The sequence below is a fragment of the Hevea brasiliensis genome, chromosome 11, assembly GCF_030052815.1.
Source record: "Hevea brasiliensis isolate MT/VB/25A 57/8 chromosome 11, ASM3005281v1, whole genome shotgun sequence".
NCBI classification, from domain to species: Eukaryota; Viridiplantae; Streptophyta; class Magnoliopsida; order Malpighiales; family Euphorbiaceae; genus Hevea; species Hevea brasiliensis.
Genome location: NC_079503.1, coordinates 80,955,108 through 81,026,751, shown reverse-complemented (window position 1 = coordinate 81,026,751; position 71,644 = coordinate 80,955,108). Strand labels below are relative to the sequence as shown.

Below are 71,644 nucleotides of genomic sequence, written 5' to 3'. Positions count from 1 at the left end.
TTTCAAATCATCATATATCTTCTTGAAGCCTAAGTCTCCGACTCGGGGACTAGCAAAGACAATGGCTGTCACCCGAAAACTCTTGTTTGGCTCGCCTGTTGGCTTGTTATAGCCATTGTAAGCTATGTCCACTGCATTCAAGGTCGCTAGTGCTGATCCCAAACTATGGCCTGTTATTGTTATACTGACCTCCTCATCCTTGTATTGATCTACCAGTTTCCTCACTGCAGCTAGAACCTGAATATATACATATTTATCAATTAATTAACCGATCTATGACTAACATAAATGATCTCGAGATAATTAATCCTTAAAAAGAACATGAATTACCTGCTCTCTGGCACTAGTCTTATTGTAAGTAGAGTTTTGGTCTTTTGAGGTGTAGAGGCTGTGAAAGCCATAATGCACCAAAGGCAGAGGAACACGGACTCCAAATAAGTCTGAAGCTATGAATGGTATGGCTTCAAGATCTCTATGCCATTCCACTTTCAACGTGGTTCCTCTCCAAGAAAGCACAATTTCCCTCCTCCCAAGCTTATCCTTCCCCTCATCTGTGGCAACTGCCACATAAGCACACCAAGTGGACAATGGTCCACTATCCCAGTGGAAGACATTGTCCTCTAATCTTGAATAAATAAAGTCAGTGAGAGTATAATCAAAGGGATTGCGGTTTGTTATGCCCAGCTTAGAGAAGAAATCCTCTGGTGGATAACGACAAAATCCACGACAATCAGAGAACTTCTTGTCGTTGTAGGCATTGCCAATAGCTACAGCTCTATCCCCATAGCTAATAATAAAGCAGCGAAGATCATAGTCTAGAGGATCCAACAAACCCTCCCAATTGTTCTCGCCGCTTAGTTCTCTCCATCTCTCTGCACTTAACCTTGCGCTAGCCATCCCTACTTTTCTTTTTCCTTGCTCAAATAACGAAAACTTTGTTGATATGAGGATGGTTTTTCATCTTCCATATCATGCTTTATATAGAAACAATGCACCAACAACTAGACAAAAATATCCAGTTAATTTAAATTGGTCAAATTGAATTTAGATAATATATTTTATTGTCAATTTCTAAGGCTGAAAATTCAAATTAGCCCTTCAACTTTATCATTCAAGTCAACTAGACCATTATAGTTTAATTTAGATCCATTAAGTCCTTAACAATGGGCAACTGAACTCTATTTTCTTGAAATTAGAGTGTGATTGTCACGTTTAACATACATATATTAATCTAATATATCTAATGTGCATAGTCTAAAATAAAAATTATAGACAGAAAATAAAAATTTCTATATTAGAATTCATATTTAAAATTTAATATTTTTTTTTACATTTAATTTAATAAGTATTTTAGACAACAAAACTTACATTAAATTAACAATTATATATTTCACATACCACTCATGATTTAATCTATGCATAAAAAGAAAATACTTTGAATATTAAGTATTTTACGTGGCTGTGGATGCGAATGCTTAGCTACTATGGGCGGCTTTTTTTCTTTTTTCTTTTTTTTTTTTTTCATGGGGATAGCAATGGTTTTCCATGAAAACAGAACAACAGGATAGGCTATTACAAGGTATTGACTATTGAACGTTACCAGTTATACAAAAGCTTAGCTTTTATAAGAAATTAAGAGACATTAAGACCTTTTAAATTCAATAATTAAAATTATATAAATATAATAAATCATGTTTTTTAATTGCAAAAAAATATTAATTGACTAATATTATTTCATTCAGCTCATCAAAACTGTTAGCCGAACATTGATGTCACGAATTAAAATTATTTTCTAGAACATTGTTAGTTTTCCTTGCTCTTGAGAAAGTAATTAACGAAGTGGGAAAAGTCTGCTATGTTGATATAGAAGGATAAAGAGAAAGATAACTTTCTTTTTTTTTAACAATTAATCAGTTAATTAAATGTGTAAAAAAATGAAAGAAAGGATCTTTATTATTTGAACATAATATTTTTTTTAAAGAAATTAAAGTCAATTTCACACCAACGTTTTAAACCATCAAATAATGCAAATTCATTTTACACTTAGGTCAATGGATTTCTCATTAACACAATCTAAATGTGAAAAGAATACCCAAAATAAATAAATAAATAAAAACTAAGTACTAACAATGCAAATACAACAAAGACTTTGAACCAAACTAAGTTTATCAAGTTACTACCATAAAATAAGCCACCAACACTTCAATGCAGCAAGTTAAATCCTTCAAGAAGGGGAAAATTTTATATAGACTTTGTTTAATATGGACTTAAAATATAAATATGTAAATTTTATTTATTTTATATATGAGAAGTCATAAATTAAATTTTTATTAAAGGGCCAATGATAATACATCAATAAAATATTATCTCTTATACATATATAATATAGAATGTGTAAATATATAGTAAATAAAAATAACATAAAATATTAAATTATAAGAATTTTTTATAGATTCAAAAAAATATAACGAAAAATAAACAACAAATTTAAGTATTGCAAAATTATAGTTTTGATTACTATATAACTTCATAATATAAATATTAAATTATAAGAATTTTTTATTAATCCAAAAAAATATGATAAAAAATAAATAATACATATAAGTATTACAAAATTATAATTTTGATTATTATATAACTTTATAATATAAAGTTATATTATTTGAAAAAAATCAATCTACATCAAAGTATTTTATATATAAATAAGTCTTACATAAAATTTATAGAAGCAAAAAGCTAAAAAGATAAATACAAATCAAAATAGCTAAAAGCATAAGATTAAAAAAATAATAATAATAATCATTAAAATTAACAAGACATGAAAAATTAAATATTAATAAAACAATAAAGTAAATATATCATATAAAAATAAAAATAAATGTATATTTAAATTGGTCAATTCTAAATTTTCATGATATATAATTGAGATCACTAATTTTATCTACTTATACATATATAAATAAAATATTTATTTACTTTAATTTGAATGAAATTATTATCTTAACTTGTATTTAATTTTCAAAAAACAACTACCCAACAAATTTTAATTTGTAATTTGAATAATTAATTTTTAATTAAATTTTTATATTTATTTAATAAAAATCAAATAATTTTAATGTTTTAATTTGAATTATAATATTTCAAACAAAGACTAACTTGTTTGGTCTTCTTACATCTTTAAAGTGTACGAAGTGGAAAGATATCGAATTTGAATTTTCTCATCTACCTCTTCTAAGATTATTCACCTTTATAAAAGAATATAAGAGGGATATCTTCAGCTATATAGCCCATCAATTATAACTCGTCTATGGTGCCTCCATTAAAAAATACATATTCATAATATATAAATTATAAATTATTAAAAACTAAAAAAAAAACTTTGAGAGTCAATTAATAAAAAATAAAAATCTATTTCACTTATCTAAAATTTTTTATAAATATTTTGAAAAATTAATAAAAATTTTAAGAGATTAATTACTAAAAGATTAAATTTTGTTATACCTATTAAAATATTTTTAAAAATATTTAGAGGATAAGGCTAAGTCTAACCCGTTGTCTCCGCCCGTGGATCAGTTTGATTTCTTTGGAAAGTCTAACGGCCATAGCCAACTATAATTTACTTGATCAAGTCTATACCAACATGAAAAAAAATATATATATGACTGACATGCTCATCTCAATCATTCGGTTTGCTCGGGTTCTGGTAAAGAAGTGAATGTATATAGAGAGAGAGAGAAAGTAATTATTAGAGCTGAGTAGAATTCAGTTTAAATCGAAAAATCAAATCGAATCGAGTTAATTTGGTTCAATCGATTCTTTTTTAAAATTCAATTGGTTTGGTTCGGTTTTACATTATAAAAATTTCAGTTATTTCGGTTCGGTTCAGTTTTGAAGAGAAAAAATTGATTAAACCGAACCGAACTGAATAGTAATTTATATATTCAATCGAATCAAATCGAACCAAATCGATTTTTGAATTAATTTATTTTTATGGGAAATTTATGAATTATATTTAATTTTATATATATTAATTGTTTAATTTCATTGATTAGTGGTTATTAGGTTCAAACCAAAGTCAAAATTAGATCAAATAACTTGAAAATCAAGTCTAAATTAAAAATCAATCAAAAATAAAAACCGATCGGTTTAAATCGAATCGAATCGAAATAGAATGGTTCGATTCGATTCGATTTGATTTTTTACCCATTTCGATTCGGTTTGATTTCAAAAATTTAAATTTTAATTTTTATAATTTAATTCAGTTCGATTCAATTTAATTTGATTCGAACTGAATGCTCACCCCTAATAATTATCGTATATAAGTGCGAAACAAAGAAAAATTAATTAAAATGTCTTGCGAAAAACGTATCATAACTCTGACTATTTTGTTTGTGAACTCAAATCTTTGACACTTTCTTCAAGAGTAATATCGGTTTTCTGTATTGAAATTGTTTTTACAAAATTTTAATTACAAATTTAAACTTTAATCAAGCTAAAAAAAATTCTGTTTGCAATTTAAAATTGATCACTTCATAATTTGGTAATTATTATTAGACATATAGTCAACTAATGGTACATATATTAAATATAAATAAATAAATAAAAAGAGACTACTGCGTTTTCCATAATACATATTTACTCACTTATAAAATATGAAACCAACTATTCTTAAATTTGAAAAACAATTGCCTAATTTAGTGGTTGAAAGTATATTTTATTTATTTGACAAATCTAGGTTCGAGCTTCACCTCCCTAATTTTTTATTAAAAAATAGAAATTTTTGCCTAAACTTGTTATATTATGCATTTAAAATATAAATATTTAAAATTCGTGTATTTAATAAATAGGTTTTATCATACATCTTATATCTTGAATTCACAATTAAATCGAGTTTTGACAAGAAAAAATGGGCAAAAGATTTTTGGATGGACACAAGGAGACTGGCCAAATTGATTCTATGAATCATTCCCGGTCAAAAACACCAAGAAAAATTTTTTTAGAAAAATTCTATTAATCAAATGTAAAAGAAAAACAAAAACCATCTACCACCATTGCCATTAAATGGCGATAAAAATACAGGAAAAATATTATTTTACTAAAACAAAAGCCAAAATATTAAATAAAAATTGAATATAGATAGAAAAATTGACATGCATGCATGCATCTAGTTTTATCTCTAAAACCATGATATAAACATGCATGTTTATTGTTTAACGAGCCAAAGAGAAGAAATAGTATATATGTGTGTGTGTTTGCAAATATTCATCCATCCATTCATAAGAAATAATATAGCTTGGAGGGAAAAAAGTGTGATCAAGTAATGGGTAGCATAGCAAAAAACTATAATTTGCAGGAAATTGAAAGATGTTCTCTTTTGAATTTGATTAAGGATGTTGAGCTTTGTCCTTTTAGTAGTGACAGATTGATACGGAAATTTCTTTTAAATGGAAATTATGGTGTAAAATCAGCTTGCCCAGACCTTATTCATGCCAGAGAACTAACAACTTTTGAATTCGTGGTTGGGGTATGAGGAGGTCTTGTCCCACCCAAAGGTAGAAGTTTTTTGCTAGCTTGCGCTTTTGGGAAAGGTTTCCACAAGAGAACTGCTTCTTAAGAGAGGTATTGTCCAAGCTAATATGTCCTTCTACCCTTTTTGTAGAAATGCTTTAGAAATTGTGATAATTTATTCTTAGCTTGTCCTTTTCCTTGGAGGGTTTGTTGTAAACTTTCAAAATCGTGGGATGTGTGTTGGTGTGTACCATTAAACCTGAAACAACTCTTTTATCAATGGGAAGGGTTAGTTATTGGTTTTATGCAAAAAAAAAAAAAAAAAAGTTTGGATGTCCCTTTTCTTTGCTACCCTCTGGTCTATTTGGCTCTATCAGAATAAGTTGATTTTTAAAGAGGTTGATCATGATGTTGAAACACTATTTTCCATTATCTTTCATAGAGGTTCATTATGGCTTAATGCCTTTAATTTTAGCATTCCTTTCTCTAATTAGGGCCTCTCCTTAGCTGTGGATGGAATTAAATCCTTAAGGCCTATCTCATCAAGTCATTCAACAATCTTCTAGTATCCCTAAGCTCAAAATTTTGTTAAATGGAATGTGGACACTTTGGCATTGGGCAAGCTTGGACCTACTGGAATTGGAAGGGTGCTCAGAAACTCAACAGGGAGGTTTTATGTATTTTTTCTTGCCCTTATGGTATTAGAGACTCTAACGATGCTGAAGTTTTGGCCGTAAGGAAGGCCCTTTAATTTTCTGAATTGCTTCGTAGCTTTGATGTCCCTGGGATTATTATTGAATCTGACTCTTTTAACGCGATTACATGGATTTTCTCTTCACTAGATAATAAGCCATGGCGTTATAATAAGCCATGGCGTTTTCAGTAAGAGTTCAACATCATCGATAATTTAAGAATGACAATAGGGTGTACTTCTTTTTAACATGTGCTGCATGAAAGAAACGATGTTGCTGACAGTCTCGCAAAGCAAGGAATCTCAAGGGACTTTGATTTTGTTGCATGGTTATAATGCTTCAATAACGCAATCAAGAATTTATATTCTTAGGAAGGAGGGGTTGCTGGTTTCTAGTGGTTTTTGAGTTTCCTCTTGGTTTTATTTTTATTTGACTTTTGAGGAACTTTTTTTGGCTCGTAGGTAGTTATTTAGCTGCTTATCCTTCTCTTGTGGGTAGTTATTTGGCTGTTAATTCTTCTCTACCTGATGAAAATTGGTTAAATTGTTGCTTTGGGAGTCCTCATGCTTCCTTGGCAACTGATTGTGTCATCTTGGATGTTATTTATATTCTTCTAGTTTTTGCAAAAATTTATGCTCATTGCAACAATTAGGCTGCTGCTGCTTTTTGGGTGCTACAATTCCCCTTTGCTCTTTGTTGGTGGTTGATTTGATCTATTTTAGTTCGGCATCTTTATGGTTGTGTTTTGTTCTGAAGCTTTACTTGTAAAGTCTACTTGATTACTTTTTAACTTGAAGGTTTCAATAGTTACTTTTTCTATTGTGTTTTCTCTAGGTTTCTTCTCTTAGCATTTATCATTATAGGTTGGGTGTTCTGGGGAGGTCGGTCGACCGGGGTTTAATTGGATGGCATATGCTAAGTTTTTCTGGATTTATGATTAATAAAATTAAAAAAAAAATCTTGCTTGTCAAAAAAAAAAAAAAGAGGTCAATGAACTGGTGGAGGGATACAAGAATGAAGAAGTTGGTATAACTGTTACAAGTCATAGCATGGGAGCAGCAGTTGCAACACTAAACGCAATGGATATTGTAGCCAATGGACATAACAAGCCATAGGCCAATCAGACGAGGAGTATTCAGTCACAGCCATCATGTTTGCTAGTCCTCGCACTGGAGACAGAGGCTTCAAAAATGTCTTTGATGGACTCAAAGATGATCTTCATGTCTTGCGGATTGCTAATGCTCATGATCCCGTTCCTAAAGTACCACTTGATTTTGGTTATGTCCATATTGGAGAACAGTTGGAAATCGACTCTACCAAGTCACCATGTTTAAAAGATGACACTAAATACAAAATAGTTCATGACTTGGAGGTTTACCTTCATGGAGTTGCAGGGACACAAGGAAGTGAAAAGGAATTCGAGTTGGCCATTGACAGAGATAAATGACTCGCAAATAAAACAACAGATGGTCTAAAAGATGAATACTCTGTGCCAGATAAATGGTGGATAGAGAAGAACAAAGCTATGATTCAAAAGGACGATGGTTCTTGGAAGTTAGATGATTATGTTCCACCTCCTCCAAGTCCATGACAATTATGGGGAATTATTCATTCCTCCTATTTAAGGTTATTATATTACTACTTTAAGAGCGTTGCTAATAAACAATTGATTTCTTCTACTGTGCATAATAAGTCTCTATTTCTAATTCAGAGGGGAATCGGCTTCTGGTTTGCTATAGTAGTTTGTATTATCTATATCCAATGATGTGTTGAATGCTTGTTGCCAAGACGAATATTGGATTGATATCTATTTTTATTCCCCCTATTTGGAATGTTGAATTATACAGAATTCAACATTTCTCTTTTTTTTAATTTTTATATTTAAAATGAAAAAAATAATAATTTTTTATTTAAAAAAATTATTTAAAAAAAAGGAATTGTATAAAAATTCAATTAAATTCTTTTTTTGCACATGATTTATTTCAAATGAAATCATTATGTTATTGAGATGATAAATTTATTATTTTCGTAGGAGGTCTAAGGGCTCTCGGGAAGGATTTCTCGATAGCTCCCCTTAGATCTGAACTTGGCTCTATCTCTATGGACACCAGTTAGATCTTGCTTGGTAATAACTTTGAAAGTAACTTTTAGTATTTTAATTAAGGTCAAAACACTACCTTTATTATTTATATTAGTTGGTGGCATAATGTTTATGAGTTGAAAGAGTGGTTCATGAAAATTTACTATTTAATCTTTTAAAGTTTAAAAGAGCTTTTTTATTAAAATGAACAAGATTATACCACTATCTCATATTTAAAAGTTAATTCAACAGTTATCTACACCAAAAATTTCTGTTTTAAATTACTGAATAATAGCTAACCACTAACTACTAGTATCAAACAGCTAATAGTTAGTAAAACATCTAATATCATAGAATAAGGTCTTAGGAATGTGTAATCAATTGGTTTGGTTTCAAATTGAAAAATAAAAAATAAGAATCGAATATCTATAAAATGAAATCAAATCGAATCAAAATGTTAAAAGAACTGAATCAAACCAAACTATAGAGAAAATGGATTGAGCCTAAATTCACCCCAAAAGCTAGCTCAAGGGACATGAACATTGGAGCGTAAAGTTTACAGGCAAACACATCCACAAGTGGTCCAATATTGAGTCAAGATAGGCTCTAATGCCATGTAAAAAAAAAATGAATTGGACCTAACTCTACTCCAAAAACTAATTCAACGGAGAGAAAGTTTGCTCAAATTTTATAAATAACTCAAATATATATATCCATTCCAAATCAAACCAATGTAGGAGAACACAAACTGAATCAGTGCTATTATTATAATCTAATTATATTCAAACTCAGGAGAAAAGGTATTTGCTTGTGGATTACGATCCATATGGTTTATTTTCTCAACGGAATCAAAAATTTGCAATGTGGATATATATGATTGTAAGGGAAATTATTAAGACAGAAATGGAGATTAACTGTATTAGTATCAGTACGTAACAAAATATTTATTTTAACAATAGAAGGAAATTGATCATAAGGCTATATATATACACACACACATTAGCCCTAGTCTAACACTTTCTGTTTCTCTCAAAGATAGTCCCAGTTCGTCGCTCCTCCTCTCAAACCTCTTCTTCTTCTTCTTCTTCGATTTCTGTTGCTGACTTTGCTTGTGGATTCTTCTTCTTCTGTTGCTGTTATTCTTCAGTTCTTCTTCTTTGTCAATTATTTTAATTACATAAAATGAAGCAAACACAACTTTTTGAAGTGTTTACTATACGAGTTATTTTTTTTTATAAATTCCGAAAATAAATGAGCTTAAATTGGTATAAAAATTTTATTTGATCTTATAATTTTTTTATAACAAGAAATATATATATAAACTTTATTGTTTTAGTTGAGTTTTTGTATCCAAATTAATGTATGTTGCTTTTTTTATAAAAAAAAAAAAATAATTATTGTTATTCCATATTTTGAGATGCATATATCTATCATCGTAATTTCATATAAAATAATCAATATAAAATAATAAATCAATCATGGTGAGCTTCATGAAATATTCATTTTCTTATGTGTTTAACATTTTTTTAAAATATTATAATTATTTTTTGTTTAATTGTCACACTATAATTAATGTCTCAAGAGTAACTTGATTAGGGAAGTTCAAGTTTTAGAGAAGTGTGTAAGATTAGTTATGTTGTCCCAAAATAGTCCAAGATGGGGGTGAATTGGACTTTAACAATTTTTTGGCCCTTGCTTGTAGCCTAATGAAAAATTGTGGCTTTGTTCAACTAGGTGTTTCTCTATGTAAAATAAAAGTAATATGTGCTTCAACAATGTATTCCTAAGTTTCAATTCAAGCCTCAATCAATTTATATGGCAATATCTAACAAAGCATTTATCATACAATATACAACCAATTTCTCAAGTCACTCAAAATGTCAACAAATTTATCAACTCAATCTATTTAACCAACATTCAATATCATGTATATGAGGGAAAATTTAAAATTGCACAAAAGTAAGGAAGTAAGGGTTAGAGAAATCAAACACAAGGATTTTTATAGTGGTTCGGCTTAACTAGCCTACATCCACTCTCTCAAAGAACCCTCTTTGAGTCTTCTCTTCACTATTTACTCTTTTGAAGGCAAGAGACCAAAAGCCCTTTACAATTTCTCAACACCAAGGTAGCTTGAAACCTTCACAAGTGCTATCACAAGCACTTTCTCTCTCAAGCTTCAATAGGTGCTTGTACAACCTCTCTTGAATGCAATTCAATATTTCAACACTCACTCTTACTCAATACAAATCAAACTATAAAGAAGAGATGAGTTGATTTGCCAATGGAAGCTCAAAACCTTTAAAGCTCTTGAATGAAAGCAATAAATGAAAAATCAATGTTGGAGTTCAAATGTAAGCTTTCATTAAGTGTAAATGAAGTGAAGGAGGTGTATTTATAGTCCCAAATCATTTTAGACCGTTTGAAATCCTTTTGGAACGTTATACACACTGCCCAAGACAAAATAGCCATTATTTTGTCCTTTTGTGCGAAGTTGAGCAGCTCTGATAAATTAGCAAACTAATGAAATTTTAGTAGCAGTCAGTAAACCGGTTAGTAAACTAATTTTTTTAGCAAACACATTAGCAAACCAAAAATTTTAGCAAACCAGTTAGGAAACTAAGTCAACAGCTGCATGTCTCAACTTGCAATGCAAAATGATTTAGACCTTTAAAAAATGTTTCAATAGTTGTGTTCAAGGTCATGATGAGAAAAAGTAATCAGAAAATAAATTTTCATTTTTGAGCTCCATATGACTAAATTCTCATCCATTCTTTTTCACACAAGACCTAAGACTCTAACACTATGCTTTTCATACCTTTGCTTTGAGTCTTGATTTCCATAGCCTTTTTTCTCATTTTAGATTTGTCTTGAAATACCTTTGAGTATCCTTTCTCCTTAGATGCAACTTCAAAGGTTCTTTATGCATAAGACAAAGAATCTACACATCACTTTAAGGTTAGGTTAGATAGATTCTCTTTGAGTTTTGTTATCATCAAAATCAATGCTCATTTTGAGCTACACGGGGTCAACAATCTCCCCCTTTTTGATGATGACAAAACTCAACTGAATCAACAGTCAAAAATAAAAGTGTGTGAGAATTTATGTGAGTATGTAAATCCAAGTATAGTATACCGAAAATGCTCCCCCTAAATATAAGCATATAATATCCAAGAAATCCATTTTCTGTACATAAGCTCCCCCTGAATTTATGCTATAAAACATATTCACACTTCACAAGTATATCCAGCAACACAAGTATCATCACATATATATATCACCACACTTCACAAGTATATATATCAACACATTTCCATACAAGTATATATATCAACACATTTCCATATTTTCATGTTCATCAACACATATTCACATATCCATAACCATTCTCCCCCTTTTTGTCATCAATCAAAAAGGAAACAGGAGAAAGTACCCAAAAAGAATCATGTGAGCCAAAATGTAAATGCAGTAAGATAGACAGTAGGAAACTAAAACCAATATCAGCAAACAGACTAGTAAACTAAATATGCAACCAGTAAACTAAAAATCCAGATGAGAGGCTATTTAAGTCTTTTACTCCTGCGAGTGGATTTTGAGGGCACCATTTTCTTCCTAGGCAATTTAATAACAGGGACCGGAGGTGCTTGGTCAGGCACTTGATCATCTTTCTCGGCCTCATCGTCTTCAGAAGGGGGTTCAAGAGCAGTAGCTAACGTTTGATAGGGATTGGACATAGTGGACTTGTACCTTTTCTTACCTTTCTTGGCTGCAGGGGCAGCAGCTGCAGAGAGCTGAGTTTGAGCACTAGCTTGGTGGTCTTTGAAAGAAGTTTCCTGGTGCTGTGTAGGAACATCAGCAGTCTCAACTAGTGGAGCAGGTGAAGGTTCAACAACTTGTTCAGATTCTAGAACCTTTTCACCTTCCTTTGGTAACTCACTTTCAGCTGCTACAACCTTGTTACCATCAAGTTCAGTAGGTACATCAGCTGTAGGACCAATCTCAGGTTCAAGGACCTGGTCACTAGCATGCTCAACATGGGCATCCACTATAGGTTCAAGTTCAGGTTCAGCTACTTGGCCACTTTCATATGCCATAGCAGCAGGAGACTCTTCAACTTTGTTGCTTTCTCCCTTATCAGCAGAAACTTGAGTAGCAACCTCAACTTTAGTTGGAACTCCAATTTCCTTGGCCTGCTGAAGGTCCATTATCAGCTTCTTTAACTCCTCATTTTGAGTGAGCAGGTGACTCACTTTATAGTCAACTACATCAACAAATTTTCTGAGAATGTCAAGGGACTGATTTGTTGAACTAAAATGTTCATTAACAGTAGCTTTTATCCCTTGAATTTCACTCAAAACTGCACTGACTGATTCAGAATCAACCTTAGCAGAGGAGGAACCACCCTTTTCAAATCTTGTCTTTCTCCCATCAGTGTCTGAATGGATTTCTCTAAGCACTATCAAGTCAGCCCGAGAGCTTTCCTTAGAAACATTCACATGTAGCTCTTTAAACACAGCAGACAGAAGGTGTGCATACGGCAGTTTTCCAATCCCATAGGCTTTGCACATGTTTTTGAAAACTAAATAAGCTAGATTCAACCTAACTTTATGCACAATGTGCCACATAATACACATGTCCAAGTGACTCAAATAACCATAGCTACCAGATTTCGGACAGAACACATAGTTCACCATACTGTGAATAATTTTGATATGCTGGAGGGCTTTTGTACTGGTGGATTTCTCATTTTTAGCAGTGTTAGCAGGGAACACCTCATTTTCAAACTCAACCAGATTGAATCCTGCTACTCTAGCAACATCCTTATGTGTGGAAATTCGATTTCCATCATTGGGCAAGTTTAAAGCCGTGGCTATCAATTCAACAGAAACACTATATGTATTTGTATTCAAAATCACTTCAAATCGATCCTCATCAACAGTTCTCATGGTTCTATAAAACTCTTGAACAAGCCTAGGGTAGTACTCATTCGCACATTCACATACATCCAACCATCCTTGAAACTCAAAAAGCTCTTTAAAGTGAAAGTTTACCTGATTAAAGTTCTCCCATTTGATGAATTTGCAATCCAACAGTGCTTTATCCACTGAACCCGAAAATTTTTCGATACCCATTTTTCGTTTGGTATCCATCCCTTGCTTCTGTACTGTCTTTTTCTTTTCTGGCGTCGATTTAGGGGATTCGACACCCTTGGACGAGTGTGAAGACTCACTAGCTGATTTTGATTTCGGCAAGTTTTGCTTTCCTTTCATTTTCTTTCGCAATGCCGCGACAGGAACATCGTCAGAGGCTGACGAGGAAGATGAAGCAGCTTCAACAACAGGGGATTTTCGTTTGGTGCGAGCCATTAAAACAAAAATGAAATCGGGTAATGGTGGTTCGGTGAGTGAAGAGAGGAAGAGGAAAGGAAACTTGAGATTTGTGGTGAGTTAGGGTATGTTTCGCCGGAAAGAGGTATTAGGTATGGCTTGGGAGGTGTCGGAAATCGAAACAGAGGAGAGAGAGAAAGCGTGGAGGTTTCGTGTGGCAGAGGGTTTAAGTCCTCTTGAGTCCCGCGCTTTTCATTTTCACTGTACTTTCAACTGAACCTGTTTTTCCCTTTTTTTTTTTTTTACTTTATTTTGCATTTCAAACAAGTCTACCTATACCTATATGCACAAATAAACATTTCTACATGTCTGACACATTACTGAGAGTATGATATCAAATGTGGAAAGATAAATGCATTGGTGAACACGTAGAAAACTTCAAGAACAATCACCTTTTGGTTTGAAATTTGAACAGTACATGATATAGCAAACTAATTTTAGCCACGCAATATTAGTATACAACTTAGTAAACTAATTTCACGAGTACACAAATAGGTTAGCTAATATTCTTTAAAGATTTTTCAGCAAACTAATATCACAGCAGATCAGTTACACATTCAATAAAATGCAGATACATGAAGTTATTATGACTTAGATTTCAAGCAAGTGATTCACACATACCAATTTCCCTTCTAATTCTACAAAAGGTTTCTTCATTAAGAGGCTTTGTAAAAATGTCAGCAAGTTGATTTTCAGAGGCAACAAACTCTATTTTGATATTTCCATTTTGAACATGATCTCTAATAAAATGATGTCTAATCTCAATATGTTTAGTTCTTGAATGTTGGACTGGATTTTTGATCAAGTTTATGGCACTTGTGTTGTCACACCTAATTGGAACAAGATTATATTTTAAACCAAAATCTTCCAATTGTTGTTTCATCCATAAAATTTGAGCAACGCAACTACCAGCAGCTATATATTCTGCCTCAGCTGTAGATAAAGCTCTCAAGTTTGTTTCTTCTTGTGCAAGAAACTAGTGCAAGACCAAGAAATTGACAAGTACCAAGTACTTTTTCTATCCATCTACTTCCAAAGAAAATCGTAATCACTATAGCCAACAAGATTAAATGATTCACATTTTGGATACCTTAAACCAATTGATTGTGAGCCAATGAGATATCTAAAAATCCTTTAATCGCACTTAGATGGGATTCTTTTGGACATGATTGAAATCTTGCACACAAGCAAACACTAAAGTGTATGTCTGGCCTAGATGCAGTAAGATACAAAAGAGAGCCAATCATACCTCTATAAAGCTTGGTACTACTTCTTTACCTTTTTCATCACTGTCCATTTTAATTGTTGAACTCATAGGAGTGCCCATGCTCTTCAAATTTTCCATCTTAAATTTCTTTAGCATATCCTTGATGTACTTTGATTGATTTATGAAGATGCCATCTTTCATTTGTTTAATTTGAAGTCCAAGGAAGAATGTGAGCTCACCCATCATGCTCATTTCAAATTCATTCTGCATAATCTTAGAAAATTTCTTGCAAAGAGATTCGTTAGTAGCACCAAAAATTATATCATCAACATAAATTTGCACAATGAGCATATCATTATGATGCTTCTTAACAAAAAGTGTTGTATCCACTTTGCCTCTTTGAAAATCATTTTGTAAAAGGAATTTACTAAGCCTTTCATACCATGCTCTAGGAGCTTGCTTTAAACCATATAAGGCTTTAGTAAGTTTATAAACATAATTTGGATGCTCATGATTTTCAAAGCCTAGAGGTTGTGCAACATACACTTCCTCATCAATATAACCATTTAAAAATGCACTCTTGACATCCATTTGATAAAACATAAAATCCTTGAAACATGCAAAGGCACACAACATTCTAATAGCTTCAATTCTAGCAACCGGAGCAAAGGTTTCATCAAAATCAATCCCTTCCTCTTGGTTGTAGCCTTGAGCCACCAGTCTAGCTTTGCTCCTAACAACATTGCCTTTTTCATCCATTTTGTTTCTAAAAACCCATTTAGTGCCAATAATTGAATGATCTTTTGGTCTAGGCACTAAATTCCAAACTTTATTTCTCTCAAATTGATTTAGTTCTTCTTGCATAGCAAGAATCCAACTTTCATCATTTTGAGCATCTTCAAAACATTTAGGTTCAATTTGTGAAACAAAAGCAACATTACCAAAATATCTTCTCAATTGTGCTCTAGTCATCATCCTCTGAGATGGATCATCAATAATGTCTTCTTGAGGATGGTTTCTATGGAATCTCCATTCTTTAGGTAAATCTTCATGTTAGGGCTCATTTACTTGTAATTCTTCCAAATTTGGCATTTCTTCATTAATTTGATCTTCATTGGCATCATGGACATCTATTGTAGTTTCTCCTTGAGTTTCCTCATCTTTGTCATCAACTTGTTCCATTTCTTGACTTGATATTATATTTTCTTTTCCAAAAACCTGCTCATTATTATCATCACAAGCATTTTTCCTTCTAATAGAAGGGTTAGTCTCATCAAACAAAACATGAATAGTTTCGTCAATAACCAAAGTTCTTCTATTGAACACTCTATAGGCTCTACTCTTTGTTGAATACCCAAGAAAGATTCCTTCATCGGATTTAGCATCAAATTTCTTTAAGTTATCCTTCTTGTTATTTAAAACATAGTACTTACAACCAAATGCTTTGAAATATGAGATATTTGGTTTTCTTCCTTTCCAAAGCTCATAAGGGGTCTTTTTCAAAATTAGTCTAATCAAAACTCTATTCAACACATAACAAGATGTATTAATAGCTTCAGCCCAAAAGTACTTTGGCAAATTATTTTCACTCAACATAGTTCTAGTCATTTCTTGCAAAGTTCTATTTTTCCTTTCTACTACCCCATTTTGTTGTGGTGTTATAGGAGCTGAAAAATTATGATTGATTCCATATTTATCACAATATTTCTCAAACAAATGGTTTTCAAATTCAGTTCCATGGTCACTTCTTATAGATGAAATGCAAAAGCCTTTTTCATTTTGAACCATTTTACTAAACGAGGTGAATTTTTCAAAAGTTTCATCTTTGTGAGCAAGGAAAAATGTCCATGTATATCTTGAATAGTCATCAACAATAACTAAAGCATATGATTTTCCACCAAGACTAGTAGGAGTTACAGGTCCAAACAAATCAAGATGAAGCAATTCTAATGGCCTAGTGGTAGACACAATGTTCTTAGATTTAAAAGATGCTCTAGTATGCTTTCCTAGTGCACATGCTCTATATTGAAATTCATTTTCATAATTAATCTTAGGAAGACCATTAACAAGTTCCTTCTTAGACAATTTTGAAAGTGTATGCATGCTTGCATGACCTAGTCTTCTACGCCACAAATAGCTTGAGTTATCAAGAGATACTAGACATGTACCATGATTAGTTTCAAAATTTTTCATGTCAAGCAAGTAAACATTATTGGATCTATTGGCAATGAACAATGTGTCATTTTCTAAGTTATTGATTGTACATAGGGAAGAAGTAAATTTTACCTCAAAGCCTTTATCACAAAGTTGGCTTACACTTAGCAAGTTGTATTTCAGTCCTTCAACAAGCGACACATCTTCAATACAAGGTTTGGTTCCAATTGTGCCATTTCCAATTATTTTTCCTTTTCCTTTATCTCCAAATTTTACATATCCTCCATCTTTCATTGCAATTTCTGAAAACTTGTCCTTTTCACCAGTCATGTGCTTTGAACAACCACTATCTATATACCATTTATCACTTTCCTTCATCCCTTTGCAACAAACCTGAAATTTAATCATTTTGCTTTAGGTACCCAAGCAACTTTGGGTCCTTGTGGGTTAGTGACCTTAGGTAAGGTTCCCTTTGGTACCCATACCTTCTTTACCATAAAATGACCTTTCCTAAGTGCACAAGAGCTAATCATATGACCTCTTTTATTGCAATAATAACATGTAACATTAGGCAAGGAAGATGTAGATGCTTTAATGAAATGATTCTTATACTTGTCATAGTTCATGAAACCATTAAAACCAATTCCATATTTTTCACTCGAAATTCTTTAGTTTCCAAGAAGTGCATCTAGAGTTTCTTTTCCTTTTGTAAATTTTGCCAAATCATTTGTCAAAGACTCTACTTTAGCTTCAAGAACTTTATTTTTCTCAATGAGCATTTCACAAGTATCTTTTGAGATTTTCAACTCTAAATCTAGTTCTTTAAACATGGCAATTTGTCCTTTGTAAAATTCATTTTCTTTATGCACATTGGACATGGCAATATTTTGTGATCTCAATGATTCAATCTCTAAATTCATTTTAGTGCACTTTCTCTTGTAATTTCTATACTCATCATATACTCTAGTAAATGCAAGTTCAAGTTCTTCTACATTAGGGGATTCATAAGAGTTTACCTCATTGTCACTTTCTTCTTCCTTTTGTGAACTTTCGACTTTCTCTTCAAGTGCCATCATACAAAGAAGAGCAGCCTCTTTGTCACTTGATTCATCATTTGAAGATTCTTCACTGTTGCTCCATACTACTTTCATAGCTTTCTTGCTCCTATCTTCTTTTCCTTTCTTCTTTTTGAGCAATGGACATTTGGGCTTGATATGTCCAGGTTTGTGACACTCATAACATACAATTTCTTCTTTTGAATCTCTGAAGTGTTTATCCTTGGGAGTATACTTTTTCAAGAATTTCTTGTATTTGCTTCCTCCTTTCTTGAAAGCTCTTTTAAATTTTCTTGCAAGCATAGCCATTTCATCATCATCTTCACTCGAAGCACTTGAGTTGTCACTTGAGTCAACTTTGAATGCAACTCCTTTCTTCTTATCTTCATCCTTATTTGACTTGAGAGCAATGCTTTTCTTCTTCTTTTGGTCATTTTCAACTTCATCCTTCTTGTATACCATCTCATGTGCAATGAGAGAACCAATGAGTTCATCATAGGTGAATCTTTTGAAATCTTTGGTATCTTGGATAACTGTTGTCTTTGCTTCCCAAGACTTTGGAAGTGATCTAAGAATTTTCTTCACAAGTTCAGCTTCCTCAAATCTTTTACCAAGTGCTTTGAGAAGATTTACAAGATCAGTAAACCTTGTACTCATATCCGCAATTGATTCTCCTGGCCTCATTTCAAATAGCTCATAATCTCAAATCAGAAGGTTTGCTTTGGACTCTTTAACAACATCAGTTCCTTCATAAGTCACTTCAAGCTTATCCCAAATTTCCTTAGCAGATTGACATCCTGAAACACGATTGTATTCATTAAGGTCAAGTGAGCAATGCAAAATATTAATAGCTTTAGCATTTATAGAGATTTTCTTCCAATCATTGTCATCATATTCATCTTCATGTTTTGGAACTTTTGTAGTTCCTGTACCATTCTTTTGAGGAACATGTGGACCATTTTTAATAATTCTCCATGCATCTATATCTACAGATTGTATGAAATTTCTCATTCTTACTTTCCAAAATGAATAATTAGTGCCATTGAAAAGTGGTGGTCTAGTGATTGAGTAGCCTTCAACTAAAGGTGCAGGTATACCGGCAGTATTACTAGATGAACTAGCCATTATGGATCACTCTAAGGTTGTAATACCCTAAGCAAGAGAGTCAGGCTCTGATACCAATTTGTTGTTCCAAAATAGTCCAAGAGGGGGGTGAATTGGACTTTAACAATTTTTCGGCCCTTGCTTGTAGCCTAATGAAAAATTGTGGCTTTGTTCAACTAGGTGTTTCTCTATGTAAAATAAAAGTAATATGTGCTTCAACAATGTGTTCCTAAGTTTCAATTCAAGCCTCAGTCAATTTATATGGCAATATCTAACAAAGCATTTATCATACAATATACATCCAATTTCTCAAGTCACTCAAAATGTCAACAAATTTATCAACTCAATCTATTTAACCAACATTCAATATCATGTATATGAGGGAAAATTTAAAATTGCACAAAAGTAAGGAAGTAAGGGTTAGAGAAATCAAACACAAGGATTTTTATAGTGGTTCGGCTTAACTAGCCTACATCCACTTTCTCAAAGAACCCTCTTTGAGTCTTCTCTTCACTATTTGCTCTTTTGAAGGCAAGAGACCAAAAGCCCTTTACAATTTCTCAACACCAAGGTAGCTTGAAACCTTCACAAGTGCTATCACAAGCACTTTCTCTCTCAAGCTTCAATAGGTGCTTGTACAACCTCTCTTGAATGCAATTCAATATTTCAACACTCACTCTTACTCAATACAAATCAAACTATAAAGAAGAGATGAGTTGATTTGCCAATGGAAGCTCAAAATCTTTAAAGCTCTTGAATGAAAGCAATAAATGAAAAATCAATGTTGGAGTTCAAATGTAAGCTTTCATTAAGTGTAAATGAAGTGAAGGAGGTGTATTTATAGTCCCAAATCATTTTAGACCGTTTGAAATCCTTTTGGAACGTTATACACACTGCCCAAGACAAGATAGCCGTTATTTTGTCCTTTTGTGCGAAGTTGAGCAGCTCTGATAAATTAGCAAACTAATGAAATTTTATTTGCAGTCAGTAAACTGGTTAGTAAACTAATTTGTTTAGCAAACACATTAGCAAACCGAAAATTTTAGCAAACCAGTTAGGAAACTAAGTCAACAGTTGCATGTCTCAACTTGCAATGCAAAATGATTTAGACCTTTAAAAAATGTTTCAATAGTTGTGTTCAAGGTCATGATGAGAAAAAGTAATCAGAAAATAAATTTTCATTTTTGAGCTCCATATGACTAAATTCTCATCCATTCTTTTTCACACAAGACCTAAGACTCTAACACTATGCTTTTCATACCTTTACTTTGAGTCTTGATTTCCATAGCTTTTTTCTCATTTTGGATTTGTCTTGAAATAACTTTGAGTATCCTTTCTCCTTAGATACAACTTCAAAGGTTCTTTATGCATAAGACAAAGAATCTATACATCACTTTAAGGTTAGGTTAGATAGATTCTCTTTGAGTTTTGTTATCATCAAAATCAATGCTCATTTTGAGCTACACGGGGTCAACAAGTTATTTGGTTGTCATGGTTGTTTTAAGTTTCCAAGAAGTTGATGGGTTCCACTAATCCAATAAAGTTTCACTTTCCCAGTATCAGTATCAGATCCTCTCATTTTCAACTTTACCCCTCTTAATTTTGTCTATCTTACATGAATAAAAATTCCATAGTATTATTTTGTATTTAATATGCGTTCACATAAAGAAAAAACGTTAATTAAATTAAATCCAAAAATTTTTAATTTATTTTTCTGATAAAAAATTTTTATATATTTTTTTTATTATTATATCATAAAAAATTATGTGTTGATTATTATTTGTGAGTTAAGCGTTTGGATATAATAGAATATATTATATTAAATTAAATATTTTAAATATTATAATTATATTTAGAGATGAATGTTTATATTATTATCACTGTCATTTTTTATTAATATACTTTGATTTTTCAAAATTATAAACTAAATACATTTAAATTATATTTTATAAAAAATAACTTTTTTGAAAGTGCATTTCTTGAATCAAGTGAGGCGTAACCGTATAATCAAGAGTGAGATGTCAATCGTATAATTAGAATATAATATAAAAAAAATCTTATTTAAATCAAATTTATCGTAAATTATTTCATTATATATTTTATTTAAATAAAAAAATTATAATATAATATAATTTCTCGTTTAGTCCCGTAAATCTTGAAAAAACTAAGTCCACACAAACCCATGATCGGCTTAACTTCCCCGAGATCTTAGCAAAAAAAAATCATACATAATCTGTTCTCATTTTAAATAAAAATAAATTGTCTATATTATTAATTATAAAAAAAATTGTCTACATTAAAAAATTAAAAAAAAAGTAAATTCATTTTTATAATAAAATTAAAATCTTAATACAAAAAATAAAGAATAAGAGAAAACTAATGATGAAAGTTCACTTAACAAATGAAAAATAATGTTAATTTTTTATTTTTCATATCGTTTATAATGATAATGGATTGATACAATTTGCTCCAAAAATTCATGGAATTAAATGGGAATTTCCTCATTTATTCAATTCACATATTATTATGATATATAGAAGAAGAAATTAATAATGTAACGGCAAACTAACACATTCTTAATTCTAAAACATCATAATTAATTATCAGCTCAGGATTTTTTTTTTTTTCTCCAAGATATCTAGTTCACTCAATTAATATCTGACCAAATTGATAAAATGACTATTAATTCAAGCTAAATATCTGAAACATTATCCTCTTCATGATCCATCAACTTCCAGGAACCATTTGGTTGCTGCACCATGCCCTTGTTCTTTTGAATTCGCCATGAAACTGGTATAAGATACTCATCTTTCAAGCCATCTGAGGATTTGTTAACAAGAGCAATGTCTCGATTAACCTCTAAGTTAAACCCTCCTTTGGATCCTTGTGTTCCTGCAACTCCATGCATGTAGGCCTCCAAATTATGCCAACTTGACACATTTCCAGGGCTCTTCAGGTACTTGGATTTTGTGGTATCAATTATCAATTCTTCTCCCACATCTGCATACCCTATCAATGGATAATTAGGAACAACATCCAGGGTATTACGAATGCGTAACATTCGAAGATCTTTATGTCCAGAGAATGCCTTCTTGAAGTCTGAATCGCCGACACGAGGGCTGGCAAACACAATGGCTGTGACTAGACAGGCTTTGTTTGGTAAGGATTTGGACTTGTTAAATCCATTGGCAACTATATCAACCGCATTTAATGTTGCAAGTGCAGCTCCTAAGCTGTGCCCACATACCGTTATGCTGATTTCTTCATTCTTGTATTGTTCCACAAGTCTCCTGACCTCCTTAAGAACCTAAAAAATCACAAACATTTAAGGAATAATTAATTAATTCAATAACAGTTCGAATCTTTTTGATTTCTTGAACAAACACAGAAAGGATTTCTTTTAATTATTGAAAAATTAATTACCTGGTCTCTAGCACTGCTTTTATTAAAAGGCGACCGAGGATCATCAGAAGTGTAGACGGAGTACCAACCTTGGTGCACCTTAGGATCACCGGAATTTCTAAGTATTTTTGAAGCTGAGACTAAAAGAAACTCAAAATCATTAACCCACTCCAAGGTCTGCACCGTACCTCTCCAAGCAATCACAATATCCCTCCTCCCTAGCAAGGCCTTCCCTTCGTCGGTGGCCACCGCAACATACCCTATCCAATTGGATTCCTTGCTCCAAGCCTCCCTTGACAAAGACTTGATGATAAATGCCTCAGGAAGTGGGATTTCTGATGTTGCATAGAAAAATTTGGTCACGGAGTACTTGTACGGATTGCCTTTCTCTAAACCAACCTTGGGGAAAAAATCAGCCTTGGCATATAGGCTGCTTCCAGCATATTTTGATGCTTTCTGGGTATTGAAAGCATCATAAGTAGCTTGAGCCATTTCGCCATAGTGAATGATGTATCGCCGGAGATCAATGTCCAGAGGATCCAATAGGTCCTTCCAATTATTTTGACCACTAAGATGTTTCCATCTTTTTGCTATGCTATCAACCATTTTTTTCTTGCCAATCTTCTTGCCAAAGCACCTTCTAAGGATGGGTTGTTTCTGCATGGATTAGGTATAGCAATGCCCCGAGAAGAGTTGAATACTCCTAGCTTGGAATTTATAGACATCAATATGTGGATTGACTTTATGTTAATTACCCCTTATATAACTTTCGTCCCTCGCTCACTTAGTCCTGTGCATTTTGATCAAGAATCTAAGAACTGCTTATGTATTGTTTGATCTATTCCACTCAAGATTTCTCAGGTTTATTATGCTACCAACTTACCATCCAAAGTCGGCAAAATGATAGCAAAAGATTTTTTTTTTTAATTTTTTTCCCTTTATTAATAACTAATATAAGATAAAAAAAAATTCTGACCTATCAATCTTAATAAGAATATTACTCATTTTTTTTTTAATTTTAAATACATGATTTCCTTATACTCAGGCTAAGAATTATATTAAGATAAAACTCTCCTAACAATAATAATTTTAGAATTTAAGTAATCTTATCAAATTGTAAAATCTTAATGATTAATTATAGATGCTTCGTGCTGACAAGTAATTAAAAAAATATCTCCAGCAGTACTGACAAGTCTAATATTACAATATTAACAAATTATATCTAGAATTGGTAACTTGTCAATGCATGCATATACATCTCATTTTAGCTAAGAGAGTGGGGCGTTAATGCTTATACGGATCATGAATATATACGTTTCTTTTTCTTTATTAAGCACAAGAAGGTCATCAAGATTTTATTTTATTTTTAAATTTTTCCAGGATAATTACGTCCAGACTCAACCATGGAAATTTAAAATTTTTCGAGGATTATCAATTTTTGTTATTTTTAACACTGCACGCAACATTGTGGTCTTACCCTTAAAGCTTAAGTACGTGTGCAGAATCCCCATGATTTGACAATGAAATATTAATTGAATATATCATCGTTGAATGGCCTTCAAGTCAAGTGATGAACAGATGTTACAGATCTTTCATTTGCCTATATTCTTGGCTTAAAAGATGTAATTGCCACTTTGCTATTAATTATTACTTCCAACATTTGATTGAAAATAACAAAAATTTCCATTCAATTTACTTTTTCTTTTTCTTTTCTTTTTTTCTGCTTCAGGATTAGTATAAATCACCAATACCCAGACGAAAAATAGTATGGCTTCAAGATTTTTTTTTTCCCTTTGTAAAGAATCCTTTGCCTTAAAGTTATTAAAAGAGGAGATAGATGGAAGTGGTTGAAGATGCTTACAAATTCAACAAGGCAAGTATTGCAATTAGATACTTTGCTGATGCTTTCAATTTGGTAGATGTACGTTTTGAGGAAAAAAAAGAAATTGAAAATTAAAATTCCTGAATATTTTGCTGGGAAAATTAATATTCCTTGCTTCATTTTCTTGAGTTTCATAACAGAAAGCTGAAAAGAGAACTCATACTTTGTCGGAGAGTCCTTTCATTAATTATAATTCAGTTGTGGAAGAATGACCTAAAAACAAAAGTTGGTTATAAAGTAAAATTAAGACAAAAATTCATGATATATACCTTGTACCTTAATTAGCTTCTTAAAGGGTATATAGCAAAATGATTAAATTTCCTGCCATATCATCATTATCACTTATGTATTTGAAAAATAAAATAAAATTAAAGCGTATTAAAAGATTGAAAAAGGGATTAAATATGAATTTTTCTCTATAATTTAGAGTATAATATTACATAATATTGAGAACGATTTCATATTTAAATCGGAATTAATATTAAAATTAAGATCGAGTGGAATCGAAAATGAAATTGTGAATTTTCATTCATATTTAGTTTATTAGAGATTATAATTAATTTTTTTTAAGTTATTTGATTCACATATATAAATTACAAAATTGAAATAAATTTATCTTTTATTTAATGAAAACAACCTAATATTACTTTTTATTTTTGTTTTTGTAATTTGAATTAATTATAGTATTTTCATATTTTCTCATTTTATTTAATTTTAATTATAATTTTAAATTTAATTAAAAAAAATATATAAAAATAATATTTTTACATTTTATTAATTAATTATAATTATAATTTTTAAATTTAATTAAAAAGATATATAAAAATAATATTTTTACATTTTATTAATTAATTATAATTATAATTTTTAAATTTAATTAAAAACACGAAAATATAAAAAAAAATTATTCCTCCTATTTTTAATTATAATTTTCGATTTTATTTAACTACAAGAAAATAATATTTTTATATTTTTAATTTAAATAATTAAAATTAACTATAAACTTATAATCATAATATTTGTTTTTGAATTTTAGTTATATATATTGAATAAAAAATAATATTTGTCTATTTTTAATTATAATTAATTTAATTTTAATTAATTATATGAAATATAAAAATATTATTTTTTTATATATATTATTATAAATATTTTATTTTTATTTTTATTTTTAATAAGTTATATGAAAATATAAAAATATTATTTCTATAATTTCTATTTTAATTAATAATATGAAAATATAAAAATTGAAACATCTCAAATTAAGCATTTTATTCTTTTAAAATAATCATTCTCATTCATTCATGTATTTTAACTCCCTAGATAGAAATGGGAATAGTTATTTCCTTAGTTGTGAAAATTAAATTTCCTAATTTATGAGAATAACAATGAAAAAAAAAAAGTTTTCAAACACCACAAAGGGAATGAAAGTCATTCATTTTCATTCTTGGTTAATTTTTTAATGAACCAATTGGGGTCTAATATATGTAAAATCTTTATTGAAAAAATCCATAGCTTTTTAAATTAAAAATTTTTAGAGATTGTTTAAAACTTCTAAAAACTCACATTTTCTAACTCATCAAATTGGTGAATTAAGAAGATTTTCTCTTAATTAATAAAAAAATTATAAAAATTTAAATTTTTTTAAAATATTATTTTAAAAAATATTATTTTTATTATATCTCTTCCCACACCGAATATTATTTCTAAAGATATTTAACTTCAAATTTTAAATTAAATTATTAATTTTGCCTAGAAACAGTCCAGTGGTCACCCCTATCAGATACCTCTTTAATATTTTTTTGGTCCAAATATTTTGTTCAAAGATAGATTTTGTAGAGATGGAAGTACCATGGGCTTCACAGTGGGCTTGTGAGTATAAATCATTTGGATCATAACTCTGTATCTACATACATGTCTGGTTGAATACTCTGTTCTGTAGTTGGGCCTATCAGAGGATACTCCTGATGACAGGTCCAGGTGGGTGCCATTATGCTGGTAAACCACTAAGCTAGACGGCGTTAATGGGGCCAATTCGTAATTGTTTCCCAATTTAGTTCAACCTTTGGATGGACAATTGCATTTACACCTGCCGCCATAAAAAATTGTAATTAACATGCATCATTGTCCATGCAAGCCAAGACAAATTGACTAACGTATCATTGTCTTGTTGCAAAAATACTAGTTTTAGGGACAGAAAGTAACCACTTGAGAATTTAGATTTCAAGTCAAGCCCAATGGTCCGCTGTCTTGTGGGCATTGTTAATTAATTCGGACTGGTTGATTAAATCAGTAAAGTGATGAATTGATTTTAAAATTAATTTAATTTTATAATTGAATTTTAAAAAAAAAATTTAATATTACTATCGATGTGGTAATTAAATCATAGATTAATATGATCTAATTGATTCAATCAGTTCAATTATTTAATATAAATTTTTTTTTATATTGATATGAAAAATTAGACTCAAAATCTCATTAAAAAAATCTTTAAATTCAAAGTTAATTAAGCTAGCTTAGTGTTTATGTGTCTTTTGTTCTAATATATTTATTTTTTAACATATACTTAATATTTCATAAATATAAAAAATAAAATTATAGATTTATAAAAAATTTTATATATTATATTACTTGAAATGCTTTTATATAAAATTTAAAAAAATACTATAAAATTTATGTAAATATAACTGAATAAATATTTAAATTTTATTTTAGATAATTAAAATTTAATTAATTATATTTATTTATATTAATAAAATTTATATTTAATTAAATTTTAATAATCAACTAATTGATTAATTATGCAAAGAAAACAAGGCAGTAACCAATACATTTACAGACAGTTGCGTACTTAATGGGACCAATTTGTGCTAGCCTAGCCGTTGGCAACTAGGTCTTGATAGAAATATTTCAAATCAGAGACTTGCAAGTGATTATTAATTATTTTATTAATATATAAATAATTTTAATTTATATTTTTCCTTTAATTTTAATATATATAAATTAAATAATGTTTGAAATTTTTTATTAATTATTTTATATTTTATTTTTATTATTTTTATATAAATTAAATTTTTTATCTCTCAAAATTTTTAATGAAGATTTAATAATAAAATATAATAATATAATGAAAATATTGATAAAAGATAGGAAATTATTTCAATTATGTTACTCATAATTTTTTATAATTGTATAAATTTAAGAAAATTAAATACATAAATTAACTTCTGACTTTTATTAAAAGAGTTTAGTAGCACACTCAATTAATTCAATTTCTCCTTTAATTTTATTGCCAACTAGAATCGCAGATTCATTTAATTTTAATTTTTTAAAAGTTAAAATACAAAATAAAATATTTTTAAAAAATTATTGTATCATTTAATTCAAATAATAGTCAAGTATTTTAAGGGTTTGTTTAATTTAATTTAATTATTGAATGTAATTGATAATTAATAATAAATAGTTATTTTTATTTATTTTATTATAAAAATATATAAATAAAAATTATATAATATAAAAAATATGAATAATTTTGCAATATATATACGGTCCTATGAAATGTATACAGATTTAAAAAATGATAAATTAATTTTCTTATTTTGAAATGACAATAATTGATAAAAATTATGATAATTTTATAATTTTTTAAATTGTAAAAGTTCAGATAGTGTATCAGTTAAACAACAGTTATTTATTACTTTATTATTCTAAACCTCTAATTCAAATATATTATCGGTCTGTTTAATATTATAATTTAAATTATTATTAAGAAAATTATTTTTTTTAAATATATTAATTAAAAAATATTTAAAATAATTTAAAATTAAATTTAATAAATTTTAATTATAAAAATATTAAAATAATAAAATATTTTTTTAATAATATATAAAATAATATTTTTATGTTAAAAAAAAAAAACTTTTAATCCCTAAACTCAATGCCAAACACACTAAATAATAATCTATGGGCTAAGTTAGCAAGTCCCATGTGCTCCAAACAAAAAGAATGGTAATAGGTCAAAAAAAGTGGCAAATTGCCTGAAACCACCCTACCTGTCTACCATTTTTCCACAGCCATGAACCATTAATGGTTAAGCCAATTTTTAATAATACTGCTTTTGTCCGACAAGTAGCAGGCTAGGTCTGGAATATGCATGATCGTAATTTGATTATGTGTGCAGCCCAATAAATTTGCAATGTCCTTTGCCTATAGATCACGTTTCAGTGAACCAAGATTTCCATGTCCTTATTTAGCTTGGACACTTCAATATACAGAAAACCAGACAAAGTTTACCAGATTCTAGAAAAAGTAGAGGGGCCTTTCTTGTAATGTATCCTTGTCATTGTAGCTGTTGCTCAGTTTACCTAATCGTAATTATTCTACCCACTACCCTACCCATATTTTCCCCACTTATATTTTAAAATTGAAAGAAAAATCAAATAAATCTCTACAATTTCAATCAGAGATAAATAGTATTTTTTAATAAAATTAAAGATTCATTTAATATTGTTATTGTGAAAATTATTTTTTTAAATATATTAATTAAAAATTTTTTAAAAATAATTAAAAGTTAAATTTATTAATTTTAAATATAAAAATATTAAAATAATAAATTATTTTTTTAAATTATTTTTTTAATAACATTTAAAATGATACTTTTATTTAAAAAAGTAATTTGTCTTTTAAATTCAATGACAAATAGACTGTAAATAAATTTATATTTAATAATATATTTTTTAATAATAAAATATTATTTTTTTTAATTTTAAATCTTAAAAGTTATTTATTAATTTTAATTAAAATAAAATTAAAAAAGAAATTAAAAAAATATGGTGAATAAAATTATTTAATATCAATATTATTAATTAATATTTTATTATTAAAAATAATATTTTATTAAGAGTTAATTTATTTAGCCTTAATTGATAAGTATATGAACTTATTTTACTTAAAACTTAATTTTTAACTTATTTAATCCAAAAGCTTGATTTTAAATTTATTTGACACTTAATTAAAAATATAAAAACTTTTTTTTTCCATCTCAATTTCCTTTTCCTTTCAAGCCCTACTCCAGCCTTCCATGCAAAAGGAATTTTCTTATTTATTCATATTCTTGGCCTCTTACTGAGGTCCTAGTCTTCTTCTTCTTCTTTTTTTAATTAATTTCTTTGAAAATGTATAATTAAATATAAATTTTAATTTAATAATTTTAAAATTACTTTAAAAAATATATGATTTTAAGTTGAAGTTTCAGTAGAAACTAATTAAATTAAAAGACACCAATTAATTAAGTCATAACCTTAATTATTAGGCTAAATATATTTTTTGTCTATGAACTTTGCACGAAAAATATAACTACTTAACATTTATGATCGAGGTAGCCTTGAAATCTGAGACCAGAATGCAATTCCCTTATAGATGAATTAGGCTTCTCAACATTAATGAACTCTGAAGTCTGTATATTAGCTTTTCGAATAGTTTAGACAAGATCTGACTGCCCAGAACAGAAAATAAAAGCTTTTCTTGCCTTTCATATATTCCAGTAGATAACACTAGTAGAGAGTAACAAAATGTTTCCATTGCCTTTATCCATCTCTTGCACTGTCCTCCACCACTCTAGGAAAGACTGAAAACCCAAAGCTGATCCAAACCAAGTTGCCATGAGCATAGAAGAACAGCAAGTGCTCAAGAGATTCATCAGTATTATCACACAACAAACATTGAGCAGAATTTACACATTTCCTTTTATATAAATTAAGTCGTGGTAAGAGAATTACAATAGCTCTCTATAGGAAAATTTTAATTTTTGGAGCAACTGATAACTTTCAAATACTAGACCAACCAGATCTCAGACTTGCCCTAAAATAAGTGGCCGTAGAGGGTATTTCCTGCTAATACCTTTGTTGCTTCAAGTACTGATACACAAATCGAACTGACACTACCCCTGATTTGGAAAAGTGCCAAATCCTATTTGCCTCTACTGGATGATCCCTTAAAGGGATTTTAAGAATTTCCTTACACTCCTCTGGAGAGCTACGTAGAGTATAATAAAGAAATATTCTACTGCTTAGACTCATTGTCCACCAGATCTGCCACATACAAAATAGGATTATCTCTCGGCTGAAATGAAGATATGCGGAATTCAAGTAATGTTGGCACCCAAGCTTCCCAAACATTAACAAAGGAGGGGCCCTGATGTTCCATCTAATGCAAGATTGCAAAGCTGCTCCACCTTCCAAAACGTTTTTAAAATTATGGGTATTACCAGAGGTTAAAATTAATTTACAGTTTACACAATTAACATATTATTAACGACTATGATTAGATCATCATCATGAATGGATCATCATCATAATGAAACAATTAGGATCATGAGGTAGTCACGTGACAGCATACGCTCCATGATGAATGTGTAAGGTGAGGTCAATCCATGCATGGCTGGTGAGAGAGGCTAATGTTGGTAGATTGAATATATAATGGGGAATGGGAACTAGCAAACATTAACTGATGCTTCGTTGGCTTCCGATGATTTGAAGGATAAGGGTTTTCCCAAAGGACCACTCTCATTTATTCCCACCTCTAATTACATTCCTTTCATGCTTGCCTTCTTCACACACCGTTGTCCTGCCCACCTCCTCCCATTAATTACCTCAACCAATTAAACCAATAATTGCTACAATTATTTTATTTTATTTTATATAATAAAATTTTACGCTTTCATATATATATATATGCCAAAGCTCCAAAATGATCTTATAAAATTAAGTCATTTCATTTATTAATGTATTTAAAAATTTGTTACATATCACATTTTATAAATCACATGGTTTAATGATTTGTCAGATAACATTCACTGGCATAAATTTTAATTACCATAAAATTTAATTTATCCTCTTTAATTTTTAAAATTTAAATCTTTAATTTTTTATTTTATTTTATCCATTTTATTTTTTTAGAGGTTGTAACATTTTTATTTTTACTTTTTTCTTCTTTTTTTTTTATCTTTTGATTGGTATAAATGAATTAATTTAAAATAAAATATAAATTATTTATTAATATTTAAAATTAAATGGTATTTATATTAATTTGTTTATTAACCCTAGAAAATAAATTCATTTCTCACTTCTCTTGAATATTAAGTATATAGCGTATTAAAATCTCTTTCATTTTTTACCTACTTATATCGATAATTTAATTGTTTTATATTTTTAAATTTGCAAAATTATTTTTTATTTTTCAATTCTATTATGTTTATATTTATAATAATAAACTATTCTTCAAATCTTTTTTGTTGGGTGCATAATTATAGACTATACTTCAAAAAATAAACAGTGCTATAAAAATGATGACTAAGGAATGAATGGGCTAATAAGATTGCGACATGTGGCTAACGAAGGTAGGGTTGAGTGAATTTGACGAGCATCTGGGGTAGATACGACTACTTTTATATTGGTCGGTACCTTTTTAAGGGTATGCTTCACTACGAGTCATGAAGGTTAGGCTTTTCCTTCTCTCTTCTAAGGTTTTCTCATGTTAGAGGTTCCTCCATTTATATAATTGGGTATTCAATACCAGCTCGACATCCGTAGAGATTGCGCAAGGGGGCTATCTCAATCATTGATGATTATGTCAGGGTCAAATTAGGTCATTTTTTGAGTCATGATCATTCTAACATTCATGAACTAGTGACGAGAGGGGTTAATCGGTCGATTTAGGGTTATGAGTGGCTTATTTGAATGGTTTCCTTTAAGGGTGATAGATCCCACGACTCCTTGCACAAAAGGGTTTCAACTTAAACCAGTCGAAAGGGGTACAAATTAATTAATTACTCAGACTCTTAACTTGCCTTTAGAATCACATCCTCCTAAGTAGGGGTAGCCACAGTTCAAGAACCGCCAATTACGGTTCAATGAAATTATGAACTTGAATCAAACCGTTATAAGATGGTTTGGAAGACGGTTCTTAAACCGCCGGTTCCGGTTCGAACCTCGGTTTAAAACAATTTAAAGGACGGTTTGAAAAATGATAGTTCAAAACGGTTTGGAGGAAGGTTTGGAAGCGGTTTATGGGCGGTTTAAGAGCGACTTAAATGAAAAAATTAGAGAAAAATTTTATTGATTTATAATTTAAGTTATATTTGTAAAAATATTTTAATTTTTCTTAGAAATCTTTCAATCAAAATAAAATAAGAAAAAAACGAATAAAAATAACTTATTTTTAAAAAAAAATTAATAAGTAAAGACTTAAACTTATTAAAAAAACTAGAGATGAAATTAATTTTAAAAAAAATTTAGAAAAAGGTGCATTAACTTAATTTTGCCTATGTAGCCCTTTAGGATTTAGATGAATTAAAATTTTCAGTTATAAGTTGAGAGAAGGGAGATTGAGGTGGTTCAGTCATGTGAAGCGTAGATATAGGAAAGCTCAAGTTAGACAAGTAGTGCACATTGGGTTAGAGAATAAAAAGAGAATAATAGGTAGACCTAAACTGACTTGGAGGAGAATAGTACAATATGACCTAAAAGTATTACACATTTCTGAAGATTTAACCAAAAATCGTTTAAAGTGGAGAAAAATAATTTACATAGCCGACCCCAATAAATTTTTGGGATAAAAGCTTAGTTGAGTTGAGTTGAATTGAGTATTACTTACCATTTTTTTTAAAAATTATATGATAATTGATAATTAAAAAAATATAAAAGAAAAAAAATCAAAATAGAGGGTATTGAAAATTTTATTAAATATATAAAATAATAACAGAGTAATTGAGATAGTATTAAAAATTTCAGTGAGCATATAAAATAATAAAATAGGGGAATTATGAAAGTACTGAGAATTAAAAGGAGTATAGAAAATAATTATTTAGAAAATTTGAGAGAAATTAAAAGAGTATTAAGAATTAAAGAGAGTGTAGAGAATAGTTGTGCAGATAATTAATGATATATATATATACCAAATCGGCGATTTAAATCGCCGGTTTGGTCCGGTTCGGAACTGTCGGTTCAATCCAATTTGGAACCGCCGGTTCACGGTTTCTAAAAAATATGAACCTTAACCAAACCGTAGAAGGACGGTTTCGGTTCGGTTTGAAGCCAGTTTCGATTTTGACTGGTTTCGGTCTGGTTTTAATTGAATTGGTTCTGGTTCGAAACCGGACCGTGGCCACCCCTACTCCTAAGTCATAATTACTAATTTTTTTTTTATCAAATTGAGGCGTTACTAAAATCCTTACTTGGCTTGGTGCTTTTTCAGTTATTTGACCATAGGATTTTCTCAACTGATAGGTCTTGACGCTACCGCTGTCCCTCGTGATTATGCTAGTGGTTCTTTTGATATTCTATTAGGCAGTCCTACAGATTCAACTGGGCATAGTTGAGTGGACGACTTTTTTAATCTGGGTCTCGAGACTAAATTCATCCCAATACTACTTTGTTATGATATTGACTCGGTGTTTAAGATTAGGTGGTGAACTCGACCCCTTATGTGTTTTTATAGCATGTAAGGTAATCAGGGCTACCATCATAAGAGATTCGGATGCTTTTTTTGATAAATATATGAGTACTTTCTATGCTCAACCTTCAAAGTCTTATGTACTTGTTACTGTAGATATAATACACGCGTCTTTCGTCCAAAGGCCCATCTTGATTATAATGTATCAAAAAGATACTGAGTTTGAAAATCAAATGATCATAATAAAAAGGTACACCATTAACTATATAATTTTTCAATAATTTATATATAAAAAAAAATTTAAAATGTAAATTATTGTATAAGAAAATTAAACAATTAAGATTTGTAATGGTTAAGAAGTATAAAAAATTCAACTAAAAAAAATTAAGAAAAAAATAATAAAATGCATATAATAAGTTGGAAAATTATTATTATTATTATTATTATTATTATTATTATTATTATTATTATTATATTTAAAAGTTTATTTTTAAGCATATTTATTATTATAGTTGTAATTATGGGTAAACTGTTTTTAATATACATGGCCTTTTTTTAACGTAATTGTACTATGAAAATATTATATTATAACATTTTTATGTAAGAATATTTAAAAAAATAATTAATAATCATTTAACAAATAAAAATTAAATTTGATTTTAATAGTTATAATTATTCAAATTTTTAATAAAAATTTGAATTGTATTTAAAGTAATTAAGACTTTTATTATCAATAAAATTTTATAGCATAATCTTAAAATATAAAATATTTAAAAAATAAATATCAAATTATATTATTAAAATAAAAAATAAATAAATCATGTAATGCGCAAGTAAAATGACTGGTTAATTTCTCATTTTGATCAACATGATTTATTATATTAGTGTAATCTAAAAATCAATTTGTATTAGTGTATGAATATGAGGGAATCTAAATCCATGTGCTATTGTTTTTAATAATTCAGCTGCTAAATATGTAAAGTTTTCTAGAATTGGTGAATAGAGATCATAAGCTATGAGTAAAAGATTAATGGACAAATTAGACAATGATGAAACTCTCCTAAATTATATAAAAGCAAGGCAGATTTATAAAGATAATCTTTATTATATTTATTTATCAGAGAGGGATAAAAGCAATTTTTTTAATATGATATTAAAGTTTCATTTATTAATTAAATATTTTAATAAAAAATAAAGTGGACATATATTTATTTAGGATTAAGCATAATAAATATTTGAATGATAAATACATTAAAAAATAAAATTATTTTTAAAGTTTTCATTTATAAATTTAAATTTTTATTGGTCTTTTATTTTAATGAATTTGCATTTTGAAAAATGCATGAACATTTTTTTATGGGAAAATTCTTATTAAAAATCCCCAATTAATTTTTTAAAATAAATCTCCAATTTTTTGAAAGGTGAAAAAATGTTAACTTGAAAACATCAACACTTCAAACATCAATACTTCATGTATTGATAAGTTGTTATTTAAAGAACAATTTAAGAAATTTCTCTGCAAAAACTACGATAAAGATGATGAACTCATACATAAGATTTTTAAATTATTCAATAAAGAATAACTTATCAATTTAGTTCAGAATACAATAAATACTTATTCAAATATTGTAAATTAGATACACAGAATTGTTAATGAGGATCCTATGGACTATAAAATATTCATGTATGGCCTTAATTAGATTTATATTAGAAACAATTTATAGTTTAATATTTTTTTAATCAATTTTTAAAAGTTAAATACTTACTTATCTCTAAAATAATAAAAGAATTTATTTAATCAATTTTTAAAAGTTAAATACTTACTTATCTCTAAAATAATAAAAGAATTTATTTAATTTATTTTAAAATTTGAAAGACTTATTTAATATTTTTCAAAACTTAAAGGGCTAAATTAGACCCTAAAACACTTTAAAAATTTATATAATTATTTAACATAATTTTAAGGATTTAAATAATTCTTTTGCCTTTTTTCTATGTACTGTGTTTAAAATTTAGAATTTAATATTTAAAATTCTTTATTTGAAATTTATCATTTAAAATTTTAGTTAAAATTTAAAATCTAAAATTCCTGCATTGTAATTTAATTGTTTATATTGGAGAAAGAAATTAAAATTTAAGATTTAAATTTAAAAAAAAATAATTTTTATTATTTTTGAAATAATGATTATAGAATTAGAAAGAATAATTGATTTAAAATTTAAAATTTATTAAATTTAATTTTAAATTATTTTTTAAATATTTTATAATTAATATATTTAAAAAAATAACAATACCAAGCAAGCTCTAAATTCTTCCTAAGTAGATTACTTTATTATTTGAAACAAGTATGAAATATTTTTGTATTTTTTTAATCTTACGTTCAAAATTAAATTCTCAATACAAATTATAAGCATCGATTATGGTTAACACAAATTAAAATTTAGGTTTAATTATATAAAAAAAAATTTAATTCTTCTCACCATTTTGTGTTTTAATTTAATTATTTCAATTTTAATAAAATAGTCAAATTTACTCATAAATAATAAAAGATAATAATATTCATGGTATAATAAATTAAAAAATAATGAATGAAAAGAAAATTGTTTTCTCGCCTAAATTAGCATTTGGATTTATTTACCAATTGATTTACTTTAAATATTATATTAAAACTTAATTTATTTACCATCTACAATTTTAAATTGCAAAAAATCAAACTTCATTTTTCCTTATCTTCTCTTAAAATTAAAAAATTCTCTTTACTTCAAAACCTCTCAAAAAAAAAAAAAAACCTACTTTTAGTTTTACTTTTATTATTTTTATTTTTTAATATTAAAAATTTATTTTTACCTTTTATAATTAATTAAATTAAATAATAAAAAATAATATTATTTAATATTAATAATTAAAATGAAAGTATAAAAAAATATTATTTTTATATTTTCATTAATTAATTAAAAATAAAATAATTAAATTGAAAAATAATAAAAAATATTTTTATTTTCATATAATTAATTAAAATTAAAAATTATGATTATAATTAATTTTAATTATTTAACATAAAAATATTATTTTATATTATAATTTTCTTAATTAAAATTAGAAAATTATAATCAAATAAAATAAAAAATAAAAAAATTATTTTTTCCATATTATTAATTAATAGTAAAAAGTTAATATAAAAAATTAACTAATTATAATAATTTAATTAACATTAAAAAATAATTAATTAAATAATTAACATTAAAAATATAAAAAAAAATTTTAACTCACGCACGAAGTAGTGAGTGGGTTACACAGTGGACCAATTTAAACTTCAATCAAAAGTTGAAGAACTAAATTGGACTAAAAATTAAAAATAAATTAAATTGGACATTCTTAAAAAATACAGGGGCAAATTAAACATATTTCCTGTATAATAATATATTATTATTATTTTTATTAAAAATATTTTATTTATATGTATTTTTTATTTAAATATTATAATTTTAGTAAAAAATATGAATATGTTGGATAAATTATAATTTAGGTCTTAAAATTTAACAAAATCTACAACTTGATCCCTCTATTTTCAAAATAAAAAAAATTTAGTCATTACAATTTGACAAAACCTACTTTTTAGTCCATGTTGTTAGAATTCTATTAAATTACCATTAATTTTTGTAAAAATAATCAAAATATCTCTATCTTTATTTTTAATATGAAAATAATTTAGCCCTTAAGGTTTTATTTTCTTAATAACTTAGTCCATAAAATTTTATTTTATTAACAATTTAATTATTATATTTTTAAAATGTATGTCCTATTAAATTAAAAAATGTTAAATTTAAATTATTAAAATATGTATTAATTACTTAAGGTCCTTGCAAATTTTGATTAATTATAAAATTATCTATATATTTTTATAAATTAATTCATAAATATTATAACTATTTATAAATAAATCCTTGTAATTTTATAAAATTTTATTTTTTATTATTTTATATATATATAATGTATTTATGTATTTATCAATTTATAATATTTTCATATATCATATTATACTATACGGTTATATATAAAAAAATATGAATATGGACGTAGTGTTATTAAAATAAAAATTCAAACAGTAAATTGTTTTTCATATTGAAAATAGAATTAAAGTATTTTTATATTTTTATTAAATTTAATAAAAAATTAACTATAATTCTAACAGTATAAACTAACTTATAAGTTTATTAAAATAATAAAATAAATTATTTAATTTTAAAATTATAAAACTAATTTATAAGATTAATCAAATCTCATAATTAAATTATTAATAAAATAAAATTTAAAAATTATATTATTTTTAAATTAAAAATATAGTTAATAGTTTTGTGATATTTTTAATAAAATTAATAATAATTTAATTGAAATTTTAATGTTATAAATTAATTATAAATTTTGTTAAATCTTAGTAATTAAATTATTTAATTTTAAAAATATAAAAAATTAAATTATAAATTTTATAAATCACAATAACTAAAATAAAAGTTATCCAAATTATTTTTAAAACGTATATTTCTTATTTATATTTTATTTTTTAATAAAAATATATTATACAATGATAAAATAAAGAAGTCTCCACGAAAAAATTCAATCTGTCTCGTCCCATTTCCCAACAAGAAATTCACTGTTCCGACCTTAAACTCCAATGAGCCTCGAAAAGCAAACAATCCCACCCTCTACCTACCTAATTGCTATTCCTAGATCCATGAAAGTTAGCTTTGTTGATAAAGGAGTATGCTCCTCTCTTGGCCAACCATGGGAGAGCTACAGGTCTTATGCCTTAGAAATGCGCTTGGTTGGACCAGTCCAGGTAGGGATGGTCCTAAAGCAAAGCATTGCCAATGGGGTCACCTGTACAGCCCCAAAAAAAAAAAAAATCACGAGGATATTGTTAATTAAGAGAGTCAATGGAAAATAAAAAAATCTATTTTCATTTAAAAAAAAACTCTATCCAAGTGCAGAAGACCGTTCCTCGATCTCAGTGCCCACTGTTTCTGCTTAGTTTTGTTTCCACTACACTTTCTTTTTTGGTTATTTTAACTCGCTTCCCTCTCTCATTCTCTCTCTCTCTCTCGCGCACTCAAAAGACACACACACACACACACTCTCTCTCTCTCTCTCTCTCTCTCTCTCTACTGGAGACCAGAAACTCCAAGTTCCAGACACCACAGACAGCGACGTTTTTGTATATGCTCAACTCTGCTATATCAAAAACCAGACTAGACCCTAAAAAACTATATACTCGGAGACGCTTACATTACAGTAATGGTTGCTGGAAAGGTCAGGTTGGCAATGGGTCTGCAGAAGTCGCCAGCGCATCCCAAAACTGAAACGCCGCCCAAGCCGCCTCTTCCTTCTCCCAGCTCCGGGAAAGTCGCCCCACAGAAGGCTGTCTTCTCACGTTCTTTCGGTGTTTATTTCCCACGTTCCTCCGTCCAGGTCCAGCCCCGTCCTCCTGATGTTGCTGAGCTTTTACGCCTTGTCGAAGAGCTCCGCGTCCGAGAATCTAGACTAAAAACGGAGCTTCTTGAGTTCAAGCTGTTGAAAGAGAGCGTCGCTATAGTTCCTGTACTGGAGAATGAGATTTCAACAAAAAATGCAGAACTTGAAAAGGCAGTGATGAAGATGGAGTGCTTGGAGAGTGAAAATGAGAGGCTCAGAACAGAGTGGAGCGAAGCGAAGGTTAAGTTTGAAGTAGAGATGAGAGAAAGCGAGAAGAAGATCAGGGCCTTGGAGGCAGAGATTGTGGAGCTGAAGAAAACGTTGTCGGATAAAGAAAGTGAAGAGCTTTCGTCTTCGCAGAGGTTTCAAGGGTTAATGGACTTCTCCACGAAGTCTAATCTGATCAGGAATTTGAAAAAGGGAGTGAAATGTATGGACATTGCAAGTGCAAGTCATGAGACTCACAATCAAAAGTCTGAAACTTTAGATTCCAAGAAAGACGAAGTGGACGTAGAGAAACCGAGGCACTCTAGATGCAACTCGGAGGAACTCGTCTACTCGACTCTGTCTAACCTGAGATCTCGCGTTCCTAGAGTTCCTAAACCACCGCCGAAACGATCGTCATCGTCAAACTCTTTATCCTCATCAACATCATCTAGCGTCTCTGATCAATCCGTTTCAGCACCCCCGCCACCACCTCCACCTCCACCTCCCCCTCCAGCCGCGGTCAAACCACCTGCCCCGCCACCACCTCCGCCTCCGCCAAAGGGTACGAGAATGGGGCCCGCTAAGGTCAGGAGAGTGCCAGAGGTAGTGGAGTTTTATCACTCTCTGATGCGGAGAGATTCTCGGAGGGAGTCTGGTACCGGAGCGCCGGATGTGTTACCGGCAACCGCCAATGCTCGCGACATGATAGGGGAAATCGAGAACAGGTCGACGCATTTGCTGGCGGTAAGTGCCGGTTTCCGTTTAGGCGTTTTAAGTTCAATTATAATTACGGAATTGCCACTGTTGCTGTTTAAAGTCTGTGACAACTGACAGGTCTGGTGGCTTTATTGCTACCCTTACTGTCTTTAGTTCTGGATTTTATTGTTCTTGTGATATAAGACACTGTTTAGATTCGTTGGTGTTTGAAATTAAAGTCGGAAAAGCTGTCAATTTGCGTGGCAAACTGGACAATTTACACCAAATTGAATATTATTTGAGTTCATGGCTGGAGCTCAACTAGCTTAAAAATTAATTAAGAGATCATATTATGATTCAAATGTTGTTTATGATTTTACAGATAAAAACAGATGTAGAAACACAGGGAGATTTCATAAGGTTTTTGATCAAAGAAGTCGAGAACGCTGCATTTACAGACATTGAAGATGTGGTGCCTTTTGTTAAATGGCTCGATGATGAGCTATCCTATCTGGTAAATTTTTTGTATCCTTTGTGGAATTCACCAGTTTACTCCAAATATGATGCATATTCTGTGTGTTCAAAGACTTGATTATCTTTGTCTACTGTTTAGGTGGATGAAAGAGCTGTGCTTAAGCATTTTGATTGGCCAGAGCAGAAGGCAGATGCATTGCGTGAGGCTTCTTTTGGTTATTGTGATCTCAAGAAGTTAGAATCGGAGGCTTCATCTTTTCGTGATGATGCTCGTCAGCCATGTGGTCCTGCTCTCAAGAAAATGCAAGCTTTGCTTGAAAAGTACATGCATTTTTTAGCAGCCCCATTTGTGTTTTCACTTGATACACTAGGCACTATGGTTATGTTAATTGTTTACTATGCTTGCAGATTAGAGCATGGTGTTTACAATTTATCAAGAATGAGAGAATCTGCGACAAACAGATACAAGGGATTTCAAATTCCTATGGATTGGATGCTTGAAACTGGAATTGTAAGCCAGGTATTTCTTTTTTTATTTTTTTTTATTTAACTGCAAAATAGGCATGAAAGCTCAAAAAATGGCACAGCTTTGCAGGCAAATAGGCCAATCAATAAGTAGGCAGATTGTTAGGCCAACAAGAATCTTGCCTTCTTGCTAGCCATTGAGCTAGCCTATTATCATATCCCTATTTGCATGTGAAGTGTAATTGAACTTTTACTTCCAACCATTGTCTTCGTCGCATAAGATAGATTTAAGTTGGGTAGCTTCACGGAGTGGGACTATAATTGTTCACTCCATTGACATTTCATGTGAAATGTGATAACAGTAACACCCATCCCAGCAAATCCCACTTTTTGATAACCTAGAGGTTGGATTTAAGATGGTCCCCCTTTAATGAATTATGGTTGTAATCTTGGAGAGGCAAACTATACTTGCTTTTGACACAATCTACTATGCATTACTAAACAAAGAATAGTGGTTACTAGATGACAAAAAGAAGGTTAGATAATGCCTTATTTTCTCTGACCGCCCCTGTGTGCGCACATGTGAATTCCCAGATCTGTAAAATGCATTTTTTGCTTGTCTGCTTCTTTCTCACTTGGATTCATCAGAAAAGATTCTCCATGTTGACCCCATAGGCAAGCTGAATGTCGAAATAGAATTTCTACTCAATAATAAAAGGATCAAAATGGGGATGGGATAACAGTTAAATTCTAGAATCTAGACATTTTTATGCCTGATTAATTGCTATGCTTATTTTTCCAATTAGCGGACTTGGTAGAAACTGGTGTCGGTCCAGATTACCTTAGTTGGGTGTTAGCTAATTGGTACACGTTATTGCAGATCAAGTTGGCTTCTGTAAAACTAGCAATGAAGTATATGAAGAGGGTATCTGCAGAGCTTGAAACTGTTGGTGGTGGGCCTGAAGAAGAAGAGCTGATAGTACAAGGTGTTAGGTTTGCCTTCCGGGTACATCAGGTGAAAACTTCTAACCATTAATAATGTTTCTGTGTTTGTTTTGGTTCATTGCTGATCAGAGGTTCAATGCATGCAATATGCATTGTGGTGCTTAGTTTGCTGGAGGATTTGATGTGGAAACGATGAGGGCATTCCAAGAGCTAAGAGATAAAGCCAGATCATGTCATGTACAATGCCAAAGCCAGCAACAGCAGAAATTAGTATGCAGGCCTACACCTTGCTAATAATCTGTAGCAAACTCAGCTTCAGAATGGCTGCCAGTTTTTTGCTGTGAAGATAGAGAACGTTATGTTTGTTAATACCGTGGTTATGGCCATCTCAGAATGAAGATTTATTGATCAATCCATTCTTTCTTCTTCTTCTTATATTGTTACCCTGAAAATCAACTGTATAACCAATTAAGCTCATGGATGGAGAATGGTTATAATATTAATATTTTAATATTTAAAAATTTAATTTATATTTAGTCAATGAATAAGATTTTATTTTAATATTTAAAAATTTAATTTATATTAATATTTTAATATTTAAAAATTTAATTTATATTTAGTCAATGAATAAGATTTTATTTAGCAATTATCTTTTTATTTATAATAATATAAATTAAAAAATTTATAAAATAATATGTTAATTTGTTTATCTTTAAATATTTCATTTATAAAAAAAATGTTTTTTTTTTTACTTTATATATTAATTATAAATTTTGGGAAAACAATATTTCAAATATAAATATTTTTAACATTATCATATAAAATTTAAAAAGTATTATTAATATATATATGTAAATGTAATGTTGAAATATTAATTTTAAAATAAAATTTAGTTGATTAAATTTATTTAATTATATTAATAAATATAATATTTAATTAATATATATAATATATAATCTATTTGATTAATTTTTTTAATAATTCATTAATTAAATTATTAATTTACCGGCTTAACCAATGAGGACCCCTTTTAATAGCAACGCAAGCATAAATTTCTTTCCATGCTAACATGCTCTGATGATTTAATCAAAATAATTGACAAGCATGTTCATTTATTATTGGTATGCCCACGTGAAGATTTGCGTTAATTCACATCATTAAAAATAAAATTATTAAAGAAGAAAATAAGATTTATCAATACTACGTAATGATAACACTTATTATGTTTTAAGATTAGATTTCAGTTTTAATTTTCGAAAGAGCCATTATTTGAAGAAATAATTATAAATTTTGAAAAAAATTTTATAAATCATAAAATAAAAATAGAAGATACTTTATTAAACTATATTTACAGTTTGAATTGTGAATTATAGATGTAAGAAAATCTTTAGAGATGTAAACATGCCTGGCTAAAATTGTGTCAATGTTCTGTCCAGGTATTTCATTTTTGACAACTTTTGATAAAATATCATATATTAATAAAATATTGAAATGTTATTTTAAATTTTAAATTTATTATTATTATTATTATTATTTCAGATTTTTACAAATTAAATTTTAATTAATAATAAATAATATATATAATAAATAATTTTATTGGTAATAATTATTAGTTAAGTTAATAATAAAAGTGAGAAAGAGAAAAAAAAAGAAAAAGGATAATTTTATTTTATTTTTTAATATAAAAACCTGTCATTATATTTTTTTAAAATAAAATTAAAATTAAAATATTTTATTTTAAATAATTAAAATTAAATAATTACATAAAGTGAGAGATAATTAATATAATTTATTCAAATATCATGGTACATATATTTAATTCTATAATAAATTAAATCTAGAAAGAAAATTCTCTTTTCTTATTGACAGGATCGAAATTTAAATATTTTTAATTATATTTAATTCTTTTATAGTTATAGTTTAATCTTAAAAATTATTGTAGTTGTAGTCAAAATTAAAGAGAAGGAAGTTGATGTTGTGCCTGGCTTTACGGAGATGAGAGTGTTAAATTTTAGTAGAAATTATTAATTAGTTTTTATATTTTAATAAAATTAATTATTTAGTTTTTATATTTTAAAAAATATAATATTTAATTTTATATTTTATTTTTATTAAATTATTTATTTTTTTATTAAATTTTTTATTAATTAATATTAATTAAATTATTATTTAATTTTTTTATCTTAATAAAATTATTAATTGATCTTTTTATTTTTTAAAATATAAAAATTAATTAATTAATTTCATTATAAAGATTAAATAGTAATTTAATTGGATTAAAATTTATTGATTAAAAAATTAATGAAGTAATTAAAAAATTGAAGGAAAGTGAAGATGTATTAATTAAATAATATATTTTTTAAAATATAAAAATTAAATAATTAATTTTATTAAAATATAAAAATTAAATAAATAATTTTATCTAATTTTTATTCACAAATCGAGCCAATCAAGGGAGAGAGATCACCTTTTATTTCTCATAATGCCTCATAACTAACCCAACTTCTAACCCTTCTCCCGATGCTCTATAATCCCATTCTCACAGCCTGAAACTATAAGGAAAGCAATTGGTCGAGTAATTTTAAGTATTGGATTCGACCAAAGAAATAAAAATATACTAATTACTTTTAATTTTTAAGAAAAAAATTATATATATATATATTTTTTAATTTTAATAATTTATTCAAGCAATATAATTTTTTTAACAAAAGTAAAGGAAATATTAGAAGATTTAGCAATTATTATTATAATAGAAAAAGGACCAAAATGGAGGTGCTGAATGCAATGTATAATCTGGCGGTGCTGTGCTAAGTTCTAACTTATCGAGTTGTCTTGACGGAGGAGATGACTGTTTGCTGCCCAATCCTAAAATTGCCACTTTCCTCTCGCTTCACAGAGTATCAATCTGAGAGTCTGCAGGTTTCTAAGATTTACCCATCAAATTCACCAACACCATTTCTTTCTCTAGCAAACAAATCCTCTCTGCAAGTTCCTCGATTTTCACGCCTGTGGAAAAACACAACAAGGGCCATGGAGGTCCAGCAAAGTGGAACTGCAGTCTTTAAAGCTGGCAGCTCAAACGCACCAATGAAGCTCTTGTTCGTGGAGATGGGTGTTGGCTATGATCAACATGGGTGTGTTGTTATCTGCTCCTTTCTTTTAAACTCCATTTTTTTTTCCATCTCGGATAGATACCCATCAATGATTTCTTTTTGCTGGTTCCTCGAATTGCTTCAATTATGAGTAGTTGAGTTCATTCTTTAATGTGGTGGTATTGTATGCTTCAGCCAAGATATTACAGCTGCAGCAATGCGAGCATGCAGGGATGCCATCTCTTCCAATTCGATTCCTGCATTTCGCAGAGGTATGTCACTGACTAATGTTATTGAAGTTTCAGTTTTTTTTTCCTTCATCAGATATATGTGTTCAGTTTGTTTTCATTCGACCATATCATGAGATCAAAAATATTTATTTTGTGATGTGCACAGAACTAGGTTTTGATGAATTGAAGTGATAAATTGATAAACCATATAATCAGTAAACAGGGTGCGGATAAATTTCTGCACACTAGTTTGTTTCTGATTAATAAGCATAAGTTTTTATGAATTCCAGTATATAAAATTTATCAACTTTTTGCTACTATAGCATACCCATCTATGGATGCCCTTGTTTACTTGTTTGGTCCTAAAGCCTCATATAAATATGTAGGTTCAATTGATGAAGGAAAAGACACGTGTAATAAGAAGTTGTTAATGTGCATTATGTTGGAAAAAAATAGAACTCCATGAATCTTGATCTGTGGCCATGCATAAACCCATAAATCATGTCACATTAAAAGCAAATTATACCTGTAATTCTATAGCTTAAGTGTAGCTGGTTTGCAGAGAACTCATACAAAATTGCTCTAAGAAAAATACGGAGAGAGATAAGACCTGCGGTAGACAGTTTGAATGACAAATTCCACAGTAATTCCATATCCACTTATATGGACCTAGATGGAGTTAACCCATCATGGGTGGATCCAGTTTATTCAACACATTAGATACCTACGGTTATTGTTTTATGAATCCTGTAACACAAATTCTGCTATCTCTTCTCTTCATGTTCATGTGGTGCCTTTGTCTTGACAATTGTTTCACCTTCCATAACAAGAAAAAAAAATTGATGCAGGGTCCATACCTGGTGTTTCGTTTGACCAAATGAAACTACAAATCAAACTGGGAGTTCCTCATTCTCTTCAGCAATTGTTGGATATCGAAAGGGTCAAGTCTGTCTTTCCTTAGTAAGTGTCAGGCCTAATTGGATGCATAAGCTTTTGTTATTGCCTTGTGGTTTTTTCGCATTGTTGGTTTTCCTCTGAAATGGCATTCATTTCTTTTTCAAGAAAAAAAGGGTTCTATTTAATATGATCAAAATATCTTGTAGCCTTATTAGTTGTTGGAATTGTACTAACAAATTAAGTTGATCATTTTAGCCAATTAAAGGGAGTGTTAATGTCATGCCAGCACTAGTCAAGCATGAAGTATCTAGATGTTAGAAATAAATTTCGTTACCATTACACTATTCTTCTTATTTGGAGGCTCTACTTCTCGACCTTTACAAATATTGCTTTTTTTGCTTCTTTGGACTTGCAGTGGGAGGATTCTAAATGTTGAAGTTGTGGATGGTGGACTGATATGCTCAAGCGGCGTGTGTGTTGAGGAAATGGGAGATAAAAATGAAGATTGTTACGTAGTGAATGCTGCAGTATATGTTGGCTACTAGAATTGTTACCCCTGTTCCCTTTTAGCTTGGTGAGGTTGGTTTTCGGTTTTCATTGTGGACATGACCTTTAATTTAATTCATTAGAGCTTTCAAATTTAACAGTCTGTCATATTTACTTATCTTTTGATTTTTTGCACATGTTTTCTGTTCTTGATTTAAGTTATGTCCTAATTCAACTATGAAAAGAATAACACAACTAAGACCGGCTATAGCACAGGGGAAATTGGGAAAACTGTTTGAAATTAGATGGGGAACATACAGATATCATCTTGGTTGGAATTTCAGGAATACATAGGCCAACAAATCTTAGCTTAGTTGATTTTTTGATACAGAACGCTACTGAGTTGGGTTTGATGACATGTAGGTCTGCATTGGTTTCTATCGAGTACTGTGTCACACACCATTATAATACTGTACAATTAGCCAGAGAATTTCTCAACGAAAATATGCCTTTCTTCAGATTAATGATTTAAATGATCACACAGTACACCTACGAGAAACCTTGACCAGTGGTGCTTTTGGTTGAAACGAGAATGAAATTTCATGTATTGAAACAGGTGCTCTACGTCGTCTCCTGCTCCTGCTGGTTTTTGGGTGAAAGATGTCTTTGGCATTACTGATACCTTCACGCTTTACCTTATTTTTGTTACAATGAACATTCTTGCTTTGCCTTGAAGTACATAATGTCATAATATCCCTGTTTGGAATGTTCAAAACCCTTGGATCTTTAGGCTCCCCTACTTGGCTTGTTACATTTGAATGGACCTAGAAATGTTCTCATGCATCTGTTTACAGTAGAATTGTTTTCAGAAGCTTTTGCACGTGCTTGCTTCAGTGTTCTGGAGTGATTGAAATCATTCATTTCTCCGGGTCAGAGTCATAGAGCTCGTATATTTTACAGTGAAAATCATTTCAAATTATTATGCACTGCGGAAGTGTGTAAACTATAAAGAAATAGAGCAAACACACAAAACACCAATATTTACGTGGTTTACTCTCTCAACATAAGCCTACATACACGGCATGTCATCTTCCATTATCAAAAGTAATAAATCATTATTACAAGTTCATACTACCCATCAATCCAATTACACCCAAGAGAATCCATAGTACATAACTGCTCATAATAAATATATTAGTTAGTCCCTCTCAATTTCCTCTATACATAATCCAATGTATTTACTATTATAACACTACACCAAAAAGGGTACCTCCAACTATATGGGCAAGAGCCCTCTCGTCAATAGACAAGAATTCCTTCATCTTGAATTCTATGTCCTTCTTCCACCTTAGGCCGCCGAAGCTTCTCTCCACTGCAATGGGCAAGTGTCCCTTATCAATGGGCAGAGCCAAATCCTCAGCAATTGGCAAAGCTCTTCTCTACAATGGTATAGTGTTAATTTCCTCAATTCTAATTTGATTAGGAATCCCACTCAATTTAAGAATAACACCAAAATAAGAGTTTTACTTTATATAGGAAATATTCCTCTATTCTAATAAGAAATATTTCTCCTACTCAAATTAGGAAAGGTCTCTCCAAATCCCACTAGGATTTTGAGTCATAATTTTAACAATCTTCACTTTGACTTAAGATCCATAAATCATTACATAGCTCAAATTCTTGGGTGTCTTCAATCGTCATATCTCTATGCTTGGGTTTGAACCTTTCAAATCATTAATCTTTTCAATCTTTATTTTGGGTGTAACATGCATCTTTCTTTAAAAAATTTTCACGTCATCTTCTTGTTTTTCCATTAAAAGTTCCACCTCAATTTCAACTCTCCACCACCACCACCATTGTTGCATGTGCGATTTTCTACGTATTGCAGCGGCTCCACCTTTAACCAAACTCACCCAATCATCCCATGCTCTGATACCAATTTGCTGTGCACCGCGGAAGCGTGTAAACTATAAAGTAATAGAGCAAACACATAAAACACCAATGTTTACGTGATTCACCCTCTTAGTCTCTTCTAGACATAACCCAATATATTTACTATTATAACACTACACCACAAAGTACCTTCAACTATATGGGCAAGAGCCCTCTCATCAATGGACAAGAATTCTTTCCTCTTGAATTCTATGCCCTTACTCCACCTTAGGCCGAAGCCTCTCTTCACTGCAATGGGCAAGGACCCCTCATCAATGAGCAGAGTCAAAGCAAAGCCCTTCTCTACAATGGGTGACGGTCTCACTCCATGGGCTGAAAGCCAAATAACCATTTTCACCATTCTTTTATTTATAGCGTTAATCATAATCTGATTAGGAGTCCCACTCAATTTAGGAATAACACCAAAATAAGAGTTTTATTTTATATAGGAAATATTCCTTTATCCTATTAAGGAATATTTCTCCCACTCAAATTAGGAAAAGATCTTTCTAAATCACACTAGGATTTTGAGTCATAATTTTAACACAAACAGTGAGAGTGGGAGAAAGAAAATGCAATAAGAAGGAAAAGAAAAGGCTATTAGGGATCAAAATAATTGTGAAATATCCATTGAACTGAAATTTGAAAGTGTTACAATTGTAGTAAAAGTTTAATCAAACATCAATACAAATCCAATGATAATTGAACCTAACCCAGTGAGTATTCACTTCCTTGATATAATCACCAGAAGAAATCTGATTCTCAGTACCACCTATCTGTTTATCACTTCAGAGCAATTATTGTGATGAAGAAAATCAATCACTTTGCAATTGATTTCTGCCCCCTTATTATCACCCTACAACAATGGTATGGAAAGATAAAAACTAAACTGAATTTTCAATCTTGACCTTCACTTCACATGATGAGAGCTGCATATAGGAGTTGGTTCCAAGTGTCAGGCAATCCAGGAAGGCACCAGTGACTGCAGTCTGTGCCAGAGCCTTCACCATAAATGGAAGGGTGAGCATCTTTTCTTAATTGTGAGAGTGTCGTTATGTCTAGTAGATAAACAGGTTTCTCAATTGTACTTAACACCTTGTTCAACACAGCAACAGCTGGAGGTGCCCCACCTGGATAAGCAGAACCTGACAGGGGCTCTGCTTCTCCATAACAATTCTTCTTTGGTTGATTCCATTCCCTGCCCCTGGATTTGTAGAACACGTATTAGTCTTACATTTGCTAGTTTTTTGTATTTGTTCTATAGACTGTAGATAATTGTGTAAAACATTGCATGAGCTCACGTCCTTCACTTACTGATAATGAGTGGGAGAAATCCCCTGGAAAAAGACTCTGGTTTTGGCAGGATCAACGTTAAGATCAACCCACTTTGCCCATGTTGACATCCCTTTATAATATGCTTCTAACCTGTTCATGTCCTTATACAATCCTGATCCATCACTCATATAGTCCCATCTGCATTGCACAACCATTAAAAAGCAATCAGACTTTCATTTCATATGTTTTCTGAGTTCATAATAGACATGAGATTGAGATTAATTAGAAGATACGGTTGAGATTTTCCAGTATGAGTCCACCAGTGCCATGAGTTGAAGATGAGCAAGTCCATCCCTTTCCATGCATTTCCAGCTTCAATGGAGTCCAGCTTTAGTACTCTCCCAACACTTTCTTGAACAATGTCAACCAAGTATGGTGTCCTATACATAAACAGAGTTACTCCATAGTCCTGCACTGCCACATTTAATTGTTAATTAAGCCCTTAATCATCTTTTAATCCATCTTAGTGACTCACAAGCGTCACAGGAGCCTCTCACTTTCTCTCAAGTAGGGAGACCTGTATTATTCATCATTCATTCATGCTAAAAATACAAATCAAATGCAACTAGGCTAAAAACCTAGCAGTTCACAGGAGATTAGAGATTTAAATTCTTCCAAATCTTACTATTATTATTATTATTATTATTATTATTATTATTATTATAATGGTGGTTTTTTTACAATTTTTTCCAAACCCTTTAATCTGAGTCTCTGTAATAACGCACCAGAATTTATTGTTGCCACTCCATTGAATGATTCTTTTCAGAGTTACTAAATCGCAACTCTGATGAGAGATACTGAGTGGGAAGCAATAATTTCACTATTTTCCATTTTTAATTTTGAATTCAAAATCTCGTGATTTTAGAGACAACTCTGATACTACCAAACTAAACCCATATCCTATTCTTTAAGAGGCTACTTCAAAGATTGGTATTAATTTATTTAAGGAGGGAAGGACCATTAAATTCCCTGCACCTCCTTTCAGCCTTTTACTGTTTTATTATTATTCTTATTGGTAAGGTAGAAACAGGAATCTTCTTCTATCCTCCATGCGGGAATCTACATGTAATGATTGAAAATTTGATTTTTTTTTAAAAAAATTTAAAAATAAGTATAAAAAAAAAGGCGAATAAAGCTTAACTCGCCTCAAAGGTCACAGAATGAAGTGAATCTTGGTTCACGGAGGTGGTCTTGCTAGTGGCCACTGACGCATGAATCATGCAGGACAACGATTCCCACATGTTTAGACTCAGTGAGTCACCCACAAACATTATCTTCTTCCCTCTCCACCTCATCAAAAAATCCACACCATTGAACCTATACAACACCCACAGAAAAAAGTCAGTAAATATAGGCCACTGGAAATTTAAAACAACAAAAGGAAAAAAGAAACCAGACCAACCAAGACTTCCATCTTTATTCAAGAAAATGTTTTTCTTATTTCTTTAATTGAGAGATGAAAAATCTTCCAAATGTATCAAAAATTTGTTTGTCTATTATCCTATATATAGATAAATGCCAGTGTTTTATTTATCAAAAGAGAAAAAAAAAAGAAGAAAAATTGCTATTAGAGTTTTTATTAAGAATAATAGTTCTTTAAATATATTAATTATAAGTTATTAAAAATTAATTTTAATGATGGAAATTAATGGAGAATAGTACCTGGGTAAGTTGCAAGAGTCAGGTTGCCAAGCATACTTGAGATACTGAGTATCAGGTCTGCCAAACTTCTGGCAATTAAACTCATCATCTATAAAGGGACACCCTGAAGAATCATAAAGAGGATAAGAAGCATCAACGACCCATCTCCCTTGAAACAAATTGCAGCTACTCACTTGCTTTCTTCCTCTCAATCTGCTTACATTGTAGTAGTGTTGCTGTGCTCTTGCTTCTTCCAACAACAAGAGAATTATAACTTGAAAAAGAAAAGAAACCAAGAAATGGCCATGGCACCTCAAACCCATATTGGATACAGAGAAGTTGGCCCGTGTGGGGCTTATATACAGGTGAGCTGTGAGAAGGTAGATGGAGGTCGTGGTGGCGGTGGGGGCTGGGCTAGGTGGGTTCACATGGTTGAAGAGCACTGTTTATATATATATATATATATATATATATATATATATATATATATATTATTTATATATATTTTTTAATGTCTGACATGAGCTGGGGAAATCTTGGATGGATTATTGAGCAGAGCGTGGAAGATTGGTATTGAAATTCTGACTTTTGCGGGATTTCATGAAAGTTCTTCTTTTGCTTGCCATTGGTCTGCATGTCACGGGCATACTAATCATGTATTGTGAAATTTACACATGGTTTAACCATGTGTTGAGTAAAACTAAAATTAAAAAAAAAAAAAAAAATTCAATTTTCAATTGAATAATGTTGAAATTGTTTTCAGAATCGTCAACTTACAAATTTAATTTTAATTGATCTCAATCCATGAAAAATTATCATCAATCAAAGGGATATTCCTAATATGTTACTATTATGTTGAAATTAAGGGTGCATATCAATTGGTTCGATTGAATTTTTAATACATCAAATTAAAATTAAATTGAATTATGAAAAAAATTGAATCGAACCAAATAAATTGTAAATATAAGGAGAAAATTAAATTGAATTGGTTTGATTTGAGCTTTCACCTTGAATTTTTTTTTTACTTATTTTAGACTATTTTAAACTCAGCTTGAGTTATATTTACTATTTTTTAACTCCAATTTAAGACTTAATAATAATTAATCAAAATAAATTATTTAATTTGATTTGATTCTATCAAATTTTCTTCAGAAAATTAAAGCGATTCAAATATGCCAGATTTCATAAAATAAAATATATCAAACTGAACTAATTATGAAAGAAAAACAACTAAATTTCTGAATTAAATAGATTATATTAATTTTCTCATCGTAAATTGAATTCTGCTCACCCCTAATTGGATGTGTTTTAATTAATTAATTTAGCTAACATTTTTTTTTATGTTATGTTTATAATTTTCAGCTTCAATATTTAGTTCAATGACATTTTTTGTTGGGTATGTGCATGTTAAGTTAGGAAATGCATGCGTTAATGAAACAAGAAATTGCAAAAATCTTCTACTTGTAACCATTATATGTATATAAGAGGATGTGAGAGCATAAATTTAGACATTAATAGAAACATATAAAGGCAGTTATTAAAATAAATAAATAAGAACAATAGGTTGTAGAAATAAATACAATATTTTAGCATAGACAGAGAAGTTGACATTAGCACAAGATTAAGGGCAGCTTTAAATATGACATGACCAATTGATAATACCATGTTTGTCTCTAAGCATGAAAATTTTTAATATATATTGATTCCATTAATTGATTTTTTTTCTTCTCATTTTGAATATCAATGCTTAGGCTCAATCCCCATCATTATTATTGAGCAAGCCCTCATTAGCTACTCAATGAAGCTGAAGATGAAGCTGGTAATCCATCAAATCCAATAAAAAATTTATAATCCCATTATAGGATGATAAGGGTATAATACAAGCAAAATTAATTGACCATAACTAATTAAAGGTGTTCACAAGATCAACCAATCAATAATGTAAATGAATCTCACATAGATTGGAAGAATCTGGACCCACATTCCAATCTTTTTCATAAAATAATCATTTAGTGTATATTTTTTATTAAAAAATTAGAAAGTAGAGTCTGTTAAGTAATGTCAAGAAACTACTCGACCTAAAAACTTAAGTTTATAGATGAGATTTCGAAAATAATTTTATTTCTCTTACATGTGAAACCTTACCAGATTTAAAGTGTTAATAAGTACAAATTCATTTTATCTTATACAAAAACATTCAACTAATAGATGGGGTAGTCAAAATTCAAAATTTAGACCTTTTAGTCTGAAAAATTATGGTATCACATCAAAAAATCACTCAACTTAAAAATTTAAATTTGTAAACAAGAACTCTAAAAATTATTTTATGTCTCTACTAAGAGATATGTTATCAATTACTGGACTAAATCAAAATACAGGACCATTTTTTTTTTTTAAATTAGGTTGAATTTATTGAGTATAGTAGATTTTGTGGCACACAGAAATTTGAAACCAGACAGAGTAGAGGAGGGATGAAAATAAGCAGGAAAATATATGTAGGCAGAAAAAAACAGGAGGTGACGTCCAAAATATGGGTCTCCACAGCTACAGCAGCGGTCACTGGCCGACGTATCAGTCACAATATAGGACGACTGCCTGTCGCCCTCTGGTATAAGCATTCCAAAATTTGGATTTTACCATCTGTTTCTTTTATCATCCATGAACCTATTTCCTAAGCAGCGGTTTAGCAATCGCACATTCTGTGTGACTGTGAGTCCATTAGGTCCCACTGAGGTTTCTTGACCTGTCTTGCTTTCGTCCCACCACTACCAGCCATGGCCCCATCCTCTTGGTGCTGTGCTGGTGGACTCTCCTTTATGTTTAACTATTCATTTTCTCCTTTTCAACGACATTGCCTCTCTCTCTTCTGCATCATCATGCACTTTCTGTCTCTGATAATTTAAGTTATACAACACATATTGATCAGTATTTTCCCTAATATATAATCAAGTTGGTATACTTGGCCAAAATACAAATATTTTCTTTTTCTATTAGTGGGCTAGAATTCAAATTATAAATTATAATAACAAAATGATGGAACCTTTGAAAATTTTGAACCATTCAATTTTCTTTACAAAAAAAGATTGTTAGGCAATCTAATATAACTAATGATTATTTCTTGGTATAGTAATATAGTTATAAAATATTCAAGCGAATTTGATATAATGGTAAACGTGTACTTATACTCTATGATTGATCAAGCGTTCGATCTATGAAATTAACACTCTGAATAGGTTTCAATTTGCATGTCTGATGAATACACCTAAACAAATAGAATAAAGTTGATAATTTCTTCCTTTTTCCTGGGTTAGATTTTTGATAGAGGGACCATTTTGATCAGAAAATCAGAAAGATGATTGAATTTTGGGAATAGAGATGATTTGGTATTTACACCATCACCAATGAATGCTGAGGGCCACTATTTGTGGCATTTGGAAAATTGGTGAAAGCTAAACTACTCTCAATGGTGGGTTGGTGGAAGCTTAGAGAAGCAACCCAACATTTGGCAAAGTGGGGTTCCTCCTTCCATTCCATGGGATATTTCATATTTCAAGATAAGCAGAAGAGGATCAAAATGATTGAGAAATGGAATTTTCTATTCTTCAATGGCCCAATCTTCCTTCAAAGATAAACCAACCAAACCATCCATAATAACAGCTCTTATATTTTTGAATGCCATAATGATAATGGTCTTCTCTTTCTCTTTCTGCTTTGGACTAAAGAGGCTTTTGATTAAAGGGGAATACTATTAATATTTTTTTAAATTAATTCAAATTTTATTTTATATAATCTAAAATCTATTTTCAAGTTTTCTTAATTCTAAATTAATTTGTGATTTCCAAATTTTTTATTTATTATATTCATTTAATTTTTGTAATAAATATAAAGTTTCTTATTGAATACAATGTATATTTTCAATTTTTTATTTATCATTTTTTACATAATCTAATTAACAAATAAAAAGAAATAAATGTAAATAAGATATTATATTCAATTTATTGATCAGGTTTCAAGTTGTATATGATAAAATTTGAAATTCTTGCCAGTTGTGTCAAAATAATTTTAAGAGTGCGGCTATTATAGGTTTAAGTTCACATAAGAAGACGTTTAATAATTTTTATATTAAATTTTTTCTATAAAATTCATATAAATTTAACATGCTTATTATATATACTTATCCCTCCTTTTAGATGGGGTTTGTGATAGGTTGTAATGGGGAAGCTCTACATGTTGAAGTTGGCTTCTTCTGTGGTCTATTATGAAAATTCTTAGAATAGGTGGCTTCCTCTGTGTTCTATTGTAAAACTTTTTGAAATAGGTGTTGTCTGGCAGTTTCAGAGATTGGTTCAGATCTAATCTCTTTTGCCAAGCCCTTTCCCAAATTCATTCGGCAATGGCTTGAGTCCCATGCTTTCCTATGGCATTCCTCTGGCTTTGTAAGTGTTGAGCAGGCGAGCAAGGTTTTTTGTTTACTGGGGTGTTTGTGCTTTCCTTCTGATGTTGATGATCTACTCTGCATGTTGTTTATCCAAGCTGCCCTCCAGTTTCATTTGTAAGGCCAATCAAGCGTTGCTGGTGAATATGAAGTTGATATTGGTGGCAGCTGAATTAGGTTTTCGAGTTCTACCCATTTTAGTCTAGGCGGTAGGGGTGAGCATTTGATTCAAACCAAACCGAATCGAACCAAATCAAATCATGAAAATCAAATTGCATATTTTAAAATTGAACCAAATCAAAATAGATGAAAAATCGAATTGAACTGAACCGCTCTATTTCGGTTCAAACTGATCAATTTTATTTTTTATTATTTTTTAATTTAAACTTGATTTTAACAATATATATATATATATATATATATATATATATATATATATTTATTTATTTATTTATTTATTTATATTTACCGACAGTTGCTTTGCTATTTAATACTCCCTCTTTTGAAGGAAACAAAATTTATGTCTCAATCACTTTATTGATGAAATATTGATTATGGATTCCTTAAGGATTAACTTTGCGTAAACACAATTAATGTTAGGGCCCTCCTAATAGGGGCATCTCAGGATAAAAGACCTGCAAATTGCACATAATAATCTACTAATTAATCCAGTATAATTGAAATCTGTCCATAGGCTAGTGTTGAAAACAGCACATCCTTGTCAATGTGCACATGAGGCTCTTCCATTTCCTTGGAGGAGGTGATGTTTTGCACAATTATAAGACTAAACTTTCAAGTTCTCCCTCTTTCTTATCATTTTCCCACTCCTTTCTCCTTTCCTTCTTTAATTTCCTATTTAGGTGGCCGGGTGTTTTTACTGATAGCAATCTTCCTTTTTTTTTTCTATTTTTTTTTTAAATTCTTAAATATATGTTCATTTAGAATGAATCTGGGTATATCTTTAGAATGAATTGTGGGTATATCTCATAATTAGATTCATCGTTATTGATAGATCTTGAGCAAATAAATACTCAAATTTATTATTATTGATAGATTTTAAGTGTATAATTTTATTGTACTTTTTTTTAATAGAGTTATTATGTATTTTGTTAGAAAATTATTATTATTTTTTTTTTGAAAGAATGCTTTATTTGATGCATACATTAAGTTATTTGTGGGTTCATAAAAAAAAAGAAAGAAGAGTAATGAAACACATAGGTTGTCTATTGATCAACCTACATGATATTTAAATTTAGAGGTTATCTATAAATTTTATAAAAAGATATAAACAGTGAAGCGCATAGTTTACTTATTTATCAGTCTATATGCTCTATTATATTATTTTTATAAATAATTAATTTTATTTATGTATGAATATAATATATTAATTTGTAAATCTTTCTTATTCTATTTGAGTAGTCTACTTGGGATCATACTTCTCCTGGTTTATTGGTTCTATTTCAAATGAATACAAGACCTAGCATATCGAATAACTTGGTCGTTTAAACAAAGATATCAAGGTTAAGAGACGATCATCATCAACAGGACCACACCTCCATAAAGTGGTTATAGGGTGGGGCAATGGTGATATAATATAATGGATTCCGGCTTCTGCAGCAAGGTTGAAGCTTGAAAAGGAAAGAATCTCTCATGCCACCACACCCTATTAAAAAGGTTGCTAAGGTGGGCTACAGGTAAGCAAGTGGGCTGCTAAGAAATGGTGAAGGCCCACTAAAATGGCATTTTCCCAAGTTGCGTATCAGATTAAGCCACACATCACATCCATTTTGCCCCCTTTCAGAAACTTCTTGTGAGAGTAATGTGTTTTGTCCACTCCCAATCACCATAACTACACTCTTGTTTTAGGTCATTTGGCTTTGCTTTTGCATTTGAGGCTCACAACATGAAACAAAGGTCGATATGCCACCATATTTGTTTTAGCTTGTTTCTTTCCCATTCTTCAAAAATCCATTTTGTTTATTTGTGGATTGAATTATAAAATCAATTTTGTTTATAAAAAAAAATAATTATTTTAAAATTTTACTATTAAAATATATCAAATTTTACTTTAAAATCATTCTAATATCTTCTAATCATTATATTTAAACAGATGCTCTTTTTAACAACTCTTAATTTGGACAAAAGTTTTCTTTATAATAAACGTTTTTTCTTCAATTTTGACATTTTTATAATCAAATTATATTATTTTTTTTATAATTAAAATTGAATAATTACTTTAAAAATAATAACAAATAAATCATATTATTATAAAATAAATGAATAACATATATTAAAAAAGTTTAAAAATATATTTTATAATGATTTATTTTTTTAATTATGAAAGATATGAATAATTGTTTTATTTATTTGAATTAGAAAATTATTTTTTATTATCTGCGTTCATATTTTCTCTTATTCTCTATAGAAAATGAAAACTAGAGTTTTCTTAAAAAATAGAAAATGAAAAATAAAAAACTATTTTCTGCATGTAAACAGACCTAAGCCATTTTTAAGTATTTTTTAGATTTTAACAATTATATATATATATATATATATATATATATATATACCAAATAATGGAAATTACTTTTATAGAATATTTTCTGAAAAAATAATTTTTATGAAAAACATATTTAATATATAAATTATTTTTTATAAAATAAATAGAATCTTAATATGAATTTCTGCATGTGGTCAGGATTTTCAATGAACTAAATTTCATATCTTGCCATGTAAGCAAAAAGATATAAAATTTGTTTAACATTAATATTGGAGTTGTGGTTATGAAAAAAATATATTTTTTAATATATTGTTAAAAAGTATTAAAAATAATTTAAAATTATAATTAATAAATTTTAATCATTAAAATATTAAAATAATAAAATTATTTTTTTAAAATTATTTTTTTTAATATCAATACATTTTTTTTTAAAATAATTTTACTCTTTCGACTTTAATGACAGACAGACACGTAGTCAAGGCCTGAGGATGAAAAATATATTAAAAATCAAATGATTTTGTTGTTGACCGACATGTGATGTAATTGTACTCGATAAATTTTACAGGATTTCCCTTCTACATAATGATGTGGACTAATGGCTCCACTGGTGGTTTTAGCAAGTGACAGATCAATAGCAATTATTTTTCTTTGTCCAAATCACTTGATTGTTGATGCACCAATTATTTTTCTTTGTCCAAATCAATGCCACGAGACGTTTATTGCCCAACGGCCCCTAAAGCTCAGGAAACCAACTTCAACCCGCAAATAACAGCAAGCCCTGTGAATCTGTTAATTGTCATGGATTCTCTACAGGCTGGTCGTAAATTGGATTCTCATGGGCCGTTTTTCATGGGCTCAAATAGGCCCATTTGTTAAGCTATTGGGCCTTCTCTACTTGCGTCAGAATTCCGTTGATAAGAAAACACTGCATCTCCAAGAACCTGTCACAGATAAGATTCATAAGAATGGCACTGACAGCTTCATTATCGACGGTTTCGTGTACACCGCCACCATGGGTGTCGACTCGAAGCGTGCCAACTGCTCGTGGTCCATCAACTTCTCTGTCTCTCTTTACTGGTTCAAAACCAAGAAGCAATTTCTCAATAAATGTGTTCAGCAACTCTGCATCTCGCTCAGGACTTCTTCACTGCTCCTTTCTCTCTTCTTCTCTCGCATTCCCTTCTTCCTTTTCAGGTAGCTAAACCCAAACCCATATCGAATTATACTTTGATTTTTGTTATTTTTGTGATGCCTATTTCAATTGAGTGGTTATTCTATGGTTTTACGGTGGAAGATTTGAGGGGTATCTCCTTCTTGTTACATTCTTACTTTCAGAAAATAGACTCTGGATTTTTCTATTCCGAACTTAAATTGTTGATTGGAAATGTTAGTTGAGCATTGCTTCTGGAATCGTTTTCTTTACGAGAAGGGGTAATTATTATTTTATGGGAAAATGATTGAAGTAAATTTTGGTTCTTTTGAATATTAAATTAATTTTAAATTTCTAAACAAGCAATTTAGGATAGGTAGATGTTGGAAGATTGATTTAGAACAACTGTTACTATAGTGCTTGCAGGCTTGCTGCACGTTAATACATTATTAGATAATAATCTCATTAATTTTGTTCAGTATTAATGTTTGTGATTCGTTTTGCTATAATATGTATTAAGGCATTGCACACATCTTGCATCCTAATGAGTTTGGTGGAGTGTGGACTACTGTACTTATCAGATGGGTATACCTGCGATAGCACTTTCGTTATATGAGAGAACAAATGAGTTATATAATCCAAGACTTTAGTTGCAGTCTTTTATAGTGCCAAGATATGATTGTGTTGCAAGAGTCCAACTTTCTCTGTTTCAGAGAAGGGTTTCAAATCTGTATTACATGCTATAGTAGGAGCATGAGTGTGCTGTTGTATAAAAAAAAGTTGTAGTTTCATTTCTTGGACTTAATGTAACCCACACCCACTGTTATGTAGGTTTGTCTTTGGGATTGGATATGAATTCTAGTGGGGTAAGAAAGGAAAGAGGCTACGGCCTAGTAGTCAGAGCTGGAAAGGCTGCTCTTTGTCAAACCAAGAGGAACAGGTCTCGGAAGTCTCTGGCCAGGACTCATGGCTTCCGTCGAAGGATGAAAACCACCAGTGGAAGGGCAGTGTTGAAACGTCGACGTGCCAAGGGACGATGGCTCCTTTGCACCAAGTCCAACCCTAATTCAGGAAAACGTCATCTTTAAATTGGTCTAATAGGTTCATTTGATGAAGTGTAATAGTGCCTACTAATTGTTTTTGTACACTTGATACCTTTGCAAGTTCGTATTCAAAGATATTATCTCAAATTTTCCATTTGTAATGCCCTTTGTATATCAATTCCTGCTTTCTGTCTTGATTTATTTCTGTTGTTCTCATTTTATGCTTGTAGTATTACTAGTTTTCAAGGGGCCAATTGGATATTCTCACTGAATGTTATTCTTCAGATAGTCTGAATTTGTCTCTAGGTTCAGCTACCTGTCCTAACCTTGAGTGATTTGACACCTATTGTTCATTTCTTTTTAGAATTCAAATCTCTACTTATCCCCTTCCCCTCATACAAGTATTAACATTCAGAATTTTGTTGTAAAATTCTGAAATATCAACCATAGCCTTATTCTTGCATTTTTCTTTTATCATCTTCTTCATGGGATAGATTTGGCTTGTAGAAGCTTACGGCCATCTCCTGCTGTTACAGTTTGATTCTTCTCCTTTCAGATCTAAGAGCTGGTTTGAGTTATTTCTGTGTAGCTGCTATTATGCACTTAGAATTCCCAGGAATGTCAGCCTTAGATGTTAAATTTATGTGATGGGGGAACAGCAGATTGGCTGATAAATATATTGGTCTCTGAAATAGACAATGCGATCACTTAGAAGTTATTCGTAACAGCAGTTTAATTCTCCCATAATGATGCTGCAATTATTTTATTTTTTTTTGGAGAAGTAGAAAATGGAGATTTGAAGATAGGGAATCTGTTGAAGCATGTGATACGATTGCTTCAAATTCTAAATTTGTGCACATTGCAAGAATTTAGTTAATTTATTTTGTTTGAAATAAAATCCTGAAATTTAGCGGTAAAAGTAGATATGATATGTCTAAACTTGTAAGACTAATATTTTAAGTAAAGGCCTCCTTAGTTTCAAAAGAAAAAAAGTAAAGACCTCTGTTCCTCTCTTAGCTGATTAGGTAGAAACCATGTGACGTTTTGTTGTAAAGCAAATTAAGAAGGAAAAACAATAAATGCATCAAAGTTTCAGCAGAAATCTGTGTCAATTTTCAACTCTCTAAATTTTCTTTGTTTTTTTTCAAACCCAACGAAAACAAACTATAGTGGATAAGACAAATTATAGTGGATAAGAGTATAAAGCTTCAAACGAAGATCATTCTACGGGAGTCTTTGCCTTAGTAGCAGACGAAACAGCATGATATATTTCATATGCATATGGATTGCAGTACAAGAGCGCTTCCCATTAAGAAACAACAAGGCAATGTAGGAGAACCTGGAAGAGGTTTCCCAATATCATTTATGGAGTTGGATAGGAAGGCTGCATGGCAATGCCACATAGGCCTTCCTCAGCATCAATATCTCTTTCCATTCTTATGTATCCACTCTCACCCCAGCTAGTGCCCCATGAGTTCTTGACTAACCAATACTTGGTTCCATCATCACTTGTCCCATATCCAACCAAAGTAACGGCATGATCCAACTCAGTTCCACAGTCTCCTGTAAATACCCCACTCGAATAATGTTGGAAGGCAGATTCACCAGTATCAATGGCAACAGAGACTGGTTGGTGTGCCACTGCCTTGAGTAATGCCTCCTCATCGTTGGCAGGCACATATTCGAAACCGGTGATCATGGCTTTATGATCTGCTGCTTTCATGGAGTTGCAATTTCCATCAACTCCCCAGTAGGGGTAATTTGCTTCAGTGCTAAGGCCATTGTTTTGGATAATGAATTCAAATGCATGATCCATACAACCACCGTCACAACCTAGGTCTATTCCACTTGTGTCACAATCAACCAATTCTTGCTCTGAAAGAGAGATCAACTTCCCAGTTGAGAGTTTAGTGATCCCTTCCATTGCTGCCACTGCAGAAAAAGCCCAACAAGATCCTGCCATTTGCATACAATGCGCACAAGAGCAAAGGTTTCAATTAGTACACTGTTGAATTGAAAATGTATGTAATGAATAGTGTTTACATATATGTGACTTACTGCATTGAAGACCTTGGTCTTTGATAGGGGTAACAGCTCCTTTTGTTCTCCAGTCCAGGCCAGATGCAACTTCAGTGACATTTTCATACCTGAATGGCATTATTCTGGATGAAGTACGATGAGAAGACATCACAAATCCATTATGCGAGGCACGAAATTCTTCATTAGTGAGGTCTGTAAATTCATTGATGCCTAGCTTGTAAGGCTTATTCCTAGCCTTGTTGAAACAGTCAATGAACTCCACATTCTCCTTGAATATCTTGAAGCGCCTCTCCTTCTCCGTGCTGTCTTCATAAGCACGTCTATATTGAACCATCCACATTTCATGCCTCTCCACCATGGAAGCTTCAAAGAATGAGCGAGACCAGCCTTGGGAAGCCCAAAGCCCCACCACTAACACTGCCAAGAAGATTGCTTTTTTTCCTAGTACTGCAGCCATAGCACCACTTTGTTTCGTAGTACTACAGCTATTGCACGAGTTGAATGAAAAGAAGAGAAAAAAAAACACAAGGTAGGTGGCTATTACAGATAAAAGTTTTTGAAGTGTAAGTGTAACTGATTGTGTACATGTGATCTCTTTGAGAGCTAGAGATATTTTTAGGACCTGAATAGGTTTCCTCATGTTGTGAAACAGGCAAGTCGTTTATGATAAGGACAGGTGAAATTATATCCGTGGACACTGCTTCAATTTTAGTTATTTTTATTGTTCGCAGAAGCAGCAGAGTTTATTTAACTAATTATTAATTATGGTAATTTTAGACAAAGAGTCAAAGGTTGTATCGTGTAGATGCCTTCCCCTGATGTCGTGTCTCACCCATAACATGTTTCTTGAAAAAATGTTTCATTATTTTATGCGGCATGAATTTTGAATATATCTTTATAGATACAAAATATGATTCGATCAATCGAAAATTTTACGTTACGATTCAATTGAAATAAAAGAGGTGTGTGGTGAGTTATATTTGTAACAGAAAGAAAATACATTTAAAGGTAGATTACAGAAACTTCATTAGCTATATATAGTTTTGGATTTCTCTTTTGTTTGCTCCTGCTTTATTCATTACCATGGGCCCTTAGCATGTCTTTGATTGACCTCAAAATTAACTCATACAGAGGTGTCTTACATTTGATCTGTTTGACTTATGCTGCTGGGGCAAAATTATTTAATAAGGAGAATTATTAGTTTATTTCTTCAAAGGGACTAAAGCCAGTTTATTATCAGAAATTTTTTAGTTGGACCTCTAGATTTACTAGCAAACTATTGGCATCAAACAAAATGCTTATTCATTTTGAGCATTCAATACCAAGATTCAAAAGAAAAACCAAAAAATTCTATGAGAAGCCTAATATGATCCTGACAAACATCAGTTAACTAAAACATAATATTATATTTTGAAGTTATATTTTTAATTGCCTCAAAAATGAACTTCATCTACTAAACCTATCAGCAATTTGTAGTAAAAATTTTATGATTTGCATTCAACTTTGATGCTTGGACATGGAGTACAAGTACAACTAAGATTGAAAGGGGAATCACCACCCATTTCATTACCAAAGTAAACCTTTATTTACATACACACTGCACTGCAGTGCAAGAGTTAACAGAATAAAAATAGTATCACACCAAATAGCTCTTTTTTTTTTTGGAGAATTAGAATTTTAAGGTCCACCTGTCTTTACTTTGCTGCCATTTATGCAGTTGGGTAGGAAGGTTCCATGGCTATTCCACAAAGGCCTTCCTTAGCATCAATGTCTCTTTCCATTCTTATGTATCCATCCTCACCCCAGGAAGTTCCCCATGAGTTCTTAACTAACCAATACTTGGTACCATCATCACTTGTCCCATACCCCACTGCAGTAACTCCATGGTCTAGTTCAGTTCCACAATCTCCTGTAAAGACCCCACTTGAGTAGAATTGAAAGGCAGATCCACTGGCATCAATGGCAACAGAAACTGGATGGTTGGCTACTGCTTTCAATAGTGCCTCCTCGTTGTTGGCAGACACATCTTCGTAACCAGTAATCTTGGCTGCGTGGTTAGATGCCTTCCCTGTGTTGCAAGTGCCATCCACTCCATGGTAGGGGTAATTTGCTTCAGTAGTTAGGCCTCCATTTTTAATGATGAATTCAAATGCATCATCCATAAGGCCACCTTCACAGCCTTGATCTTCCCCACTTGTGTCACAATCAACTAGTTCTTGCTCCGAAAGAGATATCAACTTCCCTGTTGAGAGCTTTGCAATCCCTTCCATGGCTGCCACAGCAGAAAATGCCCAGCAACATCCTACAATTTTTTTTATAATTCATATATAATACATGATTAAGTTAGTTAACGAAAATTATACTGCCATGTAAAGACAGGTAAACAGAGTAGGCTAATGTGCCTTACCGCATTGACCTTGGTCCTTAACCGGGGTGACAGCTCCGTTCTTCCTCCAATCAATGGAGTTTGGCACTGCAGTGACATTTTCATACCTAAACGATGATGTTTCAGTTGTCTTAAGAATGGAAGACCTTTTGTATCCATTTCTAGAGGCCCTGAACTCTTTATTAGTTATGTCTGCAAATTCATTGACGCCTAGCTTATAAGGTCTATTCCGAGCATTGTTGAAGGATTCAATGAACTCCACATTCTCCTTGAATATATTAAAGCGTCTTTCCTTCTCTGCATTGTCTTTATAAACACGTCCATATTTAGCCATCCACATTTCATGCTTCTCAGTCATGGTTGCATCCTTCAGCGAGCGCGACCAGGCTTGAGATGCCCAGAGCCCCACTACCAAAACCGCCACAAAAATTAGTTTGTTTTCAAGAATTGCTGCCATTCTGCTAAGTGAATATGATATCGCTGTTGAAGATTGTGATTACAGGTAAAGAGTTTGTAGGATGTGTATGTCTGGCACATTAGTTCTTTGAGAACTAAAGGTATTTATAGCTGGGCATTAGTCCCTCTATAGGATTCCTACAAAGGTGCATATTCCCATATTGCTTGGTGAATCCGGCAAGTTGTTGATGATATGGACAACTGAAGTTCAGTTTCTTGACGTTGCTTCCTTCTATGAGCTTCACCTTTCACGTACGTTATCTAGTGTTTGTAGTGTTATGAGAAGCTGTATCTGCTTCTTGGGACTTGATTTCTCTAATTATTAAGAAGCCTTCTGTTGGTCTGTTAGGCGTTGGTCCAAGACTGATCAATTGTCTTTTTTTTTTAATATATATATATATATATATATATTCATTCTCAAACTTGCGTGGCATGTTTCTGCACATATTATATATATGTGATTTAATATTTTTATATATAATATAATATAATAATAATATTATTATTTTTTATTTTTTATGATATATAATATATGTTATATGTGCATTTTATCATTTTTAAATATAAGTTAATGAAAATAAAAGTATATTAATAAAAAAAATTGTTGCAAGTGAATATTATAGAGGTGAATTTTATTATGAAAAATTTATTATTATAATATAATTGTATAATAGTAAGTGTTTTATTAATATATAAATTTAACTATTTGTTAATGTTAAATTTCTTCAATAATGAAATACTAAATTGATCAAGACTAATTAGTTTTCAGTAATTTATAAGTTTTATAAAATATATGTAATTAGTGTAAAAAAATTAAACTTTTTTCAACACTATTTAAAAATTTATACATATAACAATTAAATAAATTTAATTTGGTGTAATTTTATATGATTGTGATCTTTTTTAATTCTAATTATTTTTTATTTGATCTTTTAGTTTTGTTTAATAGAATTAACCATACACACCTACATCAATAAATACCAATATTATTAATTTTTATTTGATATATAATATTTTACCTAATTTCATATTTTTTTATGATATAAAGAAAAATTAAAAAAAGATTGAAAATATATTAATATTAATAAATTATTTATAAATAATAAATTATTAACTAAAATTTTCTTTTTATATAAAAAATAAAAATAAATAATAAAATAAAGAAATATTGACGTTAATAATACTTTTATTCATATAAAAATTAGACTCTTTAAAAAAATTTATATTTATAAAGAAATATGAATCTATTAAATTAAAATAATAATTCTATATTTAAAGGATGATTTCTATTTTTTTTATATGTATTTACTATTTGCGAAATTATGATGAAATTATAGTATTTAAAAAATTTAAAAATATTGTTTTTTTATACACAAACATATTAACATTTTTAAACTTTAATAGTGTAACATTTTAAAATAAAATATCAGTATTATAAATTTTAATCATCTTATTAATTATGTTAATTAATTATGTTAATTTTATAATTAATTCAAGCTTAACGTATTATGTTAATTATTAATTTTTAAAAAATATATGTTTATCTATTTAAATGTTTTTTCTCTCATATATATATATATAAATTATTTAAAAATTTTAAATTCATATAATTTTATTATACATTATATATTAATTAAATATTTTTAAGAAATCAACTAATTTGAATTTTTTTAGAATACTTTTCGTTGGAGTATATAGTCCTTACATATCAATTTTAATTAGACATATATATATATATATATTAATGTTTTCTCTAAAAAAAACTTGTATTAATGCAATAAGAATTTTAGAGATATATCTATAATTAAAATAAAATATAAATTTATTTTATATGGATTATTTTTTCAAAGAACTAAGAAAGTAAATTAAAAGAAAATTTCAAAAACATTAATAAAAGAATTAAAATGTTGCCTAACAAAAATTAATTTCTCTTCTCTTTTTTACATAAATTCAAATATAATTGTATTAAAATATTTTTACATAATTTATAAGATAGATAGGATTCATTTAAAGAGTTATTCATATAAAATAAAAACTATTGAAAATAATGAAATTTTAATATAACAAGTCTTAGATAATCATTATTTTTAGTAATAATTTATTTTTAAATTATTATTATCATTAGAATGATTCGGGTATGGAATGATTTAGATATATTATTATTATTGTTATTATTGTTATTAAAAAGTAAATAAAATATTTATTATTGTATTAAAATATTTATTATTTTTACATAAATAATTATAAGATAGAGATAGAAATCTATTAGGATTCAATAAAAAAGCTATGTGCCACATATATATATATATATATATATATATATATATATATATTGAATTAAAAAAAAATTAATTAATTAAAATTTAAATACAAATAGAACTAAAAATTTAAAATTTATATAAACTTAAAAATTAATTAGATAATAAAAAAATATAGTTGTAAATAATAAAATTAATAAAAGACATTTTGGGAAATTTTAATGTTCCCCTTTACACATTTATATATTACAATAGGTATATGTGCTAATGACCTTTATTTTGAGTTCGTTGCCATGTCTGTAAAGTTTTGATCAAAGCAAACTTCAACTAAAGAAAGAATAAAAATTAAGATGCACCTCAAGTAAATGAACATGGTTTCCCCTTTCATTTCAGCTGTCTATAATTCGTGAAGGTCCATACCTTCATTACACCTGCATGATGACTCAATAATAGATCAAAACAAATCTATGCAAGCAACCATACTGTAAAATTTGGCATACAAGAGGATAAATATCATCCTTTTATTCTATAAAGAAACATTCTTTAAATATCTTAGATATGCAATCGTATTTGACACCTTCTCTTGTTTGATTTGAGAAGCAAAGCAAAACCTTTGTGTCATTTGTACACCGTTCGACTATACGTTGGATTCCCAACTCCCTTCAATAAGAACTGTAGTGCTATGATGTATTTGAATTAAAGCTCACGCTGATTTTACAGAATATCCCTTGTTAATCCTTGAATCAAAGATCAGATGAATTGAAATCACAAGTGCAAAAAATCTACCTGTGAATCACACAATATTTTTCTAACATTAATACTGCTTAACAAGAAACCGCGCATTCAATTAGGAGAATTATTTGCTGCTGAGATCTCATATCTGATTTGCTTGAACTTGTACCTCGAGAGAAACATCTCATTCAAATGATTTCCTTCCCACACGAAGGTTATGCTTCCTGAATTCCATTTCCACTGTCAAATTTTAGCTAACTCTACATGAAATTTGTGCTTATGTGTCTGCCTACTACCTTGGCGATTGCATTTATTAATGACTTTGGGTTAAATATTATACCGACTTTTAAAAGTCGACAAAGATCCGACAAAAGAATGGTAACTTCATGCACAAATAAAGAAACTCAACATCAAGGTAAATGTACTTAAACCAAAGCACTCTGCTAAGTTTTCCTGTCCGTAGCAATAATCAAGGCTATATCAGAATCCTCAAACAGTGCACTCAGTTATACCCACGCAAAGCAAACCACAGCCTATCTGCCTCTAGAATCATACTGTTCCACTACAGACTCATCAGGATATTATAAAGACACAAAAATAAACCGACGACAAGGTACTCTGTGTGGAATGGAAACAACCCAAGAAAAAGTGAAGTTGAAGGTGTTGTACTGAGGATATCCAGAGGGAGTTCTGTGGAAAAGTTTTCTATTGTTAGAATTTGTTTTCATCATTGTCAAATAAAATCCTGGATGATACTACCAATATTTTACGCAAGAAATAAGTAAAACTTCAGTCAAGGTTTTTATTCAAGTGAAAGAAAATCAATTCAATAAAAATTTTTAAACTTCAAAGAAACAATACAACGTAGATATGTTAGCTTTAGCATCTTTTAAGTTATTTGTTTAATACTATTCAAAGAAATGGTGATAGGCAACCCTACAACATCAAAGATTCCTTGGGATATAACTAAGGATTAGAGTAGTTGATGGATTTAGTCCAGTGGATTAGGAAGATTCTACAGTAATAGTAATTGTAATTACTCAATTCAGTTATTTGTAACCGTAGAGCAGGAGTGGAGCTAGAAAATTCAGTTAATGGGTCAAAATTTTTTTTGGTTTTGCTCAATTGAGAAAAAAATATATAAATTTTTATAATATAGTTTTAATAAGAATTTGTATTAAATTTAATTTTACTGTAATACCCCTATATGCCTAGCATAATATATTTCACTATTCCGGTGACCGGTGTCGGTCCGGATAATTAAGGAGATTAGAACCACATCTAAGACACCTAGATAAGCCCTGAATGCAAATAATTAGTGACTGTCAGCTAGTTAAGTATAAATAAGAAAAACAGAACATAAAAGGTTAAATGAGCCGGGAGTCACAGCGATGGGCGAACTTCCTGGGATATGATTGCGAGGTCAGTCTTAGCCCAAATTTTGAACCGGAAAATGTGACGCCGCGGTCCTAAGGACTACTGCAAACACAGTGAAAAAGAGAAAATCTCAGAAAAGAATTGTTAAGCAGGTCAAATAATTAGGTCAGGAATTCGTAAGAAATATTGAATTACTTGCAAACCGGATCAAACCGGCGAGGGGCAAATTAGTCAATTCACCCTTAGAGAGGACTCTTGATCTAACTGTCCAATAAAATCGGAGAAATGAAAATTTCCAAATCAAGAATTAAATTAAAGAACTATTGAAAAATTAAAGAAAAAGAAAAAGTAGGAAAATTTCTTTTATTATATAATCATCTTACCTCACCATGACATCATAATTCATTTTTTTATTTATGAGAATTTTTAACTAAGTCAATTACATAAAATTACACCTAAAATACATAAAAAATTAAAAAGAATTTCACTTCGTCTCTTTCCTTGAGTTTCGGCCGCCCCTCTCCTTTGCCACCTCCATTGCCAAACCTCCATTAAAGCTTGCTTCAAGCTTTTGTTCCCTCACTTAACCCTAATTTCTCCTACAATTACTTCATAAAACCTTACTATCCTTACTTGAGAAGGAGATTGAGCAAGAAAGAAAGGAAGAAAAGAGAGGAAATTGAAGAAGGGAACATCAAAGTTTGAGGTTAGTGTTTAAATTAAAATTTAAAGTTTAATTTATGTGTTTGTGGTTACATATACTTAGAAATTAGAGAAAATATAAACAAAAACAATTATGGGGGACTAGATAGGAAATTTGGCCAGCATTTAAGGAGTATTGAAATTTCATGATTTTGATGGAATTGAAGTATTAATTAAGTTGAATTGAGTGTATAGAGTTAATTATAAACTTTAATTGCATTAGATTGCATAATTGTATAATTAGGGTTCTTAAGCCTCTTGAAAATTGAGGGAAATGGTCAATTGGTGCAATTGACCCTAATTGAGGTGAGAAATTGTAACACCCCTCACCCGTCTACAGTGTAGCCGAGCAAGGCATGTCACACGGAGTGCCGAAGCACTTGATATTATCTTATTTCATTTCAGTTTTTTTTTTTGATATATTTGTTCAAAAATGGTTTAGGCACTAACATTATTTATTAAAGTCTGACTAATGTGATAAATACCATATGGTCTCAATAATCATAATCACAGTCTCATTCATAATCACACTCAGCTCTTATATCGAAATACTCAATTTCATCAATGTACATAATTTACAACTAATTGCATAAAATCACAGTCTACATGTTATATAGTTTAATTCAATCACAGACTTATTCAATACAATTTCTTAATTTGAATTACAATATAAGAAATAATTAAAATATACAAAATACTTTATATGCTTAATGTGAGCCCTATCTACATGCATTGCTGAGGAGGTGACAACCTTGAACTCTTCTAACACTTCTGTAGA

The 71,644-nt window shown here is 30.1% G+C and overlaps 9 protein-coding genes across 9 annotated transcripts in view; 3 read left to right on the top strand and 6 right to left on the bottom strand.

The window, feature by feature from the left end:
• Positions 1–897, bottom strand: part of LOC110672008 (phospholipase A1-II 4-like) — a 1,290-nt gene extending 393 nt beyond the window's left edge. Inside the window, exons 1-2 of the mRNA XM_021834662.2 lie at positions 331–897; positions 1–237 (exon numbers count right to left, since the gene is read on the bottom strand). The exon at positions 1–237 is cut by the window's left edge and continues 393 nt beyond it. Coding sequence (XP_021690354.2) covers positions 1–237; positions 331–897 — 804 coding nt within the window. The remainder of the gene's footprint in view (positions 238–330) is intronic.
• A 10,940-nt stretch (positions 898–11,837) lies between these two features.
• LOC110637112 (uncharacterized) lies at positions 11,838–13,643 on the bottom strand. Its single transcript, XM_058129383.1, has 2 exons — positions 13,406–13,643; positions 11,838–13,291 (listed from the first exon to the last, which is right to left on the bottom strand). Exons 1-2 carry the CDS (start codon positions 13,641–13,643, stop codon positions 11,838–11,840), a joined length of 1,692 nt encoding a protein of 563 aa, XP_057985366.1.
• Positions 13,644–21,616: 7,973 nt separating this feature from the next.
• On the bottom strand, positions 21,617–23,401 carry LOC110662162 (phospholipase A1-IIgamma). Its single transcript, XM_021821047.2, has 2 exons — positions 22,608–23,401; positions 21,617–22,491 (listed from the first exon to the last, which is right to left on the bottom strand). Exons 1-2 carry the CDS (start codon positions 23,247–23,249, stop codon positions 21,877–21,879), a joined length of 1,257 nt encoding a protein of 418 aa, XP_021676739.1. The 5' UTR covers positions 23,250–23,401; the 3' UTR covers positions 21,617–21,876.
• A 15,607-nt stretch (positions 23,402–39,008) lies between these two features.
• Positions 39,009–42,586, top strand: LOC110662974 (protein CHUP1, chloroplastic). The gene is made up of 6 exons (XM_058130209.1): positions 39,009–40,338; positions 40,673–40,804; positions 40,904–41,085; positions 41,173–41,284; positions 42,110–42,244; positions 42,340–42,586. Exons 1-6 carry the CDS (start codon positions 39,211–39,213, stop codon positions 42,466–42,468), a joined length of 1,818 nt encoding a protein of 605 aa, XP_057986192.1. The 5' UTR covers positions 39,009–39,210; the 3' UTR covers positions 42,469–42,586.
• Positions 42,587–44,919: 2,333 nt separating this feature from the next.
• LOC110662975 (uncharacterized) lies at positions 44,920–47,037 on the top strand. The gene is made up of 4 exons (XM_021822155.2): positions 44,920–45,308; positions 45,462–45,538; positions 46,345–46,456; positions 46,809–47,037. The coding sequence occupies exons 1-4, from the start codon at positions 45,019–45,021 to the stop codon at positions 46,936–46,938; spliced, it is 609 nt and encodes a 202-aa protein (XP_021677847.1). The 5' UTR covers positions 44,920–45,018; the 3' UTR covers positions 46,939–47,037.
• Positions 47,038–49,411: 2,374 nt separating this feature from the next.
• On the bottom strand, positions 49,412–52,223 carry LOC110662976 (protein trichome birefringence-like 38). The gene is made up of 5 exons (XM_021822157.2): positions 51,809–52,223; positions 51,292–51,463; positions 50,380–50,555; positions 50,126–50,284; positions 49,412–50,015 (listed from the first exon to the last, which is right to left on the bottom strand). The coding sequence occupies exons 1-5, from the start codon at positions 52,108–52,110 to the stop codon at positions 49,727–49,729; spliced, it is 1,098 nt and encodes a 365-aa protein (XP_021677849.2). The 5' UTR covers positions 52,111–52,223; the 3' UTR covers positions 49,412–49,726.
• Positions 52,224–59,631: 7,408 nt separating this feature from the next.
• On the top strand, positions 59,632–61,116 carry LOC110662977 (50S ribosomal protein L34, chloroplastic). The gene is made up of 2 exons (XM_021822158.2): positions 59,632–59,916; positions 60,704–61,116. Exons 1-2 carry the CDS (start codon positions 59,688–59,690, stop codon positions 60,958–60,960), a joined length of 486 nt encoding a protein of 161 aa, XP_021677850.2. The 5' UTR covers positions 59,632–59,687; the 3' UTR covers positions 60,961–61,116.
• Positions 61,117–61,939: 823 nt separating this feature from the next.
• On the bottom strand, positions 61,940–63,418 carry LOC110662971 (senescence-specific cysteine protease SAG39). The gene is made up of 2 exons (XM_021822150.2): positions 62,974–63,418; positions 61,940–62,871 (listed from the first exon to the last, which is right to left on the bottom strand). Exons 1-2 carry the CDS (start codon positions 63,410–63,412, stop codon positions 62,279–62,281), a joined length of 1,032 nt encoding a protein of 343 aa, XP_021677842.2. The 5' UTR covers positions 63,413–63,418; the 3' UTR covers positions 61,940–62,278.
• A 1,046-nt stretch (positions 63,419–64,464) lies between these two features.
• Positions 64,465–65,852, bottom strand: LOC110662972 (senescence-specific cysteine protease SAG39-like). The gene is made up of 2 exons (XM_021822151.2): positions 65,363–65,852; positions 64,465–65,257 (listed from the first exon to the last, which is right to left on the bottom strand). Exons 1-2 carry the CDS (start codon positions 65,796–65,798, stop codon positions 64,665–64,667), a joined length of 1,029 nt encoding a protein of 342 aa, XP_021677843.2. The 5' UTR covers positions 65,799–65,852; the 3' UTR covers positions 64,465–64,664.
• Between the last annotated feature and the right edge of the window lie 5,792 nt (positions 65,853–71,644).

Coding starts and splice junctions, on each gene's coding strand:
- LOC110637112 (XM_058129383.1), bottom strand. CDS start 13,643: ATGGCTCGCACCAAACGAAAATCCCCTGTTGTTGAAGCTGCTTCATCT. Junction 13,292..13,405: donor GGATACCAAACGAAAAATGG/GTATCGAAAAAT, acceptor TTGAGTTTCAAG/GATGGTTGGATGTATGTGAA.
- LOC110662162 (XM_021821047.2), bottom strand. CDS start 23,249: ATGCAGAAACAACCCATCCTTAGAAGGTGCTTTGGCAAGAAGATTGGC. Junction 22,492..22,607: donor AAAGCAGTGCTAGAGACCAG/GTAATTAATTTT, acceptor GTGATTTTTTAG/GTTCTTAAGGAGGTCAGGAG.
- LOC110662974 (XM_058130209.1), top strand. CDS start 39,211: ATGGTTGCTGGAAAGGTCAGGTTGGCAATGGGTCTGCAGAAGTCGCCA. Junction 41,285..42,109: donor AAACTGGAATTGTAAGCCAG/GTATTTCTTTTT, acceptor ACGTTATTGCAG/ATCAAGTTGGCTTCTGTAAA. Junction 42,245..42,339: donor TTGCCTTCCGGGTACATCAG/GTGAAAACTTCT, acceptor TGTGGTGCTTAG/TTTGCTGGAGGATTTGATGT.
- LOC110662975 (XM_021822155.2), top strand. CDS start 45,019: ATGACTGTTTGCTGCCCAATCCTAAAATTGCCACTTTCCTCTCGCTTC. Junction 45,309..45,461: donor GTTGGCTATGATCAACATGG/GTGTGTTGTTAT, acceptor TGTATGCTTCAG/CCAAGATATTACAGCTGCAG. Junction 45,539..46,344: donor GATTCCTGCATTTCGCAGAG/GTATGTCACTGA, acceptor AAATTGATGCAG/GGTCCATACCTGGTGTTTCG.
- LOC110662976 (XM_021822157.2), bottom strand. CDS start 52,110: ATGGGTTTGAGGTGCCATGGCCATTTCTTGGTTTCTTTTCTTTTTCAA. Junction 51,464..51,808: donor GACTCTTGCAACTTACCCAG/GTACTATTCTCC, acceptor GGTGTTGTATAG/GTTCAATGGTGTGGATTTTT. Junction 50,016..50,125: donor ATTTCTCCCACTCATTATCA/GTAAGTGAAGGA, acceptor CTACAAATCCAG/GGGCAGGGAATGGAATCAAC.
- LOC110662977 (XM_021822158.2), top strand. CDS start 59,688: ATGGCACTGACAGCTTCATTATCGACGGTTTCGTGTACACCGCCACCA. Junction 59,917..60,703: donor ATTCCCTTCTTCCTTTTCAG/GTAGCTAAACCC, acceptor ACTGTTATGTAG/GTTTGTCTTTGGGATTGGAT.
- LOC110662971 (XM_021822150.2), bottom strand. CDS start 63,412: ATGGCTGCAGTACTAGGAAAAAAAGCAATCTTCTTGGCAGTGTTAGTG. Junction 62,872..62,973: donor AGACCAAGGTCTTCAATGCA/GTAAGTCACATA, acceptor TGCAAATGGCAG/GATCTTGTTGGGCTTTTTCT.
- LOC110662972 (XM_021822151.2), bottom strand. CDS start 65,798: ATGGCAGCAATTCTTGAAAACAAACTAATTTTTGTGGCGGTTTTGGTA. Junction 65,258..65,362: donor TAAGGACCAAGGTCAATGCG/GTAAGGCACATT, acceptor AAAAAATTGTAG/GATGTTGCTGGGCATTTTCT.